The sequence below is a fragment of the Glycine soja genome, chromosome 12 (assembly GCF_004193775.1).
Source record: "Glycine soja cultivar W05 chromosome 12, ASM419377v2, whole genome shotgun sequence".
Classification (NCBI taxonomy): Eukaryota; Viridiplantae; Streptophyta; class Magnoliopsida; order Fabales; family Fabaceae; genus Glycine; species Glycine soja.
The window spans coordinates 2245836-2317190 of NC_041013.1; the positions used below are offsets into that span (position 1 = coordinate 2245836).

Genomic DNA, 71355 nt, shown 5'->3' on the forward strand with positions numbered 1-71355 from the left:
ATACAAGTATGAGGTGAAGTCTCACAATAAATAAAAATGGGGAGTTTAAGTATTATATAAGTGAAGATAAAATTCATAAATATGAGCCTTAAGATTTTTAAATTAAGGTGTGATATCAAGTTCACTTTATGTGATTACTCATGACCTATTGATGTAAATCTCATCAATGGTTGGTTACTGCGTCGAATTTCCCAACCCAATCTAGTTGTTGCTTCATTAAATCCACAAAAATTAATCGAATCTACGTAATGCACCGTCAAACCGTATTTATAGCTTTTTGGTTTCACGTCACGTGCCTTAAAAATCAACATCGAAGGATAAGCTATATTAAATAGCTTTGAGGTAATAGACTCACAATGTGTTTGGTTTAGTGGTGGCTTTTCACATATTTTTCGTGAAAAATTAAAAGTTTTGTAATTATTGCTTATTAAATCCACAAAAATTTAATTGATTGCACTTATGCACCGCCACACCTCATTTACAACGTTTTAGTGTGTTTGGAGTGTTGTACTTTGACATCAATTAAACATTCATTATTTAGTATGTATTTGGAGTATCATTTCACATGTACCAAACATCAATTCACACTTTCTAATACACAAACTAGAAGATATGTACAATGTGTGTGTGTTGGACTGAAATAAACTTAAGTTTGAGTTAAACTTAAGTTTGTAAAAATAATTTAAGTTTTATTTCTTTAGAATTAAACTTTTAAATAAAATTTTACTCTCAAACATACATACCTTTAAAGAATAATCAAACATGACTTTAAACTAATTTTACTCTTAAACATATATATGAAACACTCCGACCAAAATCTAAAAAATACCTAATTAATATTAATAGATTGAAAAAAAGTTAGTTAATTCACATCACATCATTAGTCATTTAGATATACATCTATAAATGCATAAGAATCATATTGAAATTATTACTCGTATGACCTGAATTTTAATAAAGATATTTTTATAAAAATACAAATATAAAAATAAATATTAATATCTTACCCAAACTATAACTTATATGATCCCTAGAGTTGAGAATTGTCAAAGCACTAATCATCATTATCAATATAAGGTCCTCCCATTCCCATGTCGGGCTAGACACATGTGCACTTCCTTCTATAGAAATAGTTTGAAAATTCTACAGGAATTCCAAAACAACCAAAAAGAACCAATACTTTATTGAAAAGAACCGAGTTTAAAATGTTTTATTTAAAATAAAAAAATATGTAGAAATGATTTTTAAAAATTAAGAAGAGTCCATAATATATTTTCTTCCGGACTAGTGATCACTAGCCAGCGACAATCTCACTTGATTAGCATGCTTTATTAGGAAAAATCACAACACACCCTGCTTTGGGGTTGAGAGCAACTTTAAACCATGTTTTGTTTTTTTTGTTTTTCTTAAATATTAATTATTAGATTTTATCGCAAATAATCAAAATTAAAACGCAATAGTCATATGAGGTTTTTTTAAAAGTTATGTGCCTATTTTAAGCAGTTATGTGACCTTAAATTAGGATCATCTATACACAATTATATTATTATTTTTAACTGCTTTTTTTTTCATATAAAAATAAACTCTTCAAAAAAAAGTATGCCCCGGCTATACCGCCTTCTATATTATTGTCATATTTTCTATCCATGAATTCAATATAACACGCGGAAGACTTATTTCTTTTAAAATGAATAATTTACTTTGGAGAAAAAATTAAAAAAATTCTAATTAATAACGAGAAAATTAAAACATAATTTTTAACACAAATTATCATACATGTATTTTTAATATTAATTATTTTTTTAAAATGATTTAAATTTCTACTTTTTAAAATAAAATACTTACTGTGATTCAAATATTGATAAATTTCGCATGCAGAGCACAAGGTTGACGAGAAAACCGATTTAAATAGTTTAGTTCGAGCAAAAGTTTTTGGCATGGAGGTGATTCTAATCTAGAAGGGTACTGTGGGATAATGGTTTGCTTTGTGGTGTTGAGGCTTTATTCAAACTTCAAAGTTTAATATTCTTACAACTCCATTAAATTTTGTGTTGGGAATAGGAATCATATCTAAGTCAACTCCTTGACTTCAACATTGATGTTATAGAAATCGGAAATGCTAAGCATTATAAATAAATGTTGCCAAGTGCCACAAAGTATTTCTTATTTTGCACTGAAGGATTATTTTTTATCATAAATTAGATGTTGTTTCGTGTTGATTTTGTTGTTTTTCGGTTAAAATTGGAGTTCATCTAAAAAAATTAAAAGATGTAATTAAAATTTTAATTTTAGAAAAAAAAATATATAATTGCATAATACAACATGTTTCTATCTTTAATTGTCTTTGTTTCACATTTAAGTTTTTGACACAGAAATTAAAAAATATAATTATCATCTCTCATCTTCTTTTAAAAAAATTACTCCTAATATTAATGTGATATACTTTTTTTTTCAAATAACTTTTATTAATTTTAATTCCTTTAATATCTCTCATCATGTTAAATTTATTGTTTTATTTTTTATTAGTTATAACTGTGACTCGTCAAAATAAGATTTCCTAAATATAGTATTCTATAAATAAAATAAAATTAGATTTTCAAAAAACTTATGACTTTAATGTATTTCACTCACTAGAATTTAGAAGAATGACTCATAAAAATACATTTTTATAATTTTTTTTATAAAAGTTTGATAAATTTATCTTCTGAAACAAAAAGTTCTTGTTTATAGAAGATTTTTTGAATTGGTTCTTAATTATAAAAAAACCAATTCAAAATTTTAATTTATTAGGTCTTATAAAAAATTTAGATGAAGTATTGGATTATGTTAAGCTAAAGTCTCATTAGAATAGATCAAGTTATTTTAAGAGTAATTCTCTTGTACTAGTTATTTTTCATTTTATCTATTAAATTTCAAGAAAATTAATGATTGAGATAGAAAACAACACTTTCAAAATCAATTAAAATAACTTAGATGCCTCCATATGATAGAATTATAAAAGTTAAGTCTAATTTGATTTAACTTGTTTCTATGGTAATGAGTTAATTAATCTTTCCTCCATGCTAGTGGTATTCCTCACAACTTTCTATACTACATTAGTACAAGGAAAAAATAACAATAAATAACAACTAATTTCAATGGTATCAAATTACTGAGTGGATTTAGACTAATCAACCATGAACAACGTAAAACAATGTCTATGCAAAAAATGTAAAACAAAGTACTTGGCATTGTTTAGGGCCATTGACCTTTACACCAAACCACAATTAATGGATTATGACGAAGTGCGGATTTGATCAATTCTGACTTAATTAATTCTCCTGGTTAGTGATTGGTGACCCACTTCAAAGACATGTCCTATATTGATCCAAAGGCACATGAACCGTAAATCATCTAAAACACATTATTAAATGACCTTTTTTCTGGTCACATCAAACTCTTGGCTGCTTCTTTGTTACTTTTCTTTTGGCATGATATTAAATAATTACATATGTAATAAGTTGTGAGGTAAATCAATTAAAAAAATATAGATTAAATTACTCATTTGGTCCTTATAATTTTACGATTCTTATTTTTTTTATCCCTATAGTTTGAAAGTGATTTTTTTAGTCTTATAGTTTACATTTCAATTTTCTCTTAATCCCTATAGTTTTGAAAATGATTTTTATAGTCTTTATAATTTGTATTTTAATTCTCTTTTAGTTCCTATAATTTGAAAGTGGTCTTTTAAATCTTTATACTTTATATTTTAATTTCATTTTAGTCCTTACCATCAAAATATGAGTAATATTATCAATTACAATTAACTACAAAAATATTAACAAGTAATCCATAACTAATTTATCGTAAGATAATTTGTAATAAAAAGAAATTGGTAATTTATAACTAATTATTTTTATATTTTTTTGTAGTAAGGACTAATAACAGAGACTAAAAATATCACTTTTAAACTATAGGGACTAAAAGAAAATTAAAATATAAACTATAAAGACTAAAAAAACACTTTTAAACTACAGAAACTAAAAGAGAATTAAAATATAAACTATAAAGATTAAAAAAATCACTTTGAAACTATAAAAATTAAAAATGTAAGAATCATGAAACTATAGAGATCAAATGAGTAATTTAACCAATTTTTTTTAAAGAAGTATATAAGTTAAAGAAAATATATTTATTTATAAATAATTATAAACTATTATAAAAGTAAGTACAGGAATATTATTAATTATGACATAATTTTTTTTATAGAGACATATAATTAGTTAAAGCGTTTATAATTAATTATTAACTACTTTTAAAATAATATTTTTAAAATATTTAAATATTGTATATTAAAAATTTTAAATGCCTTTTTTAATAAAACAGTTTTATTCTATTTTTACTCTTATTTTTATTTGATTTATTTTTTCATAGAACGTTATCACATCTTCAGCAATAATATATAGTTATAAGCTATGATTCTTTGTAATTGATCGGTATTTATTAAATTATTTATCCTGAAATCTTGAAGTATTTTGATGATGACGATAAATAAAGATGAACAAACTTTCAAATCTTTTACAGTGATCTTTTCATTAGATCCTTTATTACTTTTAATATATTTAAATTTATTTGACACATTTTTTTTACTACAAATTTGTAAAAGAAAAACTTCTTAAACTATCTCATGATTATAGAACATAAAAAGGAAAAATAAAAAAGAAAAACATGGTAAACAAAGAACTATATATAACTATATAGTGCTGAAGACGTGATGATGGTTCATGAAAAAAAAATCAAGAGTACAAAATTAAAAAAAAAAGTGTTTTTCAAAATAAGAAGTTTTAAAATTTCAACATACGAAATTTAAATATTTAAATAATGTAATAATACATTTATGTTAACATTATATAATATAATGTGTAATATAATATCACTATATTATAAGTGTTATTGAGGTGTATTATATTTCAAAATTTTAAATGTTTATTAAAATATTTTGAAACATTGAAATATAATGAACGTATATAATAATTCTGTTAATGGATTGTACTGTGTTAAAATGGATCATTTTTTCTTTTATAAAAAAGTCATGTATTGATTGTATAAGCATCTTTTATATTATTATTTAATAACAAACTATCATAAAAAATTTGATCATTTTTATAATAATTATCATCCGATATTTTGTTAACTTTTTTTTTAGTATAAATCATAAGTATCCTCTCTCAAGTGGAGGTAATTAGTCTGTATTTAACTTGGTTGATAATAATTAAATGTAAAGATATAATAATCATAAAATTTAGTTAAACGAACTTTATGTGAACTTTTTTTTTGTAAGTTTCAACAATTAATTGAACTGAAACTTAAATTATACTATGAAATAAATACTAAAAGCTTTTACTGTTTTTTATGACCAAATAGATAAAATTTTATGAGAATTAATACGATCAGTCAATATTAATTATAGTGTTTTTTTTATAAAATTTTAGATTAATTCTAGTACAATATATTAAAATATTACTATTTTATTTGGTACCGAATCCCGCACATGTTTTTCTGGAGCAGATAAAATACTCAGGACCAAAAAATCCCGCACATGTTTAATGACAATTATTAATGCAATTACTCTATTGCTCCCAAGCTTAGTCAGGGAGACGGGTGGACATGGATTGGAGTAAATAACAAATAAAAAGTGAAAATTTAACGCCTATACATTTTTAAGAGTTAATTTTAGGTAATCTTGGTCAAAACTATTTTTGATTAATCTTGGTTATGATATTTTTTACCTACCTCAATTAGGACAATTTGGGTTGACATCGGTCCAGATATTTTTAGATCGACGTGAATTAGGATTTTTTTTTTTTGCTAACGTTAGTCAGTGCATTTTCAGTTGATGTCAGTCAATGATGTATATAGTTATTAAATGGTTGAGGTCGACTAGGATTTTTAGTCAATGTTGGTCAGTAACATTTTTTGGTCAACATCGCCTAGGGATTTTCGATCAGCATTGACTGTGACTAGTTTTTCATCAACGTTGGTTACAATTTTTTTGGCCGACATTGGTAAGATTTTTTTGACCGATGATGGTCATTTATATTTTTTGGCCAACATCAGCTGAGACTATATTTTGGTTGACGTTGGCTAGGTTTTTTTGTTGACGCTGGTTGAAACTATTTTTTTGTAGGCGTTTGTTGGCCAACATCAATCATGACTATTTCTTTTGGTCGACCCTGGCTAGGGATATTTTTTGTTAACATCAATTAGGGTTTTTTCAATCGACGTCAATTAGGGGAATATTTTGACCGACGTTAGCTAGGTTTTTTTTTACCAATGTCAGTCGATGATGTTTTTCGGTCGATGTCAGCCAAAAAAATCATAGCCAATGTCGGCAAAAAATAAGTCTTGTCTAACTTCATCCAAAAAAACCCTAACCGATGTCGGTCAAAAAACCTACCCAACGTTGACAAAAAAATAATCTCGACAGGCATCGCAAAAAAGAAACCCTAACTGACGTTAACCAAAAAATAACCTCGACTGATGTCGGCTAGAAAAACTTTGGATGACATCGGTCAAAAAATAATCTCAACCAATGTTGGTCGAAAAAACCCTTACCGACGTTAACAAACAAATAATTTCAACCGACGACGGTTTAAAAACATCATCAGTTGATGTTGTCGAAAATAATTCTAGACGAGATCATCTAAAAAATAAATCCTACCGACGTTGGTCAAAAAGACCTAGCTGTCATCGTCCCAAAAATTATATTGGACTTAAAAATCCATACAAATATCCAATTCATACCCAATTAATTGGATTAGATTTAAAATCTAAAAAATTAGATTTGGATATAAAATCAGGCTATTTAAATGAATTTAAAGTAAATTAAATTGGATTGAATATGAATTGATTTTATATATTTGGTTTTTTTTCACAACCCTAGTCATGGAACACCAATGAATAAAAGTGAGGATCTCAAACTTTTTCAAAAGCCAAATTGAGTCCACTTTGAAACACATCAAGGTACAGAAGATTCAAAATGTCCTTCATCTAAGCTATACTACAACCTTTAGAAATTGAAAACTTCATCCCAACCAAATTGTTATCTTGCTTCTGGATCTATAATGTGGGAAATTGGACAGAGATTTGAGAAAGAAAGAGGAGGGAGAGAAAAAGAGAGGAGAGAGGAAAAAAAAAACCAAAATGGAATACAGAGAAAAAAAGTATTTTAAAAAATCATTCTGATCAACATGAATATATTTTAGAAGGACACTTAAAAAGAGAGAAAATTTGTGAGCATGCCACTTAATGTGTTTTTGTTTATCAACTGATGTTTTTATTAATGGATCCTGATGGAGGCATTAACTTGCTTGATGTCCGAGTCTCAAATTTTTTTTTTTTTTAATTTTTTCATCTTTTAAGGACTAACTTTTAACAATATTGCTACTAATTGATCTTGATGAAAGATTTAACTTACTTGATGTAATACAATTTCAAAACTTTTATTGTAATTTTTTCATCTTTTAAGGATTACTTTTTTTACGTCTCACATTTGTAAAGACAAATTTGATGGTTTAATCCGGTGTAGACTTATTTGAGCCTAGTTTAATTTTTTTTTCGTCCTTTCAAATTGGGTTGTATCTCATTACGAACTAGTGAATTTATCATAAATTGACAGGCCAGCCAATTAGCTAAATTTTGCATCTACATGTACTCATCGTGACATCATCAAAAGTAGTTTTGAAGGTGTACGTATTTGCCTAGTTTACCAATCACCCTTATGTGTTAATTTTTTTAGAGTGGTTGAATTTCTATTATTTTTTTTTACAATGCCTAATATCCTTAAGAGTTTGTTTGGCAGAGAAAAAAAAATATAATAAATGAAAATAAAAAATGTGACTAGAAATAGGTGATGAATAAAATAAAAATTAAAAATATTAGATTAAAGAGAAATAAAGAAATAAATGAAAATAAGTATAAAAAAACTAGTGAATCTCATCCTATTTTCAATCAATTATTTTCACCACCATAATTTCTACTTTCCACACCCTATTTCATCCAACCAATCAAGACGTAGCAAATAACACACTTACTTTTATTTTAAACTCAATTTTTTAAAAGGTAATTATACAATTTATTACATAAACATTTTTACCCTAATTTCTATTTTAAAGTTCTTAATTAATTATACGTATATAATTTATAATTTAAATATTTTTTAATTTGTGAATTTTCTATTTTGTACAAATTTAAAAATATTGGTGCCACACTCGCATAGTTAGTTTTAGATTATTCCAAACACATTTATTGACAACCTCACAAGTCACAACCATCAACTCATGACTATGACACATTTATGCTTACACAAAAACGCAGAGTTGCATTGTAGCATAATCAGTGTTAGTTTAGAGTTAGTTTAGTATAATTAATTTTGATAGAGTTGATTTTAAATTGTTGAATATAACTTTGACACGGATCTAAATTAATCTGAACCCCATGTTTTTATTTGGAATGTGTGTTTTATTTTAAAAAGAAAATACAAGACAAAGCAGGAACTGATGATCTCCCAGTCTTTGCAACCTGTGATGACTCTATAAAAGAATCCTTAATTACCCTTTAAAATGCATTTACTCACACAGCTAGAGATTAAAAATGTAGGTCCTCACGTATCACCTAGTTTATGCATGGAATCGTATCAATAACCAATTCAGGAAAAATCAGAATGCATAGTTTCAACTAATAAGCTGTCAAAAAGTTATCAATCATATGCTCTGGTGTTCTTCCCTTGGAAAGCTTTGAACAGTATCTGACCATCTACCAGGGGAGTGATCACTACTGTTAGATGAGACATGAGCCTCCCCTCTTGCATCTCTTATCATCTTTAAAACTTCTCTCATTGTAGGCCTGTTCTCCGGCACTAGTGAAACACATGCCATTGCAATGTTCAAAAGAGCCTGAAGCTTCTCTTCAGATGCTTCATTGCCTGAAGCAGGATCATCCCCAGACTCCGTCTCCTCTTCGCGCACTGACCGAACCCACCTAGGTATGTCTGAACCATATGTCTGAACAAGGTCTTGGAAGGGTGTTTTGCCAGTTAAAAGCTCAAGAAGAAGGACCCCGAAACTGTATACATCAGCTGGTTGAGTTTGTGACCTTTGAAAGTTGCGGCATTCAGGTGCTCTATAGAACAAAGAAGTTGCACTAGGCTCATCCATTGTGTCAGGATTAAGGAACACAGTGAGACCATAATCAGTAAGACATGACTCAAAGTCAGAACCCAACAATACATTAGAAGATTTCAGGTTTCCATGTGTCAAGCCAGGGTTCTGGTGGATATAGAGCATGCCTGTTGCTAGATCCTCAGCAATTTTAAGGCAGGATGTCCAGTGAAGAGGCTTTCCCCCACCAGATGTTTTCGATCCTGCATTAGTCATCACAACAGCTCTTTTGTCAATTATTAGTTTGAGAGCAATGTCAAGATGCAGCAGAATTTTCAGTTTAATTCTTAGCACTTAGAAATTATCAAAGTGGTGTTATTAGTTTCATGCATAGTGTATTAGCACGTGGTGCCTTTAGAATGCTATTTTGGTTTAAAATTCAAGCACTTCCCAAAGGCTCAATTAACAAATACAAACAATTTCAATCACATCATGAGAATATCACTTGCGCCCGAAATAATGAAGTAGAGCTAAATGCAACAGATATGTAAGCCTTACTTGCATAATTCAATTTCCAGAGGCAAGCTCAAACATTGCCTCAGTTTATTCAAGGTAACTCAAACATACATGATAGTATCACTTGAATTCTACCTTCATCTCCATGTAATTATTAATTATCACCGTATATGTTGTTTATTATCAAGATACAAGTCAGTCATACAACTACATGGTAATTGCACGAATACTAAAAGTTCACAAGGACTTAACTTTTAAGAGAAAAACAGGCACAATGCGTGTGAAGAGAAAAACAATGGTTTCAGGCCAGCAGAAATACACACGAGGATCCTGGAAAAGTGGCAATTGGAATGGTTGACATTGACTACTTTTTATTCTAGGATATTATGATTCCACCATTATTTCTAAGAGAAAAAGAAAGCCTTACTTGTTGATTTGTTAAATGCTCTGCAAGAAAGTATATTATCTTATCCCCTTTATAGAAATGAACTAGGGGGCTGTCCCCTAGGAATAATTATGCTTATACTTTTCTCACAAATACTCAACTTTTAACATCATCGGGCGAAGATAACACTTTTCTTCATATATTTACAAAACAATGTAAAACTTCGTACCCCATTGCCCAGAGGCTCTTCGCTATGCGAAGGTATGGGGGAGGGATGTTGTACGCAAAACAATGTAACAGGTTTTAAAATTTAAACAGTTGCCGGAACACTGTTGTTTATCTAGCATCTTTCCTTTATCTTCGAAAAGGATTCAGGATTCTAGAAAGGGGCGATCACTGAACTTTAGAAGGGACAATTCCAAAACCAAAGAAATCGAATTTGTCATGCTCAGGACCAACGGGTAAACTAAATCTTTAATATTGAAATGCAGATTTCAGATACCATATTGAAAATAGTTCAATTGTGTCATTTTTCTTTTAAATAACACAAATTTGAATAAAAACATGGTAACGTTAACCGCGATGATTCATCATAAAAACATGATGATGCTGATAAAAAAAATAAAAAAATAAAAACATGATGATGATGATGGATGGGATTATTATGAAATTCCAAATGAGTTATGAAATTTCGAACATATTGAATATAGTCAATATACAAGGCTTAACTTGACACCGATTAAGGTGGAATACATGATATTACACTGAAACACGACTTCACTCTTTGTAATGTTTCAATGGTTGAGTGAGACAACACTAACATGGGGGTCACGCTAATAAATGAGTTGTCAATTTAAGAGCACACACATTTATAAATTCTGAAATTACATTAAACAGCTTGACAGGGAAAGCAGCACCCTTTGTCCTTATTTTACTAGTAAATCTGAGGCAGAGGGAAAGATTTAGAGCATAGACATAATTGGAGGCCCCATTACCAAAAGATAATCTTCCTTTACGTCAGTCTCAGCCCCCCTTTTAAGGACCAAACTACATTCTTATAATAATAGTTACATGAATCATATTCAGACTTCCATTGTATACTACTAAAAACTAATTATGCAGACACAATTGTTTTCCATTAGATAATTATATAAACATACATCTGCGACAAAAAAATACGTTATAATATGAATTTTATAATTAACTTCATTACCCCACCTTGCATAAACTATGTCTTCCAGGCAAAAAATTATCCTCCCCAGAATCCTCACAGTGTGTATATTAGCACTAGCTAGATTAAAATACCTTATACCGTTCTAAACCCTATCCCCTTTTTCTTCACTGAGCTCCAAAAAAAAAAGGAAATTGAATAAATAATATATATATATATATAAACTAGTGAAGGAAACGGACCCTCTCAAATAGTATATCTACTATTGCTTCAGAAGTCGGTCTGCACTTGTCAATGTTACCAGGCCCAGTGGCATCTTCTCGTTAATATGGCGTTAGGATCAAAGAAGCAATAAGATACACATTTTAAATTTTATATAATCTTCGGTGCATACTGCACAAGAACATTTTTACATTAAAATTACAGCACGCTCAACCGAAATATGAAAACCAGTGAATCATATATGAATTATTTTTATGGATCGTAAAGGTGAAAGAGAAATAAACAAGACATGAGTCTGAAAATGATTTAATATTAAGAAAATTGAGTAGCATGGGGTTGCTTAGATATGAAAGAAAAGAATGCGTACCGTGAATAAGGGAGAAGAGGCTGCCATTAGGAAAGTAATCATAAACGAGGAGGCGTTCCTCCTTAGCCTGGAAATAAGCCCTGAGAGGGACGAGGTTAGGGTGGGTGAGCCTCCCAAGGACTTGAATGTGAGCACTGAACTCTTCCAAGCCAGGGTACCTTGCATCTTTCAACCTCTTCACAGTAACTATGAACCCCGATTCCATCACTGCCTTATACGTACTTCCCATTATACCCCTCCCCAGTGTCTCCGCCGAAGCCTTGAGCAAATCCTCCAAACTATAACTCATGTCCCCATCCCCTCCTCCGCAGAACACCAGCTTCCCTATACCCTCACTTTCCCACGCAAACCCCCCACCTTCTTCTTCTTTACTATTATCACCTCCTCCCCCACTTCCCGCCGCACCCACTTCCCCTTCTGCCACTTCAGCACCACCCTTCCTCCTCCTCCTCCTCCTCCTCCTTCTTTTCCACTTCCTGCAAATCACCCACACCAAAACCACGCATCCTAATGCAAAAACAACTCCCCCAACGCTCCCTCCAATTATCTTTATCAATTTCGTGCGCTTCGATTTCCCCATCGTCGTTGACGTTGTTCCTCCCGGTTTCAACGGATAGCTAGGGCTTATCGATGGCGGCATTGAACCGCTTCCGTTTTTGCATGCTTCTTCGATCTGTTCCCCGCAGAGCCCCGGGTTCCCCCAAAACGACGACTCATTGAACCGGATCAATGCCGACGTCACCGGAATCTCGCCGGATAGACGGTTTTTCGAAACGTTTAAATACCTGAGGCTGCTCTGGTTGAAACCGGGAATGCGTCCAGTCAACGCGTTGTCTTGCAAGTAGAGAACGTACAGTCGCCGGAGATTCAGCAGCGACGCCGGAATTTCGCCGGAGATATGGTTTTGCGACAGTACAATGACTTTCACGCGGTGGAGGAGGGCGACGGAGGCGGGAAAATCGCCGGAGAAGTTGTTTTCGTTGAGGAAAATCGATTTGAGGTTGACCAAGGCGGAGATGTTGGGTATTTGCCCGGAGAGCGAGTTTCCTTTGAAACTGAGGACTCGGAGCTGGTCCAAACGGTTCAAGATCTTGGAATCCAGAGAACCGGTTAAGTTGGAGTGTTCCAGAACTAGCTTCCTCACTTTTCCGTTGAAGCAGTCTCTGACCCCTAACCACGTGCACACGTCGGTTCCTTCTCGCCATGGAAGCTTGTTGAGAACGTCTATGGAGGATTTCAATGCCAGAAGCGGTTGTGAATCATCTTGTGATCTTGCTGGTTGGGACAGGAAGAGACAAAGAACCGAGACAAGGAGAAAAACAAAGACATCATAGGATCTCTCCATGTTAGGGACCAACCACACACTACACACTAACTACAGCAAGTGAGGGTCTTTAGTTTCAATTGTTTTGGTTTCCCATAATGAGAGCCATTGAACACTTTAATGCATGGATAGGAGAGTTAACACTAACAGTTAACTGGCCTACTTTAAATTAGCTGAAAAACGGTTGAGAATTGAGACAATAGAACAGGATCTTTGGTTTTTCTTAGCTGTTTTGTTTTCAGTCTTTGCTCTTCTCACTCACTTTTTAAGTCTTCAGATCTACCATTGACAAAACCAAACCCCTTTCTTGTGGGAAGAAAAGAGTCTTCAACTACTCATCTAACCCAAAAACTTGAAATGGGATTGAAACTTGAACAGAACACAAGTAAAGTAAAGTAACCACGGGAGTGGAAGAGCTAGCTAGCTCTGTTTGGGAGCTCTGGTAGGGATCCATGAAATTGGAGACACTTACTGTGGTTAAAGTGGTTGGCTTTGCTGGGCTTCTCGAAACTCCTCCACACTCACGGACACTGTGGCAGAACTCTCACGTGAAATCAATCATCCCAGTAACCGCAGACCACAAATAACCATTCTCTATGATTTCTATATTCCTAAACTGCTGCAACATTATTAAACAAAAAGTAAACAACTTTGCAAGCAAACAAAAACAAGTACTTTTTATTTATTTACACTATATATATTTTGGTTTGATCCTGTTGCGGGATAAACAAAAGGCCATGCATGTAGTAGTAATTTTATACTTACTTTCTCGGGTTGCTAATACTCGTGGATTTTAGCACTTTTTTAAAACTTGGCCGAGGTGGGATCCAATGATCTCTCCTTTAGAATCATTGCAATTGCAATACCCATTGAATGGAATGATGGAGGTTTGAGACAGGCTCAAAAAGTTTCAACATTTTCTCCAATTTCTTCTTTCAGTGGTGGAATTGAATGTTTATAGTGAAAATAATATATATTAACAGTAGTTGTGGCAGTAGAAACACACATGGTGCAAGTGCAGATTCCAGCTGCTAAAACCGCTATAGTCGAAGATCCATCTGTACTCTGAATGGGTTAGGAGCAATAATTCGAGAGAGAGAGAGAGAGAGTGAGAGTTTCTCTGCTGCATCTATATGTATTATGCGCGTGTCTGTCTGTCTGATCAGAGAGAGAGAGAGAGGACAGAAAAGAACATGCCCCGTTCTTCCTCTCACGAAGGCAAATGCCCCTCTTTTCCCACAGGAAATTGGTGAACGAATTGAAGGCCAGCGAGAAAGCAATAAATGAGATTTCATTTTACAAAAAAAGCAGAGATGATGATAAAAATATTAAAAACCAAACACCTGCCACGTGTTGCAATTAAATGGGCACTGGATGAGTCAAAACAAAAAAAGTGGACTGGTGTGTAGTTGTGAGCTCGTGGATCACTCACCATTGACTCTTGCCAGCTGTCATATTCTGCATCTTATCCTTTGTTCTCCCTCATCATCATATCATATCATATACAAGCAAAATAGATGAATTATATTTGGTTTGAAAATTAATGTATTAGAATTAGAATAGAAAATTCAAAAGAAGTGGAGAAACTTAACGTATTAGGCCATGATTCTGTGGCTGTGTTTGGTTGACCCGAGACCAAACCGAAACTATAGGTGCTATTAAGAGACCGTGGCTCTTTTATTATGTGTGTGTGGTCATCGAAAATCATGGTGATGTGTTTTAAGATTATCATGCGGGGACGGGCCTGGCCCAGCCTCTTATGGGTCCTATTAAGAGACCGTACGCTCTTTGATTATGTGTGGTCATCGTACACAAAAAGGGTGCTAATTTTCCCCCATCCTGATTTTATCTCCTCATTCCAACATTTTTTTTTGTTTTTGTTTTACAAAATTATCCTTCAAGAAAATATGATTCTATTGTGTGTATTCTATCATGATTTTGTTATGTATGCCAATTGACACTCCCTGTGTAAATGAGCTACACAATGTTCCATTCTATGGTTAATTCGAAATATAAATTGCCTTCTCTAAAAGTTTTTTTTTACTACTATACTCTTATGGGGTATTTATAATTTTTTTCCGAAAAAAGTAAGTTGACAAAAGAGAAAAAATGTGTAAAATAGTTTTACAATCACCTCATCACAAATTATCATTATGATATATTTATTAACTTTTACCATAATTATTTTAAAAGTCATATAAACAATCAATTGTGATTTAATAACACTCTTGAAAAAATGAGATATCATAAAAAAAGAAGTTAGGAGTGGAAAGATATCAGGGATATGAAAATCAATGCCCTAACCAAAGGACTGTGTTTTAACTTTTAAGATTATGCAAAAAATCCTATTATGATGCGGGCACGGGCCTGGCACAGTCCAAGGCCTGTGTTTTAAATTTTAATCGTGAGCCTATTCAAGCTTAAGCTTAGCTTGAGACGGTAAAGAATATCCATTTTAAGTTATGTGGTCTTGTAGATTTTTAAAATATTAATTTTTGTTATTGGTAAAAAAAATTAATTGTTACAAGTACATGGTACCCTCGATATCAATGTTATTTGCCTATGATTGTTAATTGTTAATAAGAATGTGCAAAAAGAGGGGCAATAATTGAACTAATTCCAGCAGGCGTGAAGCTAAAGCAAAAGAGTAAGACAACAAACAAGCAACGATAGAAAGAACAATACGCAATGGCCTTTCAACTTTTCATTATATATTTTAGCTTTCATTATAAACTAAAAGTTTAATATGCAGAAGTAACTACTTAATAGGAAGTTGTACAAATTGTTTTGTTTCCTTGAAGTCCTCTGTTGGAATCACTTGTAAGCGTTGTGTGAAGGTGTAACTCTTCATAGCAGGGTGACTGATTTCCATTTCATAGTCTCCATGAAAAAGATTGGCCTCAAAGAATCCATTTTGATCTGTGATTCCTGATAATTTGCATAACCTCCTTTCAGAAAGGAGCCTGTCCACAGCATATAAGAGAGAATCAAATTTTGTACATAAAGAATTATGAAGAACAATAGGTAGTACCTCAAAATAGAGCTCAGCGGGTCCTGATTCATCCGCTGTGAGACCATCCTTAAGCATAGACCAACAATTAGACTCAGCAAAAATGGCACCAACAAATTTTAATCTTGTAGTTGTTTTCACAAGTGCTGTTACAGGAACGTCGTTTCCCTCACTCACTTGTATCCAAGCTGCATAATTTCAACCCAAGCATAACCATGAATGAAGAATAATGCATTTCGGTTATTGATATTTCATTTACAATAATAATGACCCTATAAATGGGAAAAACTATATGCAGGATTTATAATATTTTAGTACAAATTTTACCGGATAAAATATAATGCTTATCCTTTTCAAGGTAAATCTTCTGGGAGACACAATCATGTGCTTGATTTCTGCTATGGGCTACCACATATTTGTTGCCTAATGATTCTCTATATTCTATTCTTGCCTCCCCAAATGCAGTCCACCCTTGAAGTCCATTATTCAGTTCTGGTTTTTGGATAATTCCTCCATTGTATTGAGGCTTCTGTGGATGTGCCAAACACTGAGATTGAAAACATCTAACACCCACGATTAGAATGAAATTTTCAGTAACATATGTAACGCCTTGAAAATATATGTTGTAAAGAGAGCTCACTTCAATGCTGGCAGAGTAATCATAGGATAATGCATCAACTTCAAAACCTGTGGTGGTGGCAAATGTGATATATTAGTTCCAACAAATATATTTTTATAACATTAACAGGAATGGTATTTTAGAAATTAAAAGAAAAGGAATAGGGGATAAAATTTTACTTCCAACAAATATATTTTTATAAAATAAAATAAAAAGGATAAACTAACATATAAATTTAATTACTTTATCTTTAATTTAATTTATAATATTATATAAAAATAATAAGTTAAAAAAGATAAAATAAAATATTTTTCCTTATATTTTCCTTTAGAACACTACTTTTAAGATGATGTTGATAAAATTAACTCAAACTAAAAAATCTAAAGTTAACATATTAAATAATAAGTGTTCACTAAAGAAACTAAAAAAAATATAAGATGACATAAAATATATATATATCTATATATATATATATATGTTTATATGGTATTTTTTATATAAATTTTAATTTTATTTTATGGATAAAAATATATTTTGAGATGTTATAATTTTATTTTAATAATTAATGTTATGGTTTTATAATTTTTATTTATAGAAAAATTATTTCATTGCATTTTTAGTTTTAATTATTACATTTTTTCATAATGAGTATCCACTATTAATCTTATACTAAAAATACATTTACCAAGTTTAAAATAAAGTAAAAAAAAAAGATCACTTAAAGTATACATTATACTAGCTTATTAGTTAAAATAAATCGTTTGATATAAAATTATTCAAAAATTATATTTTATTTTAAAAAATAATAAGGAAATTTAATAAATATTTCAAGGATAAAAAAATAATAAAATATAAAAAGTTAAAAACTAAAACATAACATTTTTAAAAATATTACTTCAAGCAATGTTTCAGAAAATGTTAGAAATTACTAAAAAACTTATTTACCAAATCATAAAATAAATTTTTCATCAAAAAAAGAGTTAAAAACCAGTTATAACCTAAATATAAAAATATTCAATATGATTTTTTATAATAAAAAACATTTAAAAGAATAAATTAAATATTTCTTATACAAATAGAAATTTGGTGCTTTTCCATGTTTTTTTTAAAGACGTCTTAATAATTGATACGGGCTAGGTAACTATTTTTTCTCTTCCTAATTAATACGCACACATGTATATTTTTAAAGGATACTTCCTCTTTCGATTATAAAAAAAAATATTTTATATTTATTAAGAAAATTAGTGAATTTTATTAAATTGTGTCATTTTTAATTAAAAGTAAGTATTTTTTTCTAAATTATTCTTTATTAAAATTTTATATCAAATATAAAAAAAAGTTATTAACCTTATTAAATAAATATTATTTTAGAGATAATATTATTAAATAAGACATAAGAAATTGAGATTTATTTATATTTGAAATATATATATATATATATATATATATATATATATATATATATATATATATATATATATATATAAAGAAGAAAGAATGTCATTATATTTGTTGGTGTTAGGTGTTAACAATATTTAAAAAAACGTAACATTATTCAAAAAAAAAGAGATAGACAACAATTGAATATATTATTTCTTCAATTAAAAAAAATCCCCTAAAAAAATAATTAACCTAGTATTAAAATTGTATACATATTAAAAAATTAAAACAAAAAAAAAGGTTAGTAGGGCTGAACCCCTCTTTCCCTCCCTAATCATCAAAACGCATCATCTCTTGTTGCATGACAAACTCATTTTAATTTGTTAGCAAACTAAAGTACTATTGAGAAACTATAACCCCAGTGAGTGGTGATTGTGTTGTAGTCACATTCTAGGGAAAGAGTCTGGACTTTGAGGGCCAGTACCTAGCACAAACTTGGATAAGATATTTTTTATATCTGCCTTATTACATGAGTAGATTTTATATAATAGTGATTCCTATAACAGAATTTGTATTTTTGTGACAACAAGGATCTTAACAGAAAATGAAATCAATGATAAATGGTAAATAAGACTAACACTATAGCACTACAACACTCCTTCTGAGCACTTTTTCCTTCTTTTTATCACTTCCAGCCCCATCAAAAACATCTTGTCCACAAGGTGTTGGGTCTTCAAACCATGTAACTCAATTAATTCCCATAAAACCTGTTTTAAGTCGATAATCCAAAAACTTTATCCACAAAAACAAAAAAAAATATTTATAATGACAAAAAAAATATTTATAATGACAGAAGATCTTGAGATCTTACCAAGACAGATTTACATTTAAAATAAAGAAAACGCCTAGAGAGGCATAACTTAATAATTGAGGAGGAAACCATCATCCGTTTTATAAGCACAATAAATTATTCCCCCTTGGTCTTGTTACAATTGTTATGTAGTAGAAAAAAATTATTTGAAAATAATTATTATTTTAATTTTTTTAATGTAATATTAATTATTTTTTTACTTATATTTCTTATAATTAATATTAATAATAGATAACGAAATTTATGAATAAATTAATAATAATATAAAATTAATTTTATAAAATTACTATTCTCTTTTATTCATTTATTATTTTTTCTTTATCTGTATAAAATAACTTAGGAGGATAATTATTTTAAAACAAAGGGAAAAAATAAGACATAAATGATTATTTTTAATTCATAATATCACACATTCAATACCTTACTGTGTATATTTTACTTCCAACCTGCAAAGTAACTCAATTAATTCCCATGAAACTTGTTTTAAGTAGATACATTAAAAAACTTCATCCACGAGAACAAAAAAAAGCATTTATAACGACAGAAGATCTTGAGATATTACCAAAGACAGGTTTATGCTTGGAATGAAAAAAACACTTAGAGAAACATAACTTATTAATTGAGGAGGAAACCATCATCGTTTTTATAAGCACAATAAATTATTCCCCCTTCGTCTTGTTAAATTGTTATGTAATAGAAAATAATTATTTGAAAATAATTATCATTTTAATTTTTTAATGTAATATTAATTATTTTTTTACTTATATTTTTAAATCTAGCTTAAATAGTTGTTTAGTCCTTACAATAGTTGTTTGCATTTTGGTCCTCATAATTATTTGGTTTTGATAGTTTCTATTTTTTATTTTGGTCTGTGTAATTTTTTCTTTAGATTTTTCAAAAAAATATAACAAGAGGGTCCAAAATAACAAAAAAATTAATAGGGATGAAAACCCAAAAAAAGGACATAAACCAAAACTCTCCTATATTATAGAAATTTAAAAACATATTTAAACTTAAATTTATTATATTTCTCATTATTATATATATTAATTATTTTTTTAATGTATTAAATATATATATATATATATATATATATATATATATATATATATATATATATATATATATATATATATATATATATATATATATATAAACAAGTTTCTACTGTGTATTTGAACCATATACATAATAATGAAAACTTATCAAGATACATAATGAAAATTTGTTTTTTATTTGTTGTAGATTGTGTCAAATGTGAGAAGTATTTTTGTCAATATTATTAGAATTGGATTAGTCATAAATTTAATCAAGGTACTCTGGTTGGGTCCTGCCCACTTTGTTCTGTGTTTTTTTTTTTCTACGTTGATCATTGGAACAAAAAAAATAAAATTGTTGTACGTTTAAGGCAGCGCAACGTTTGTACGTGCATACCATGCTGCTGTTGCACTTCTCATATACACGAAGTGACACAGAGAATAGGAGACACAGCGAAGCTTCCTTCAGAGTATTGAGACAGCAAATACTGTAATGTATGCATTTTCTTCCTTAAATTATTCGATAAGTTTATACAGTCTGATTAGACTTTTAAACGAGTTCTTACGGTTTGAAGATTTTTACTGATACTCTGAAAGTTTTTAAAATAATACTCACTTATTAACAACAGTTAATGCATTGTTAACTTTTGTTGAATTACATGAGACATTAAAAAATTAATTAAATTATTAAAAAAATATTTGATAATATATAATATCTTGAAGTGGGATTCTACATTTTATCTAAAATTTTAAATGAACATCTATAATTTGACAAAAATGTCTCCACTATTAATAAATAAATGTTTATTAATTTTCTCAAATATAAACATATAAACCCTCAGCTAAAATATTTTAAAGTCAAAATTATTTATAAATTCAATAAAAACATATAAAATATTTAATTTATGTATGTGCTAATGCTATATCAACGATTCATAACTCTTGATCTATCTTTCCTTTTTTTTTTTGGTTACATCAATCCATTTTTATATCATAATTTTAAGTATTTTATTATCGTGATAATAATGTTACTATAAGTTATCGTCTTTCTTCTAAGTCACGAGATTTCTCTTATATTAAGTATTTTACTAATGTTGTTTTAATATTTCTCAAATACTATTATTTATATTAATTTTAATCCACCATTATGTGGTGACTAAATACAAATTCTTAAACAAGTGTACTTTTAGGAGCTGTTATTTTCATCGTTAAGTGATGAGACTATTTTTTTAATTAAGTATCTCATTTATTTTTAATTATTTTTTATTTATTTCAAATATTGGTACTTAAATTTAATAAAACTCAATTTAAATTTTAATTAAATTTTAAATCATAACAAACTGTATTAAAATAAACAGAATCATTTTTAAGATTATTGTAATATTAGTCAATCTTAATTTAAATTTTATATTTTTAATTTTGAATATTCACACTCCATGTCAAATAAGTAAAGATGATACTTATAGGTTTAGTTTAGTTAATTGAGCAAACTCTTTATATCTGTTTATTGTTTTTCTCAACATATGTTTTTCCATTCAAAGATCAAATCCATCGTGATCATCATGTTGGTAATTTCATTATTGTTTAATAATAATAATAATATTTTTTACTTTAGTGCTTTTTAATTTATTTTTAAAATTAAAAAATGTTTATGCCGTGCAACCAAGAAAATGTAGCTATTATAAATAGGAAGCGTCACTGTTGAATAAAAAGATTATTATATATTTTTTCTCTTTTTTAATAAGCTTCTCGTCACTTTTTCTTTATCATTTTTTTAATTTGATTTTAGTTCTTTAAAAAATTATTTGTTAAGTTCATGAGTATTTATTTAAATTTAATTTTAAATTTTCACACATTATATTAAAAAGTAAACACAACCAAGAAATTTAACTTAATTGTTTGATGGATAAGTTATTCGAAATTTTCGACGGATATAAAATATATAAATAAACCTAAAGATTATACATCAACCTGAAATATAAGTTATGATTCTTTCCAGGAGAACAACTCCTTTTATAAATAATTTTTGGCTTCAACGTTTAAGAATGATGTGAGACTTTATTATTTGAGATATTGTATATATTGTTTAAGTATTCAATGAACCCCACAATTTTGTTGTTATAAAAAATGTCTGGATGGATTTAGAAAAATATATTATTTATAAATAATATTAATCTTAATTTTTGAAAGATACAAGATTTTATGATTATTAAAATAATTTGACAGATTTATGTTAAAGTCAAGGAGTGCACTCTCATTTTCTAAAAATTATAAATAAAAGTATAAAAGTTCTTTTAACCAGAAAAATATAAATAAAATCTTATAATTATTATTTTATTTAATTTATATTTATATATTAAAATTTATTGATTTTAATTTTTATAATTTGCTCTCACATATTATTATTAGGAAATATAGATGATTATTTTTATTACTATTACTATTATTTTTGAACTTACGAAGGAATAATAGATTAGTTTTACGTCCATCAGATAATTATCCAAAAAAATCATGAATGGGATATAGGATAAGAATAAGAAAGAACATCACAATTTCCATTAGGGTTATCCTTGCAAATTGCAGAGTGTGAACAAAAAAAAAGAAGAAAGAACTGACAGCTAATGAGAGGAGAGAGAAAGAAGGTGAAAAATGAAAATATCCGTGTAGCGTGTGAAGGGATGAGCCACGTCATCAAGGAAATTGATTTTAAAGGGTCTTGTTCTTCCATCTTCAGCGACCAACACCTGTGCAGCAATTCTCTGTCACCAAATTTGATCTTTCTTTCTTTCTTTCTTTGGCGGGAATGACAGAAACGGGGGTTTCTGATAATTTCAAGGGCTTAATACTGGCGATGGGTTCTAGTGCATTCATCGGTTCCAGTTTCATCTTGAAGAAGAAGGGTCTTAAGCGTGCTGCTGCACGCGGTACTCGTGCAGGTCGTTTCTATTCATTGTCAATCACACAAATTCCCAATTAATACTTTTATTTTGTGACCAAGCAATTGCATTGTTTAGTCTTTGGTATTTTAGATCAGATCCATGAGATGCTATGGTAGCTTCTGATCCCGTTTTTGATAATTTTGATTTTTGAATTTTTCAGGAGTTGGTGGCTATACTTATCTACTAGAGCCGCTTTGGTGGGCTGGCATGGTGACAAGTAAGTGTGGCACCTTGATTTCTTCTCTCTCTCTCTCTTTATCCAAGGTTGTTGATTTGAATTTTGAAATGAAACTATTTTGGATCTTGAACTATTTGCTTACAGTGATTATTGGGGAGATTGCAAACTTTGTTGCTTATATCTATGCTCCGGCAGTTCTGGTTACTCCCCTTGGTGCACTTAGTATTATTGTCAGGTACTCTAGCTTTAATTAAAATTTTGATTGTTTTGATGAATTTTGTGTTTGTGTGGATTGTAGAACTAACATATCCGGTATGTGTTGCTAGTGCTGTTTTGTCTCACTTCTTGTTGAAGGAACGGCTTCCGAAGATGGGGGTATTGGGGTGTGTATCCTGCATTGTGGGATCAATTGTTATTGTCATCCATGCACCACAAGAGCAAACTCCGAGTTCTGTCCAAGAAATATGGGATCTGGCCACTCAACCAGGTTGGATTTTAACCTGTTTTAATTTACCCTTGAAGTTAATTCCTATATTCCGGTCTATTACCTGATGTTTTCATCCCCCCCTTTTGTTTTTCAACAGCATTTCTGTTTTATGTGATGGCAACAGTTTCGGTAGTTTTGGCCTTGATCGTACACTTTGAACCTCGCTATGGACAGACTAATATGCTGGTCTACTTGGGAATTTGTTCATTAGTTGGCTCACTTACGGTAATTATGTTATGTCTATCTGTGATGAAGTTTCATATTGATATTGCAACACTTGAACTAACTGTGTATACTTGCTACTTTGTACATGAAATTTTCAAAATTTCAGGTTGTGAGCATAAAGGCCATTGGAATTGCAATAAAGCTTACACTTGATGGAATAAGTCAAATAGCTTATCCTCAGACTTGGTTTTTTCTTACCGTGGCCACAATCTGTGTCATTACGCAGTTGAATTACCTTAATAGGGTGAGTGAGTGGTGAAACTTTGCTAGTTTGGCCTGCATTTGATGCATGATTAATGGTTTCTTATTCTAGTGCAGTTCCATGGGGCTGGGGCAAAGCCTCTTGGCTTTTGTTATTATAGTTGTTTTTTAAGAGGAAAATCAATCAAAAGGTTGGTCTTCTAGTTTTGGTAACTAGAGCAGTAGAGCCGAGCCTTTTTGAATTAGATTAAACTAGAATCAATATAGAACTCATACTCTCTATAAGGTGATGGTTTGCAAGTGACAAGTCCTTCATGCACAACTATAAACACCTAGTCATGTAGATAACAAAACAAGGCCCTGCATGAATTCTCACATTGAAATATGTATGAACTGGAAAAAAAATTGAATTTTGAACTTGATACAGATCTTGAATCATGACCCATTGAAAGTTATACATAGAAGTATAAAACACAATATTGTGAATAGCCCTGTCCTCTGGATGTAATTGTACTTAGTCTTGGGAGGTTTTCTTTCCACATCCTTGATCCAAACATTTTTTTTATACTGACTTGCAAATAGAATTTCAGTAATGTTTTCTCAACTGATACGTTTCTTGGGGTTCCCACTGATATCAACTTCTCTTATCATCCATCTATTATATAACTCCCTTTTGCTTTTGACAAATCTTGAGCTTATTTTACTATTCAAATATTTCAGGCTCTGGATACATTCAATGCCACAATTGTTTCTCCTGTATATTATGTAATGTTCACAACTCTTACTATTATTGCCAGTGCAATAATGTTTAAGGTATGATAATAGATTCATATTTCTTTGATTCCTTTGGTGATATCTCAAACTTTCCTTTTTGCTGAAAATAGGATATGACAAGCTTGACTATTTACTTTCAGGATTGGTCCGGTCAGGATGTCAGCAGCATAGCCTCTGAGATATGTGGATTCATCACTGTTCTTACAGGAACAATCATATTGCACATGACTAGAGAACAGGAAGAATCTAATATGCAAAGTACAGAATAACATGTTACTTTCAATCTGATTCATGCCAGTTTCCATTTGTTTGCTCATGCATTTATAGACTCTTACAACTCGTAGGGTATAGCTATTAAACCTGATGAAGTGATGGTATCTTCTCTATTTGATGCAGAGACCTCAACATGGTTTATAGGTGAGGATTTGATGAAGGGTGTTGAGAATGAACACCTGATCCATATACATGATTCAGATTACCTCGAACGTTGAATTTTCCTTGGAGGTTAGGTTGATGTTCGAGAACATTTTCAATCTGTGCTGATACAATGGCGTGAGCCTGCCCATGGTCACATGATGTTTTGCAGTGTGGATTGCTTGTCCTTGAGCTTAATGAATTCAAGCATCGATGGTGCTATAGCTTTCTAACCATTTCTCCGCATGCTATTTGCATGCAGCTGTTGACTGGAGCCATCTCAGATTTCAAACGGAAATGAGATTGCTGTCTCATTACAACAAATGGAATTTTTGGAGCGATCTTATGCCCTGTTCTATTGTCCATCTTAGCCAGTGTAACTTTTCTTAACACACACACACACATATCTTTTGGTAGGAAGTGAGCAATTGTTTATACAGTTCCGTCTGTATTTCTCATTTAATTAACTATTAGATTTATAGTTTCTTTTCTTGAAATAGGTAAATGATAGATCCGTTGGCTTCCGCTGAAAATGTTGAGGATATTTATTCTCCGATCTTCTGCAGTAAAAAATGAATTATTATCTATTTTTTTATCCTCCAGACCTGAGGATATTAGCAAGCAAAGATGACTTGATACGGTTATTCGCATCAAAGAACCTGCTAGTGGAGTAGTGGTAGCGAGTTTAGCGTATTTTTGCATGGCATCTATCTTTGTTCTATCCTCATTCATTCCTCACTTATTTATAATACAATTCGTTAAATGGTTGCTTCGATTCGAAGCGAACTACGTGTTAATCTTTTATGATCAACTTATAGCTTTTCTTTACTTTTTTTAAACCGGAATTAGAACATCCATTAGATATACCGTTTCGGTGAATGTGGGAGAGAGACGTCATCTATCATCTGTTTCATCTGCATAGATTCCTTTTCTTCAAGAAAATTTAGTGAGATTAATGGTGTGGTATATGAGATTAAGAGACAAGGTAGGAACATATTATGGGCTACATGATCATTTTTATCTTTTATTTTATTCTTTGTGCTAAGTTAGATCTTTTATCTTTTATTGTCATTTATCTTATTTAAAATACTTAAAATAATCTTTCATCATTTAAAAAAGTTCAATTTTGTATCTTATCTAATTTAATAGGTTTGAAATGTTTTTTAACTATTTAAATATATTCAAAATAATTATTTATTCAAGTGTTATTCAAAAAATAAAGTTTAATATATTTAAATATTCGAAGAATCATTTTAAATTTATTAAATTAAATAAGGTATCAAATTAAACTCTTTAAAAGATAAATGATTATTTTAAATATTTTAAATAAGATAAAGGATTAAAGGAAATTTTTAAAAAAAATAAAAAATCATTCTGAATAAAATAAAGGATAAATAAATGATCATTTAGTCTATTCTTTAATGCATTCTCATTAACACACTATTATTTAATTGTTAATGAGTTCTACGGTTCTACTCGTAATTTTAATAATTTTCAACTAATAATAATGAAAAACAAATTAAAAAATATTACTAGCATTCTCTTTAAAATTAATAACCTATTGTTATTTTTTTCTGAATATTTCTTTAAACCAACCAAAAGTTGACCATATATGTGGAAAAATAAAATTATTCATAAATCAAATTTAGATTTATTTATTAAGAAAAATAAGTCAAGTTACCTTCTTTTATTTTAATTATTCTTATTGTATTTCTTGATTTTTGTTATGACTTTTATGTTTTAAAAGTTAGGTTTTGGATTCTTACAACTTTAAAATTGCCAAGAAATTATTCCTATTGCCACACTTCAATTTTGATTTAAACTCCTACATCAAGACATCAACATCTTTTGTCTCAGAATTTAAAATTGGTTATTTTTCATTAAAAGGAAATAATCTTTATTAATTAACAAAACAAGAGGTAATTGGCACCGTTAAGAAACATTATGGTCTGATGTCATATATATAAGTGTCCACCGCGTGGCTGTGGTTTGCTGAAGAAAAACGCAAGCTGCTTGTTTGATAGGGAAGAGAAGAAAGAGAGAAAACAAAGGGCGGTGGTGAGTGCTTCTGCTTCATCATCATCAGAGAATGGCGGCTACTGTGTCTTCTGCTTGGTCAAAGCCCGGCGCGTGGGCCCTAGATTCCGAGGAACACGAAGCCGAGCTCCTTCAACAGAACAACAACAACCCCAACGACAAGCCACTCGCCGACTTCCCCTCCCTTGCCGCCGCCGCCGCCACCAAGCCCAAGAAGAAGAAGGCCCAGACCTACTCCCTCGCCGAATTCACCGCCAAGCCCGACTCCGCCTTCGCCGACCAAGATCCCGTCGTCCTCCCCACCGGCCCCCGCCAGCGCACCGCCGAGGAGCTCGACCGCACCCGTCTCGGTGGCGGCTTCCGCAACTATGGCGACCGCCCCAACAGGAATAACTCCTCCGGCGGCGACGAGTCTTCCAATTCCCGCTGGGGTTCATCTAGGGTTTCTGACGAGCCCAGGAGAAACGGTTTTGGGGCTAGGGATTCCAATCGCGAGCTTCCCCCTTCGCGCGCTGACGAAACTGATAATTGGGCCGCCGCGAAGAAACCCTCCGGGGGGTTTGAAAGGAGGGAGAGGGACAAAGGAGGGTTTTTCGATTCGCAGTCGCGCGCTGATGAATCTGACAGCTGGGTTTCGAATAAGAGTTTCGTGCCTTCTGAAGGGCGGAGATTCGGTTCCAACGGCGGCGGGTTCGAGCGAGAGAGGAGGGTTGTTGGGTTCGGCTCCAGCGGCGGCGCGGATTCCGACAATTGGAACACAAAGAAGGGCGAGTCCAACGTTGGTAGCGAGAGTGTTGGTGGGAGGCCGAAGCTTGTGTTGCAACCTCGGACAGTGTCCGTGAGCGATGAAGGGGCTGATGGCAATAATGCGGGGAAGCCTAAAGGTGTTAATCCGTTCGGAGAGGCGAGGCCGAGGGAGCAGGTTTTGGCGGAGAAAGGGCAGGATTGGAAGAAGATTGATGAGCAGCTTGAGAGCGTCAAGATTAAGGAGGCAAGTGGTGGTGATGGGTTTGGAAAGAGGGGTTTTGGCTCTTCCAACGGTGGTGGAGGACGTGCTACTTTGCCTGAAAGTCGCACTGAGAGGAGTTGGAGGAAGCCCCAATTTGATGATGATCGTCCTAAAAGGTTTGTCATTGATACCAATACCAACCCAACACGGTAGTAGTAGTGGTAGTTCCCTCTATTTCTTCTTGATTACTTGTTTTTGTGTTTGAGATTGTGTTGTGCATCTTTTATAATAATTAGGAACTTAAAAAGATTGATTCAGTGTCTCCTCTTAGCTGATACCAGAATGGGAAAGTAAATGAACTAAGGGCTCAGAACTGTTATCAGGGATGTTAATTTGCTCTTTCTAACCAGTTCCCATATGTTGTTTCTGTGTGTGCAATGTGGTACTTTATCTAATGCGGATGAGATGCTAGTTATAACCTTCACCTGTCCGATGTTATGTACCTTTTGTCAGTAGTATTTTCAACTAATTTAGAGTACTGATTTTTGGATATTATTTTAAACAGTTTCTTAATGACACTTTTGGTTACTGACCTTTCTTTATTCTTTATGCCAAAATGGTTTTTAAGCATATAGTGGTGCTGTCTGTCTCTCCTGGATGAGTGGATGAGAAGAATGTTATTATTATTAGGCTGAGTCATTTAGCTAGCCTAAGACTTGATTGATTGTTGGAAGATCTTCTGATGGACTCAGTACACATTTCCATATTTATCACTTAAGCCTTGGTATATAGTAAAAAAATAACAACAACAATAAAAATGATAAATGTGTTGGTGGTGGACCCCATCATTAATTAAGCAAGCTTGAAATGTCATCATTTGAATGGAACGGAGCATAATCCTACCTGGTGCTTAGAACTTGCCATAATTTCTGTTTTCTCATATGGAGTATGTTTGCGACTTGTATTTTTTTTCCCATTTGTAATGCTGTTGAGCCTGTTTGCTGTTAAATGCAGTGCTGAGAAAGTGGAAGATGAACCTGATCAAAAAAAGGAAGTGGAAGATGAACACGTTGAAAAAAATTGAAGAGCTATTAATTTCTTTTGGTCCCTGCAGATTGATCGATAAGAGAGTTGGAAACGAACACTGAACCTCTAAAACTTATTTTTTGTTTCCCATTGAAGTTTTGTCCGTCTTTATCTTTTCATGTTTTATTGTGAGAGATTAATACTGAAACAGTTAAGAGACATTTTTTGTAGCAGTGTTGGTAGCTTAGTCAGTCGTTATTATGAATATGTTTGTTGCTAAATGTTACCGTAATTTCCTCCCCACATCATTCATAATCTATATAAGTAAGCTTGGTGATGAATTTTGGAATTTGTTTATTTTGTCTTTCCTTTTATCAAAGGATGTTCATGTTCATGAGTTTTCACAAAAAAAAAGAAGAAAAGAGGATGTTCATGTTCAATTCAATGATATATGTAATCGCCATGGATAACTCGGATATTCAGAATCCCTCTCGATGTAGAGAGTTGCAGAGAATAACAAAGGCTTCCTCTACCCGGTAAATCTGACATCGTAAACGACTTGGTTTTCTTTCTCCTCCGAGTTAAATTTTTGCAAAATGGTTATTGATTAGAGATCAATATGCAGCTAGTAGAGTGGCCTATATTACGTTAAGCATCCTTGTGTTAATTGTTGCAGACGGCACAGCCTCCTGTCTGCACGTTGAAAGAATTTGAGAAGATAAGCAAGCCTTTCAAAATATGCTTTAGATTGTTATTGAACACCACAAATTCCAATTTATTTTAAGCACCAGCTGCAACTTTCTTTTAACCTTTTTAGCTGCGGGTATGCAGCTTGACCTGGCTTCATCCTTAAGCTTTGGTCTATTCCTACACTGTTAATAAAAAACTCAGTTATGTTATATACATATAAAACATTAATGTGTTTTTATTAGCAGGGTGTAGTAAAATAGCGGATTAAACAAGTTATTACTTGTTTGTGGCTTAAAGTAGTGGACGCAGCAATCATCGACTAAACTTTCTGAATTTATTCTTCATTTGTATCCAATTGAAAAGAAAATGATTCAATTGGAGGTCATCTTAAAGGAGCTCTTAAAACACTAGCTTTAAAGTAAGAGAACTCTGATCAAATGTTAGTAATACCCATACAATTCGGTCAACGGGAAGAACTGGGGTCAAAGGTTACACGTGATGCGCACGTGGTGGCCAGGCTCAGAGATGCCGGTGCCATCCCTATACCCAATGGCTGGACTTGCAAGGGTTAGTAACTCACCCATCACTACTATTCAATAACTTTTTATTTTATAAGATATTTCTTCTCTACCAAAGACTAAGAGAGTGTAATTATATGAAAATTAAGTAAAAATTTGAAAAATATGCGCAAGGCTTAAATTTGATTTGGGCAGGATAACTAGTTCTTCCACATTCAACACATAAAGATGGCTTTCAACTTATTCGGAAAAATTGGTCAAGATTAGTGATTAAGCTAATTGAATTATACAGATACCATGATTCGCGTATAGTATGGAAGAGGTAGTAGAGTTTCCAACTTATTTATGTTTTAGTGAGTCACTTTTTGTTAATTTATCTGTATATCTTATCTTACAATTAAGAATCCTTATGTGGAGTCGGGAAGTCCATGTGGATCTAGCTCTGGATCCTCCATTGCAGTGGCAACTAACATGGTTACCATTTCTTTGGGAACTGAAACGGATGGCTCCATTATTTGCCCAGCTCACCACAACTCAGTAGTGGGACTCAAACCCACTGTTGGGCTCACTAGCAGGGCAGGTGTGATACCTGTTTCACCTCGTCAAGATACAATTGGGTAACAAGATTCACCTTTTAGCTTGCTTGAATTAGTAATATACAAAGGGAATTGGTATTGCTCACTCCAAAATTACTTTTGGCCTCTATTATTAACTGGCTTTTATCAAAATACCTTTTTGCTCCTTTCCTTTCATATTGGCACCCACCCCATCTCTTTCTTGCTTTTTTCTTTCACTCCCTTCCTTCCCTCCCTCCTTCCATCATGTATCCTTCCCTTCTCAGGTATTTTTTTCCCTCTACTGGCTACACAACGAACCTATGATTCTATTAGGTTGCATAATTTACCACACATCGAAATCATGATTTCATTGTGTTACAATTTATGTAACACTAAGGAATTATAATTCTGTTGCACAACTAGAGGTGCAAAAATAAAGTACAATGATTCCATTGTGCAATGTTTTTTGCAATTCTACTTATGCAACAAAAGTGTATTTTCATTGTGCATTGGGGGAAAGATATTTTTGAAATTTTGAAATGATGGTAAGGACCAATAGCAACCCCCACATATAAATGTTCTACTTGAATTTTAAATCTTTAACATTATGTATTTTTTTGGAAAGTCCAATATGTAGGACAGTTTCAGACACAGTTCATGTGCTTGATGTCATTGTTGGGTTCGACCCAAGAGACCATGAAGCGACAAAGTCAGCGGCTAAGCTTATACCTCCTAATGGATATAAGCAGTTCCTAAAAATAGATGGGCTCAAAGGAAAGAAGTTAGGAAATTTCTAGGGACACCTAGCATTTTGCTGGTACATCCAGCAGAAGATGAAAAATTCTAATTTTACCCTTTCATAAGCTTTATACGGATCGTCGATCCATAGAAAAGGTGAAGGGCATTTTAGCCCTTTCATTGTGTTGTTGGGTGTCCCAGCAAAAATACATCCAGCAAAAGATGAAAAATTCTAATTTTACCCTTTCATAAGCTTTATACGGATTGTCGATCCATAGAAAAGGTGAAGGGCATTTTAGCCCTTTCATTGTGTTGTTGGGTGTCCCAGCAAAAATGCTAGATGTCCCTATAAATTCCCAAGAAGTTAGGTGTTGTTAGGAATCCATTTTTGAATTCTTATGATGGATCCAATGTCATTCCCATCTTTGAGGCCCATCTTAATGTGTTAAGGTAAAAATTGCTTTAGAATATTTTTTTGACTCTCCTGGCCCTTGCTAAGCTTCACTAAGATTATATTGTTTTTTTCCACTTCAAGGCAAAGAGGTGCAATAGTGGTAGATAATTTGGAAATAGAAAATTTAAGCATCATTCTCAACCCTCTCCAAAGTGGTGAAATGAGGACCTTATTGGCAGACTTCAAGTTGTCTATCAACGATTATCTGCAGGAGCTCGTTTTTTCTCCTGTGAGATTACTAGCTGAGATTATTGAATTCAACATCAATCACCCTGATTTAGTAAGTGTTTATACTATGATTTTTAGATGAATAGTAGCATGGAATAAGGTCATTACTTTTTCTGGCAGTGTAGCTCCTCACCCCACATTTTTAAGCTGATATTGCTTCAAATTCATCCCAACCCCAATACTATAAATTAAAGTATTTATTTTTCTATTGGAATGAAAGTCTCTTAATTAAGGACAAAACAAGTTAGGCCAAGATTCATCAGATCATTAAATATAAAGTTTGATTAATAGTATTTATTTTCTTGGCATAGGCCATTTTTTATGGCCTAACTTGATTTATTAAAAGTTTATTTAATACATTTTCGTTGTAGCATGAGAACTATATACAAAATCTACAGCAAAAAGTTATTTGTACAGGAAGTGTATCTTTGAAAATAAAAGAAAACTATCCACGTGGATAGTTTATATAACACTTTGATAGTGCCAATTGTAACTTTCCACCAATAAATGGGGTAACAAATTTATGTAGCACTACTAGGCCGATGGATCTCTATGCAGCTAATGAGACTATTGCCATTCAACGGTAGAAGTTGTAGTTACTAGACTCTTCTTTCTCTCATTATGTATTATGCTGTCAAGAAGCAAGTTACGCGGTCCTCTACTTATACGTGCCTCCAACAAATGAATAAACAAAAGAATATAATTACATCATGACACTAAAAGAAAATTTTAAATTATGTGTTTGTTTCTTTGTTAAAAATTATCTATCAATTTTTCTGCCTTAACTTCCCTTTTATATTCAATACTTCGAACTTTCATCTACCGATTTGTTAAAAATTATGTGTTTGTTGATGTTATTTTTGGAAATAATTATTTTTTCAAAAGCTATCTTTTGAAGCTATAAAAGGACAATTATTTCTTTGAGATAAATTGAAGCAGATAAGTTTTTTATGGTACAAGCGACACATGTTTGAAAATGAATACTTTATATTAAAGGATGTCTGATTTAAGAGATATATCACATCTTTATCATTGAAACCATTGTCTAATTCATAAGGCCAATCTATCATATGTGTTAGAAAATTATACTGTGATGTGTAATTTCTTATGTTTGAACATATAAGAAGCTATACTTTAGGAATTTTAGATAATGTATTTCCCACATTTATCATTTTTTGTAAATTCCGTAAGCAAGTTTAGAAAACTTAATTGAATCTATAATGCAGTGCAGAAATTGCCATTTGATATTTTCTCAAATCTTCTTTACGTATCTCTTCTGTTACTCCCTTTAATGGCTTGTCTTATGAAAAGTATCTCTGCCCTAAAAGTTTTTCTCGGAGAGAGATGTGTATAGGTGAGGTTCTTTTAGAATGAAAACCAACCAACCAACCTCCCATAACACCCTTTTTCAAATTCATCTTTTCATTTGATTGCCAAAATTGCCCTTTAACTAAGTAAGCAAAGAGGAAATTGATTTTAATAATTGTTAATCCCAAAATGACTTTACAACATTTTAAGCCTAACAACTATCATATTAGGCATTTTTTTAATTTAAAATCATTTTATAATTACACGAGGCACTAGTTAAAATAATCTAATGATCTTTCACTTGGTTCATATAATGACTTCAATATTCAACATTAAACAATAAGTGCATGCTAAAATTATCAAGTCACCATTCTTAATTAAATTAACTAATTATAGATGTACCATTAACAAAAATACAAACTATAAATATAAAAAAATTACTAAAAAAATAAGTTGTTATGTTTGTTCAAAGCTAATTTTTTTATAAGTTAATAATTTTATGAAAGCTACTAAATTATTTTAAGTATTTTATAACTCTCTCCTTTCCTATCTATAGGACTCAAACCAAGAGTGATGCTTGTTCTTTTTTTACAGGACTCAAATGTTAAAAGTATTGTTAAAGAAACTCAACACAAAAGTAGAAAGAACAACAACAATAAAAAAATTACAATCTTATGGAAAATTAAAAGAGTGTATGAGAAATTAAATATAATTATCAAATAGACGATAGTAAAAAATGAGAAAAAGAAATCACTTTTTAGTAAATATGTTAATGAAAAATTATTAAAGAGACCTTAGAGAATTAAGATTTAAGAGGAGGGGATCTAGAAAATAATTTTATATATAATACTACAGAAGTTTAAAAACATTGAAAAAACCATTGGCCTTGTAGGCTCCCTCCCTTCCTCCACCTCTGAATTGCACCAATCATCTTTGATAGGATAGTCTAATCCGATTTTTACTGAGGTAACTTATACAATCCCTTAAATCATTGTCCATTTCACAATCATATAACTAGTATGATACATCATTATTGTTAATTTTCTTTAATTTGTTCTGTTTTGGGTTGGAAAATATTCGTAGTGCCTTCATTAAAAAAAAAAAAAAACTGTTGCTATGAAGTAGGTGAAGAAAAAAGAACAAGACAGTAACCGTGAATTTGGAAAGAGTATTTAGAAAGGGTAATGTAATTTTTTAGGGTATATTTGAATTGATACTCAAGAAAATGTTCCGTTTGGATATTTACTTTAAGAATTTTATAAATTCTTCAAATTTCTAGTCCTTTTTTAAAATAAGGAATTTACAATTACACTAAAATAGGTGGAATTTCAAATTTCACTCGTCACACCACATACTTCTTTTCTCTCGGTTCCGTTGCTTATTGACGATAGGAGATTATTCCACGAGATTGATGTTTAATGACCTCCTGCAATCGAAAACTCATCGGAACACAATATTCCTCAACCGAGATGAGGGCACAAATTGAAAAACTCAATGCTCAACCATCGTTTGTTATAGGACTTTGACAGACATGACACACACACAACGTTGATCGTTGCCAACAGGTATGTTTCACTAATGTACAAGTTCTAAAATCCTCACCACCATCGTCGACGACGTCGACATGGATCCCTCAACGTGGTGGTGTTGTGCCTCCTTGCCGTCAATGCTATCGGTGTTACAAAGCTTCAAACATGGCCAATGCTTGATCTTTGGTCCATCAATGAGTTTTGAAAGGATGAGAAGTAGATATTAATCAAATGATCCAAATTAAATTAATGGTCCAAACAGATTATTTTTGCAATTGAATGAAATTTGATTTCCTTCATTTAAATTAATTTGCATTTTAAATTCTTTATTATTTTAAAACTCTCAATCCAAATACACTGGAAATGAATTCTTTGTTCAGCACCATGGCACCGACATTACTGCTAGAGATAGGTAGGTAGGTAGATGTTTCCATTTTGATCGAATGACTTTTGTAAGCACCTTTTTTACCATCACGACTAAAAGGTGTTGTTGTTAAAACCTTATTACCAAATTTCCAATCACGATAGATTATTAAATATTTCTACCAACTTTTGTATAAGAATTTCACAACAAATAGTAGCAATTTTACCTTACACAGCTTTCAGCCACATGGGGAAAAAAAGTCTTGACTTCTTGTAGCTGCTGCACCAGAAACAACATGCAACATATTCAAAACCACCATTTTATAAGTTGTCTCATCTTTTCAGCGGTTGCTAAAGCAGCTAAACGACCACGTTACACCCATTAACGAAAGAATTAAAGCAAACGTGGACCCCATGAGTTGAAAACGCTACATCGTTCGTATAATGTTGTTAAACTGCCCTTTGAATTGTTATCGAGGGAAAACAAAATTCTCCATGCGCGAACCTACATCTAGAAAAAAATAACAAAACACGTGCCTGAACCTCAATTGAAAGAAACAAAACAAGAAATGCCCGTGTAATTTGATCGATCTTACTATATATACAAGTAGTATTACACGGCAAAAGCAAAGGGAAGTGATTGATCATATAAAAAAAGATCAAAGATGGTAAGGCAAAGCGTGGTGATGATGCTTATTACAATAAGCATAATGTGTGCAATGGCAGTGACTGAAAGCTTAAAAGTGAAAGCAGGGAATTGGGGTGCGAGTTTTGAAGGGGAGAATAAGGAAACGGTGACGAACCTGGAATTCTATTTCCACGACACGCTGAGTGGGCAAAACCCGAGTGCGGTTCGAGTGGCTGAACCGCTTGACAAGAAAAAGACATCCATGACCCTGTTCGGGGCGATCATGATGGCGGATGACCCGTTAACGGAGACATCGGACCCCAAGTCGAAGATAGTGGGCCGGGCCCAGGGGCTTTATGGGTCGTCGTGTCAGCAGGAGATTGGGCTTTTGATGGCCATGAGTTACTCCTTCACCGACGGCCCATATAATGGAAGCTCCTTCGCTCTTCTCGGGAAAAACTCGGCCATGAACCCCGTTCGTGAGATGCCTGTCGTGGGTGGCACGGGTCTGTTCCGTATGGCACGTGGCTATGCCCTTGCCAAGACTCATTGGTTTGATCCCACCACCGGTGATGCCATTGTTGCCTACAATGTCACCCTCCTTCATTAAACTAAACAACTTACATTTGTCCACTCTTTCTATATTCCTTAATGCTTAATTAGTTATTTGTCTCCATGGAACACTCTCTTGTCATGTCTTCCTTCTTTTTCTACTACTGCCACCACATCCCAACATATACTTCGCTTTGATAACTTCCAGCCGTTAATAAAACCTTTATTTCTTTTCTCTCTGTTATTTTTTGTCTTTTCTTTTTCTTATTATAGTCTGTTTAAGGCATGTAATTAAGTTCTGCATAAGTTAAAATTAGTATTAGTATATACATAAAAAATTATCTTTTGGAGAAATTAATGTAAGAGTTTTTACATATTAACTTATTTATAAACTAGCCGACCCCACCTAGTGGGATAAGGCGTTGTTGTTGTTGTAACTTATTTATAAACTGATTTTAGCTTAAAAACAAACTTTTTTTTTTTTTACTTTATTTTCTTGACCTAAAAGTGTTTATTGAGAAATTTATCCAAACATACTTTTAATACAAAACTTTTACACAATAAAATGATATGAATTCATGCGTGTACCTTTTTATCGGTTCAGTAATAATTTAAAGAATAAAAATATACTTATGAAATGAGATTAAAAAAATTTCATTCCAACACCACTTATCCAAAAAAAAAAATGTACCATTTCACAATTTTTTTCCCCTGACGAATACAATATTTTAGCTTTTGCATTGTCCTGGGTTGTCTGTCTTTGAAGTATTGGACTATTGTTATCCCGTGATGTTTTATTTAATTTTTGAAATCTAATCAGACATGTATTTTGTAAATGTGTAGCGAATTACTAAACCCACGCATGTTGTCTATACTTTCTGTCCTTTAAACCGAAAAATTAGAAGGCTAACAGAGTAGTAGGATGGGAGTTTTGATAAAGCTTTTAGTAGGGCAGGGGCGATAACGTGTCTTTTTAGAGTATTGAAATTTCACGTCAACATGTCTCAGATCCCATGGCATGCTGGTGGCATAAGTTGAGATTTGTCGATGTGTAAAATTAAAAGGGTACACGTTACTTCTCCCGAAAGTGCTTTACTCTAGAAGATTTGCATGTTACATGGACATTAAAAAAAAATCACTTGTCTTGGCCACTGATGACTAACATGAACTTGCATCTCATTTTGAATAAAGATAATGCATTCACAAATGACAAGCACCAGCCGATAATTTGCATGGATATGCTCAAACGGTGGGAAAGTGAACAGTGCATAAACCAATGGCGTTGCCCTTGTCGTGTAGGATTTTTTTTTTATCTCCAACTTGTCGTGTAGTTCTTGTATGACAATGGCCGACTATTTTGCATCAAGAACCGCCATAAAAGGCCGAGAAACAAATGGCCCAACACAATCAATAATTCACGCAAAAAAAAAAAATCTCTTGAAAGATAAACACTTATCGAGCATTCTTTCATGGAAGTTAAAAAAAGGCATGACATCTTTTCGAACTTGGTTGGCAGTGTCCCAATGACATTTTCTAATAATTTCAAGTAGCAGTTGTGTTGATTTGGACGGGATGATCGACACATACCAAAGGTACTGCGACGGGCCAAAAACCAACAAGCAAAATTTAAGGGAATAGCGCTGAGAGCACAAACTGCTATTAGAGTATGGAGAAGCCGAAAAGTACAAGTGACAACATTCTAAGAAAGAAGAGAAGAATTTACAATGCCTTAAATATATACGCAGAAGACAAGAATAAATTGATGTAATTCTTAGAGTTCAGCAGCATAATATAACAAAACCACCAAAAGAGAATTGCTTACAGAGAAAATGATCAAATAAGACAAACTTTCGAGTATAAAAAACATAACGAAAATCAGTATCACTCATTTCATGAAAGATGCCATCTTGAAATCATTCCCTAATACCATCAAAGTGCTCCAGCTCAAATAAACTAACGCTATCATCATCAGTATTGTCCAAACTGCAATTGTTGATGATAACCAACTAGCTTCTTTAGGAGAGGGATGAGACCAATCAAAGCAATTTGAAGCTGTTCTGAACTATTTAATCGAATACTTATTTGTCCGGCCCCTCGATTGTTCAAATTGGCCCGGGCAACAAGGTTTGTATAACGTCCTACTGGGATCTGAGATTGCACATTGTACCCAACAGCAAGATCTCCATGCCAATCCATAACAGAAAGGCCAAGTGTGGTTAAGAAACGACCAAGAGGGTAATCCTTATCTCTCAGTTGGGCCTCCAAACTGCCACCATAAGCAATGTCGCCACGCCCTGTCATTGCGCCACCACTGACAACCAGCTTGAATCGCTTACTAGCAACCAATTTGTCTTCAATCTTCAATCCAGATGATAAGGCATCACCAAGTAAAGTAAATGAGAGACCAGCGGTTGCATTATTTCTTCTAAAATTAGTAAATCTTGTCTCACTGCGTAATGTATAAGCCAAGTCCTTCCCCACAGTTTGCAAATCAAAACCTAATGAAGTTGCTTTCCCTTTCCCATGCTTAACTGAACTGGATATTTCCATCTGAACATTAGCATCCTTTTTATCTTTAGTAACCTGACCAGAGAAAGATAAAGGTATCTTTTCCTTGAGAACGAACAATCTCTCTACATTCAACCCTTCATAACCCACATCATGATCCCATCCGTGAGTTTCTAAAACAGGTCTTACAAGCCACTGATTTGATGACGAATCAAGATAACGATACCGGTGAGTGGGGTTATCAGAATCAAAAGAAGCAGGCAGGGCCAAATCTGGCATGGGAACAGGAACAGAAGCTGCACCACCACTTTCTTCTTCCACATTTTCACTATGGTCACTTGGTAGATCTTTTGCTGATTCTGCCATTTTCTTCAACATTTTCCGTCGCTTTTTTTCTTCCTTCAATTGCTTCTTCATCAAAAGCTTCTCTCTATACTCCAACTCATCAAAATATGCTTTCTTATGAGCTTTAGACAGCTTTTCCACCTGGGCCTTAGTTAAAGGTTTAAATGGCGGCAAGTCGTCATGTTCATTTTCATCATCAGACTCTGATGATTCATCAAGGTCATCATCAAGACTGTCCTCATCACCAAACTGCTCCTCTGGCAACTTTAATTGCGGTCTTGATTGGAGAAGGGTTGACAAAAGAAAAGGTAATGGAGGCGCTCTTGCTCGAGCTACATATGGCTTCCCAGGTGGACTATCTTGTAACTTGAGAAGAGCATTGGCTTCAGCCAGAATTTTAGAGGCAAAAGATAGAAGTAACAAATGAGGTTTCCAAACCTGGCCATTTGGCAATACTCTCTGACCAGCCCTATTTGTTCTGCAAGCAGAATGGTTCTCCACCAAGGATACAGGATTCATGAGACGCATGTCACCAGCTGCTTGTCGAATGGCTTGCTGCACAACATGAGAACGTTGAGTAACAAACGTGTCATAACTGGAAGCAGTACCATTAGGGCCTTCAGGAGGAGCAGATGCAGCATGAGTCAGAACCACAATGGCATTGAACCAAATGGATGGCCCAAAAATTTCAGTAATTGTGCGCAAGAGTGGCATATCACTAAAATCCCTGCTCTGCATGTCTAACCTATCAAGATACAACACAATATCAGGTGGAGTTTTCTTAATAAAGTGCTTAACAGACTGGAGGATCTTCTCATTGCTTCGCTGGTCAGCCCAGGAAGGTAGAAGTCCCGGTGTATCAATGACCCGTACCTTAATGCCCTGCACTGTTCCCACAACATCCTGAACCTTCTTGGTTCCCATATGAAAAGCACTGGTATTAAACTTAACCTCATCAAAAATAGAATTGATGGTAGCACTTTTACCAACTCCCGTCTTTCCAAGGACCATTATTGTACAAGAGAAATCAAGTGGCTCCTGACCTGCTGCTTCGAGCTGCTCAGCCATTGCACTTGCACGATCAAAGCTAAAAGCACCAACACGCCCCCCATTCCTTCCTCTGAGTTGCTCAGCCAATCCTAATCTATATAAAACTTGAGCTACAACAACATTATGGGGAGTTTGCCCAAGCCTATGAGCCAACCGTAAAAACTTCACCCTGATCATCTGAAGTTTCTCACGTGTCTCATCATACTCCTCAGCCTCCCCACTCGAGGAGTCCTCCATTTGCTGGGACTGACTATTAGATACAGTACCATTAGCACGAGGTTGCTGCACTACCCGAGATGCAGGTTCCAGTAATGGAGCTGCACGACCAAGGCCAGTTGGATGAACAGGAGTGGGCCCAGCGGCAGCAGAATTTTCAGATGAAGGACGGACAGGAGTAGGCACAGTACCGGCAGACCTTTCAGATGAAGAAGAAATATCTGCTGCAGGTTGAACATGTTGCTCTCCAGTCACTTGAATAATCTTCTCCTGTATGCTTTCAGGCTCCTCAACCACAGAAGTGTTGTCATGATCTCTATGCTCTTCATCAGAAATCTGAGATTGATCATCCTTATTACTAGCTTCCTTTGGTTCAGCTGCACTAGCCTCCTGAACAGACAGTGGCTGATTAGAGGAATTTTCCAAAAAGGGTGGTGAGCTTCCAGCTTCAGCATAGCCATTCCCACAATCTCTTATTTCAGTATTTTGAATGCCATCAGTACTCATTTCTTCACCATTTCTATCTTTGTGACTCATATTAGTGCCCAGAGAATCATCCTTCATATCCCTAGTTACTTCATCTTGATGTTCTAAAGTCATGTGAGCTGAATTGCCGTGTACTTCTTCAGATGTATCATCTTGAATCTCACCAGAAGGATCAACTGAAGCATTTAACTTTACCTCTATCTTGTCATCTCCAAGTTCAGGATCTGGGGCACACTCCTTCAAATCCCCAGCATCAGTACCTTGGGCTGGAATGACCTCACTGGATTCAGATTTCATAATAGCCTCAGTAGCAACACCATCCACCTCATCTGTGCTTCCATTGTCCAACACTATACCACCATTCTCTCTAGGAGTCATGAATTCAGAATCATCAATTTCAGCCTTCTCACTCACCAAACCAGAATTTCCATCCACCATAGAACCATTCTCCAGAACTAACATCTCTCTGTCAGAATTTAACCCAGATTCTTCCTTTCCATCACCCCCATCACTACTCTCCAGATTATCATCCCCCACACCACAGGACTCATCACAAATTTCTCCATCTCCAGGCACTCCAGAGTCAACACCATCCAAAGGAACATAATCATTTCCCTGCCCATCCCTTTCCTCCAAGTCCTGCTTAGCAATTACTTCATCTTCCCCGAGCTTCCCAGAGTCAGTATCAGCTCCAACAGCCTGCTCAAAGGAATCGGGCTCCTGCACGGCATCTGGAGTATTTCCATCCGCCAAAGCAGAAGTCAATGCACTACCGGTTTCAGTATCGTCTTGTTCATCAACTACCGCATCCTCCGAATTGAGTTTGGATCCCTGATCATGGACCTGCTCCCGTGGCTCCATTGCCTCCTGAAAAACATACTCTGCTTCTAAACCCTTCGTTTGATCAGACCCCGCTACACTCTCCTCAGAAACCACTTCACCCACTCTCTTACTCTCTCCCTCTCCATTGGCACCAAATTTATCAGCCTCATAATCCATAACAAAATCCTCGATGTCACTCAAAAACCCTAGATTCATCAAAGGGGAGGGGGGTGGGGGGAATCAGAAAGCCATACAAGCGACGAATAATGATAAGAAAATATGGAGGCGGGGGAACGAAAAACACAAATTAAGAATACTAATATAAACAATTGCAAGTTTGAACAGCAATAACAATAAATTAAAATAGAAGCCCAATACAAATTAAGAGTTACAAGATAAAAACAATAATAATGTTCAGAGTGGAGAGTAATGGAATAACGGAATGAAGTAATGAGGGGCAGGTGATTAGGGTTTAGGATAAATAAAAGAAAACATTGAATGAAAAAGAAGATAATAGGAGAAATGCTAACCAGTGTAATATAGGTGGGATTAGAGAGAGGGAGAGAGAAAGAGAGTGAGAAACGTGGTAGGGGTGGAAATGAAGTGGAAGTTGAGTTGAGCATAACACCAGATGAGGGTTTCTTTACTCCTTTGGCAGTAAATAGATAAGGACAGATGAACAACGGCTGGAGATCGGATTGAGGAATATGGATCGGACGGTGGGGAGAGGCGCATAGGTATCGTCGTCAAATACGCAAGTCAGGGTGACGTGGAATAAGGGTTTCTCCTGTTATAGATTTTATCACATGGGGATGCCTAGGCTAAGTTTCACTAATCACGGGGCTAATCAATAAATCACTTTTCTTCACTTTTATTTTACTACCAATATTTTTTGTTATTCAATACTATATATTTTATGTAAAACTTACTAGTATTAAGGTCATTTATTTCAAAGATTATGTGCTTAGTCTTAGAATTTTTTTTTCTATGTGAAAATCTTATTTTTTGGATTTTTTCAGTAATAATATCTCATGATAAACGTGTCTCAATCTCATATTCTAAAAAATAAACAAATAATTCACGAAATAACTGTGCCCTAAGTTATATTGATTTTTTTTTTTACTTTACTACATTTCTTATAATGCAATGAATCTAGGATTGCCGTTTAAATTCCAACAAGGCAATTTTCTTTGACTTTATATTTTGTGATGATGGTTAATAAAAATCAAATTCAATCTCTTTTTCATTTGAGACTTTATCTTCCACAACATGCAAAATTAAGTCAAGAAAATATCTTCGATTGTTATCATTTTATGTCTAACAAATAATATGTACATAAACAAAATAAAAAATGTATACCGATAAATATTTGATCATGTTTAAAGATGGTCAAAGGCATCAACATGAATTTTATTCCAAATTACTTTGGTTTTTCAATTAAAATGTTGTGTTTATTTTTTAAAACAATATCTTTTTGTTATCACTTATATTTCAGGCGCGGGCTATGATGGACCACTTGTAGTAACTGTTAGATTTATGTTAAGCGCACAATAATACCGTGCATCCTACACATAGAATCTTTTCCACTCCTCTACACCGTGTGTCTTTTTTGATTTTTTTCTTCTCCTATTCTTCTGCATCTCCGCTGCTGTCGATAGTAGCGATGCTTCTAGCGGCGCACCAAAACACACTTCTAGTGCTTCCTCATCTTCACGGTAGAAGCGATGGTTTTGCCAAAGTTGATTTATTGAAGAAATGAGTAACGTCCCCAGTAACCAACAGATCCAGATCCAGTCAAATCCAATGCTTCCTTCTTCCTTTCTCTGTCTCCGACAAGATCCATGTAACTCCTCCGGTGTCACTTTTCGTCAAGTCTCCGATGAAACCCAATGTGCGCTAGAAGAGAGAGTTCCCACCGCAGCAATCTTCGAATCTCGACAGCAGCGGAGACGAGGATCCCAACAAAGATGGTGGCGGAGATGCAAAAGAAGAGAAAGGAGAAGCAGGAGAAAAAAAAAAAAGTGGCGTCGCGCTAGAAATCGCCTCTGGCAACGACTCACGGTGGAGAAGAGTTGCAGATAGGGAGGTGCGGAAGAGATCCTATGTATATGATGTACGATATTATTCTGAGCTTGAAATGAATCTAACGGTTACTAAAACTGGTCCAAAGTAAACCACTTTGTTTACCATAACAACGGCCTATGTTTCATACTCAAACTTTTTTTTACCAAATGCTCATACTGAAAGATAAAAAAATAATAATAATAATAAGTGAAGAATGAAGTTACAATTTTGTAGTTAAAGTAAAAATAAAAACAGAAAATGTTTTTTTCTCAGAGTAAACTAGGATTTGGGGTTAATACGGTTCGGTTAAAGCATGGCTGTACTATAAAGTACGGACACGCGCGTCCGTGTTAGTTACCGGCACGATATCCATACTGCATCTTATATTTTGGACATTACAGATGTTCATGTGTCCGTGTCGTATCCGGTGTTCGTATTGTTGGTGCTTCATAGATGGCGTAGGCCGATGGGTTGTTGAGCCATATTGGTTTTGCTGAGATCCACCGTCGATGGTGGCCGGAGCTGATTTAACGAACCCACCATTCGAGTTTCCTTCCAATTTCATTTTCTATTCCCATTCATCGTCGCTGACGCTGACATAGATGATGAAGTTATTCAAGTTAAACTTACACACTTCACATTCACATGGTCTTTCTCTGCAATGCCAATGCCAATGCCATCTCCCTCATTCCAACCCCTCAAATCCCCCCACAACCTCTGCATCGTCAAGTCCCTCCTCTCCAACCCTTCCCTCTCCGACGCCGTTTCCTCTCTCGACCTCTTGCGCCTCAAGGGCATTCGCTTACCCTCTCACGTTCTCGCCACCCTCTTGCGCCACTGCTCCAAAACCAGGTCTTACCGAGAGGGCAAATTCATTCACCTCCACTTGAAGCTCACTGGTTTCAAGCGCCCCCCAACGCTTCTGGCCAACCACTTGATCTCAATGTATTTCAGCTGCGGCGATTTCGCTCAGGCACGCAAGGTGTTCGACAAAATGGACGACAGAAATTTGTACACCTGGAACAATATGATTTCTGGGTATGCCAAACTGGGCTTGATGAAGCAAGCTAGGAGCTTCTTCTACCAAATGCCTCACAAGGATCATGTATCTTGGAATTCAATGGTGGCTGGATATGCACACAAGGGCAGATTTGCTGAGGCTTTGAGATTTTATGGACAGTTGAGGAGATTGTCTGTGGGGTATAATGAGTTTAGCTTTGCTAGTGTCTTGATTGTTTCTGTAAAGTTGAAGGATTTTGAACTTTGTAGGCAGATCCATGGGCAGGTTTTGGTTGTTGGGTTTTTGTCCAATGTAGTTATATCCAGCTTAATTGTTGATGCTTATGCCAAGTGTGGGAAGATGGAAAATGCGAGGAGATTATTTGATGACATGCCTGTGAGGGATGTTCGTGCGTGGACGACATTAGTTTCGGGTTATGCTGTGTGGGGGGACATGGAATCGGGTGCTGAGTTGTTTAGTCAGATGCCTAAAAGCGATTCCTGTTCATGGACATCTTTGATTAGAGGTTATGCAAGAAATGGTATGGGTTATGAAGCACTTGGAGTGTTTAAACAAATGATCAAGCATCAAGTTAGACCTGATCAATTTACACTCAGTACTTGCCTCTTTGCTTGTGCCACTATTGCTTCACTGAAACATGGTAGACAAATACATGCTTTTTTGGTGCTGAATAACATCAAACCAAATACTATTGTCGTTTGTGCTATTGTTAACATGTATTCGAAATGTGGAAGCTTGGAAACTGCCAGGCGAGTCTTTAATTTCATTGGAAATAAGCAGGATGTAGTGTTGTGGAACACGATGATATTGGCACTGGCTCACTATGGGTATGGTATAGAAGCAATTATGATGCTATATAATATGCTAAAAATAGGAGTGAAGCCAAATAAGGGCACTTTTGTTGGCATTCTAAATGCTTGTTGTCATTCTGGTCTTGTTCAGGAAGGGCTTCAGTTATTCAAGTCCATGACTAGTGAGCATGGTGTCGTCCCTGACCAAGAACACTATACACGCTTAGCTAATCTTTTGGGTCAAGCTAGATGTTTTAATGAATCAGTGAAGGATCTGCAGATGATGGATTGTAAGCCAGGTGACCATGTTTGTAATTCTTCGATTGGTGTATGTAGAATGCATGGAAATATAGATCATGGGGCAGAGGTAGCTGCTTTCCTTATTAAATTGCAGCCACAATCTTCTGCTGCCTACGAATTACTTTCAAGGACATATGCTGCACTTGGGAAATGGGAATCGGTTGAGAAAAATAAGACATATTTTGGATGAGAGATAGGGGAGGAAAAGGTCAGGCTATTAGTTGGATTGAAATTGATAATAAGGTTCATACTTTCACTGTATTAGATGCGTCACATCCTCTGAAGGAAACGACATACTCAGCTTTGTGGGCACTTAGTTACCGCATGGAAGGCCATGCCCCATTAACATGTGAAAGTTAGATAATAAAATTTCCCAGTAGATCATTTTTTTGTAGAGAGCAGGAAAATATTTTCCATTTACTAAGTTATTATTCTTTTTCTTTTTCACTTTCTTTTTGCTGATACCAGATTCTGCAAAGTTAAACTTCCACATTGTTATACTTATTACTTATTAGATGTTTCCTCCTTAAAAACCAAGGAGGAATGAGGACAGTGGTGGGTGGGAAGAACCGAAGAAGACAGATGATTTTAGTGAAAGATTTATTGCTTCCTTCTTTTCTCCCATTATTTTGTTTGTATTTTTCACCAACTTAATGAAATAACAAAAAAATTCCCCTATCAAAGATCTTACTTATTTTTTTCGAAGCACATCTCTTTCCTTATATGACGTTGAATGTTTGCCGAAGAGCCTGACCATGGAATATGGGAATGCTAATTGTGAAATTACAAATCGAATTCCTAATGGTCATTGATAGGTGAGAGATTACTGTGTGAGCATTTGATGGAGGAAATTTTCACGTTCTTCTGGTTCACAAATATTCAGCTCATTCTCTGAAATGCTTCATGTTGAATCGCGTAGGGAACGATGAAGCAATATATGATAGTGAACTGTTAGTGGTGTTTTCATCAGTTTGATGTTTTATGTAAGGCTCAGGGAATTGAAAGGTTGGATAATGCATCTGCGTATCATGTCAATAATATGCAGTATGCACTATTATTAATGAAAGACATCAAGTTCTTTACAGGTTCTTGCTTTATGTTTAATTATATTTTCTTCTTAAATGTATAAAACGTGACAGAGGACAAACATCAACAGAAAAAAAAACTAAGCGAGAATAGCCACGCTAGACTGATCGATTCATGACATGATTCATCATCACACCAAAAGCAGAGGGTAAAACTTGGAACAAGTGACCTGTGGTTTTGATATCAAGTTTGAGGCTCTAGTTTGCAAGTTACGAGCAAATCTGGAAGAGATTCTCATTTTCTATAAGCCTATACTACTCATATCCATGTGTCTAATTAAAATAAGGTCTGATAATTTGTTTCTTAATATCTTCTCGCTATCACAGATAAATCTGGCTGTCAAGGAAAAATATTAAAAGAAATAAAATTGGTCTTACTTTTGTTTTTTCGACACGTGATCATATGGTCTCGATTAAAATTGGTCATATTAAGTGAATAAACAAAGACAAATACTAAGTCAGAGAAGCTTCAACAATCAACAGCCATACAAGTGGACCAACCAATAATATATATTCTCGATTATAACTCCTTGCCAATAATTAGAGCGAAGGTTCCCACGACGTTAAAGACAACAACAGGCTAATAGAGGAGTCCTTCCTATCCAAAAGCCAAAATTCTTCGAGATAACCAAAACAATTGAATGAAGAAAGCACAAGAAACATTTCATATTTCTCAACCTTTGTCCAATTCAGCAACTCTATTCACATTGATAAAAAAAACAATCAATCCTGACGAGACAATGCCTTATTATATTAAGTCCCACCACCACCAACAAGGTCATAACCTGAACCAGCTAACTCCAGCAACAACAACAATAGAAGAGGAAGAACTAGGAATTCCTTTTGTTGTTGTTGTTGTTGTTGTTGTTGTCCTTGCCCCTCTCCTCTTCTTTGATGGGTTCCGAGGTCTCCAAACAGGTTGAGAGACGAAAGGCGATCCACACAGAGGGAAAAACTCTGTCTGATCTTAGAAACTCTGGGGAAGATTACCCTGGCTCAGATTATCATCCCTCAGACAGAAAAAAATGGATGTCTGAGCTCAACCCTGAGAAAGTTGTGATAAAACAAATTGTTTGGCCTGGAACCCATGATTCTGCAACCAACAAGATTGGCATCCCATGCATCACTCGGCCTTTTGCTCAATGCCAATCCTTGTCCATCTACCAGCAGCTTGTGTTGGGGACAAGGGTGATTGACATTCGGGTGCAGGAGGATCGTAAAGTGTGCCACGGAGTCCTCGTTACATACAGCATCGACGTTGTCATCAAAGATCTCAAGAAGTTCTTATCAGAAACTCAGTCCGAGATCATCATCCTCGAGGTTAGAACCTATCAAGCACTACACTCATATCTTAAATTTGCTTCACGTATCTTATATGTATCAAATAATGATATTATTGGACACTTTAATAATACGACGAAGTATCCAAGTCTTTAAAAACTTAACAAAAGTCCAATACATTATAAGAGACATAGAAGCATTCTCCTTTGATGAACAAAAAATGGAAATTGTCCTCATTATAGATGATTTCAGTGAGAACGATAATATTATTCCAATAATGTTCAAGAAATATGTTCATAATTTGGATCACAGAAATGTAATTATGCATACGTAGATATGTGTCTTATATTTATCATATCCTATATAACTTTAGAATAATTGTATCGCTGTATTGGAGACATTATATATTTGCATCATATAGGTTAGAACCGAGTTTGGGCACGAGGACCCTCAGGAATTCGACAAGTACCTTGAGGAACAACTGGGGGATTACCTAGTTCCCCAGGATGATAAGGTTTTTGAAAAGACAATCGCAGAGGTGCTACCAAAGAGAGTTATATGTGTTTGGAAGCCAAGAAAATCGCCACAGCCTAAGGCAGGGAGTCCTCTGTGGAGTGCAGGGTACTTGAGGGATAACTGGATCAACACTGATTTGCCATCAACCAAGTTTGAGAGCAACATGAAGCATTTGAGTGAGCAGCAACCTGTTACGTCCAGAAAATACTTCTACAGGGTGGAGAATACCGTTACGCCTGTGGCGGATAACCCCGTTCTGTGTGTGAAGCCTGTCACTGAGCGCATTCATGGCTTTGCAAGGCTCTTCATTAGTCAGTGCTTCTCCAAAGGGTATGCAGATAGACTGCAGATTTTTTCTACGGATTTCATTGACCAGGATTTCGTTGATGCATGCGTTGGACTCACACGTGCCAGGGTTGAGGGTAGAGCCTGAAAATTGAAATTATCTCTCTTATGCTCGTAACTCTTCTTGTTCATGGTTCTGTCTCTTTTATGTAGCAGTGTAGCTGGATCATATGGTTGTTGGGGTCACATAATATTTGGTGGAAATTTCTGATGTGGTAATAAACAGTGGTTTGTGCTGTGGTGTCATATGAATGCAAATCTTTAATTTGGATTAATTGCAAAATTTGTTCTTGTTCTAAATTTATTTCTTTATTTTTTAATTCACTATTTGAGTCCTTTTTTATCTCAAAATATACTATCATGTCTTAGATTAATCAATTTACATAAAAATAGAATTTAATCTTATACTATAATATATAAGATTATCAAAATATAATAAATTAAAAAAGAATAAAATTTGAATTTTGAATTATTTTGCATAAAACTAATATTAATATTATATTTTGCACTAAATATTCAAATGAGCTTTTGGATGTAACCTCTCTTAAAGCAATTTTTAAGTTCTTATTTATTTAAGAAAATATTAATCAACTTTGTAATCTAATCAATGTTTATAATTTAATGGTCAATAGTTAAAATCTAAAAATTAGGATAGTATATTTTAAAATATACCAAGACTTAAATACTAAATTAAAAAAATAAGAAGAACGATTTAGTATAACACACAAAATAAAGGGACGAATTTTAGAATTAAACTTTTTAATTTTAACTTACACTCGTTTCATTTTTGTAGTTGATATATGTTCAAAACCGTATCTAGGATGAGAAGAGAGGAAATTACACTTACATTACAGGACAGAGAACGGAAAGTACCAAATATACAAACATTAAAGTTTGTTTCCGGTTGTTTCGTCCTTCACGAAATTGTAGACGTGCACTCAAATCCTTTGGTGACCTCAGTGTCTTCTTTGGTTAGTTTTGGTCCAAGAATAATGGAATGCCTTGCTCCACAAGGCAAATTAAGCTGCGATAGTACTATATTATAAAATCTTGAATAAGCTTTTAAGTCAAGGTATACACGAAATTAAATCATGAAATTTGCAAGTATCTATTCGTTTACTTGTTAACATTATTAAAAAGCAAATTTAATTACTTACCTCTTACAACTGTCGATCAATCTTTATCTAAATTTTTAAATCAAATAAACTCCTAACTTTGACAATAATTATCGGCTCTTAAATTTCACAAACATAAATCTATTTTTTTCCACAACATTTTTCTACGTAATGTCTACCTAATCTCTTACAAGACACTAGTTCTTAATAACGAAGCTTAAGTTTAATCTCCAATTCTGTTCTGTCCAAAAAAGGGTTCAATCTCCTTCTCGACTATTTATTTTTAAAGTGGCAAATAAATCAATCATAGCACATCAGACTGAGTCTTTTGAACACTGTTGCAATTAAATTTATTATATTACCAGAGAAAGTTAGACCCAAGAAAACATTGATTTTTTTTCTTTTGTTTTTGTTTCTTCGGTTGGTAAGTAAGGGCGGGGCTGTCGTGTAATCAATGCCATTAGAGAAGAGGAATGATACTCTTACGAGTTACGACTGCTAGCATACAAAAATTTTAGGATTCAAGGACTTACAAGTTACAACTTACAACAGTTCTTTGATAAATTTTAGGAATGATTGTTAATAAATGGTTATTTGTTTTGTAAGTGAAACTATATTAGGTTTGTTTGATTCACTTTTATGCTTTGTATGAATTGAGAATCAAACATAGAGGAAAGAAATAGGAGCGATAGAAATAGAAAATAAATAAAATGAAAAATATATGTTTTTGGATGGATAGAAATGAGAATATATTAGAAAAATATAAAACTAAACCTAAAAAATGAAAACAGAGGGAGAGAGATCATTTCCTCCTATTTCATTCCAATTTGGAAAGAGGAGAGAAATGTTTTCCAGTAGGTTCTACACGAATAACTTTTCTCTTTCGTATTGTTTTTCAAACAATTGATAGAAAATTAATATTTTTATCATATTTTTCACTTTTCTATTTTTTTCACTTTATTTCTATCCAACAAATAAGAATAATGGATGTAATGATAACAGTGACAACAATACAATTTTATTCCACTTTATCACATTAACTTGACAAATATCTCTTGTACTTTGTGATAAAATAATTTTTCCCATTTCTTCTGAATCCTTAAAAAAAAAAACATTTCTTCCCAATCCAAGAAGGTTCATAGTTCCGACAAGATTTGTCGCCAGAATGCTTTAAAAACAGAAAATTGGAAGAGGTAGAGTCAAAACGTACTCGATGAATTCCATTGAGTGAAATATATCATCACCAAGGAGCTGGGAAATGGCCAAATGGGTATGATGTTGCACAAAAGACAATGAATGTGATAATACCTCTGAACAAGTTGCTACAAAGCAAACAGAATCATTGAAAAAAAAAAGTGTAATTGTGGAACCAAAAACAATAAACAAAGATTTGAACAGAGTAGATGCTCAAGAGCAATTGTATTAAACAATATTTGCTGAATTGGTGCTGAGAAAAACAACACCACACCAAGTTTATAAAACGCAGTTGGGGCGTACCTTACCTAAGGTAACCATGAGTTCAAATGATGATGAATCACAGCATAACCCTACTGTTAATTCCAACAAAATCAAGCCTATAGATTAATGTTCTGCTTATTTAATGGGCCAATAGTTAGATGAATAGTTGAAAACTGATTATTTAACCATAACTTGTTGCGACCAAATTTTTTTTAGGTAAATTAATTAAAGCAAAATAAACTGAATTGAGGGCCTTGAACGCCAAGAAAGGGCCAGGGTCTTAGTATTCTGGTTCGATGGGATGAATTTTGAGTTAGTCCTACAACATTTAGTTTGTGAAAAAAGAAAATATGGAGATGACAAAATTAAGCGATAAGGATAAATGTTGATTTGAAGAGTTATTATTCAAATAAAAAAAATAACCACTTGGAACTAAGAGCAATTCGTGAGTCAAGGGATGTTTATGAAGATTCGCTTCCTCAAAAGTCAAAGTAAAGTTACCATTATTGTGATCAGTTGATGATGTAGTCAATCAATTAACAAAACAAAGTAATGGATTTTGAGTGAATAATTTTTTTCATACTTTATGTGTTGGATTAAAAAATTTATATTTTTTTACTAATTTTCTTTTATTATAAAAATATTTAAATATAAATTACTTTATTTCAAAATTAATTTTGTAAAAGAAAATTTATGTAAAATATTTTTTTCAATTTCTCACCCCAAACTCACACACATATTAAGAAATTAATTATAATAAAAAAAATTGAGTTGAAAACAAATTTAGATAATTTTTGTGTTGAATTAAAAAATTTATATTAAATTTTCATTACTTACTTTCAAAATAAAAATATTTAAACATAAATCATTTCTCTTTAAAATCAATCTTAAACCAAAACTAATTCTATAAATGCTCAATCAAACAGTTCAATTAAAAAAATAAAACAGGCTATTCTAGTTTAGCACAATTTAGAAAATGTTTGTCAATAATAATTTTATGAGAAATTTTGTACAACAGGCTATACCAATATAATGATTCCAATTCAGATTTGTAGGCACATTTTATTTTAAGTAAACAGAAGAAGCAGCATAACACAGCAGCTACAAAAAGTGGATATCCAAAAAATATAAATTGAAGTTTTAAAAAAATATCAGTTCAAAAATTATGAACACGCGTGTATAAATCAATATATATTTTATTATTAACCATGCATTTTTTACGTGATTTAGTTATTTAAATTTAATTATTTTAAAGTGGGGAGATGGGTAAAGTATTTACCACTATTTTTTTTTTCACCAAGAGGAAAGTTAAAAGAACACAGCACAAACCGAAACTAATGCCCAATAGCAATGGAGATAAAGCCCGATTGCCTATGCCATGACATCTGCTAACGAAGGACACCTATCCCAAACAGTAAATTATTTACCCCCTAATTTAAAGAAAGCATTTTTTAAGTGTAATCCACGTTTTATTTTTTTAAAAAAAAATTGTAACCCAGGCCACATTTTTTTTGGTAATTAATGTAACCCACATTAAATTAACCATGAATAAACCCTCATTTGTTTACTTCTAAATTAACGGTTAATAAACCCTCCTTTTTTTTTTTTTACTTTATATGCATTTCCCATTTAAAGGAGTTAAATCCCATTTAAAGGAGGTGCCAAAAATGCTTGCTTACTGCCATGTTCTGAAAATCACATACTAGTTAAACAATAACGTACCATTCATTTGTCAGAATGATTTTTTTATCCATAAAAATCAAAAAACAAAAAATTTATAACCATTCACTTGCATTATGCAATCGACTGAAGTATTAGACCCCTTAAAAATTGTCTCAACGATTAAAAGCAAGAAATAATAACTTTTTAAAAAAAAATTGTCTAAAAAAAGCACCTTTGTAATTAACCAATCTAATGCTTATATTTTTTTTGAAAAATAAACAGTGCATTTTTTTTATTTCGTTACTTCAAATTTTTATTGCTTTTAAAATAAATTACAGTGATCAGCCTCATTCGATCCTACGGATTGGAATTTTGCCTAGATGTGCAATATTTTAGAAACTAATTACGTAAGTAGGATGGTTTAATAATTAATTGCTGATTTATGGATGATTTTATCATGTTGTAATCTTTTTATTTTCTTTCAAGTCATTATATCTAGTTGTCCACTACTGTGACTCACTCAATTTAATGTTGCACTGTAACATAAGTGTCATATGACAGTATGACTGTTTCTGAAAGGAATATCCTTGATCCTACGAATAAAAGACTCATGAATTTCAGCCTTTATAAAACTTGAATCTCAACCTTTAATTTTATTTTTAAACCTTTGTAAAATTAATAAAATATGAAAAAATAAAATTTCAGCTAGTAGAATGATTGTGTTTTGTTTAGCATCAGAAACTGAATATTGGCAGCATTCCTTTTATAGATTACTAACAATCAAATTCAAGAACAGCACAAGTGCGTGGAGGAACGCAGCAGAATAAATAGCGTTTTGATCTGTTCTTTTTGTTGAGTCTCTTCTCTTCATGTCATTTCATATTTTTGTGGTAATAAAACGTGTTTTGTAAATTGTAATTGCATGTGCTGCCGTGGTGGCACTATTATCTTCTACTTTAATCAGATTTAGGACTTGTTTGTTTCTTATTTTAAAAATATAAAACAAATTACAATAAGGCTCAAGCATTCACCTCTAATATTTTTTTCGTTCATTTTTTGTAGATGATAATTTTTGCACATACTATTTCATCTATGTATTTTTTTTATATTATAGAACACGTATTTTTTGAGTTTTTATTTCAAGTTAAATTAATATTTTATTAATTATATCAAATATAGTAAAATATTTGTAAATTATTATTAAATGATTTTTTATCCAACATGTATTGGGGATAAATTTGTATGTCCACGAACCAAGTCATCATGAAATCAATTCTAATTTTAATAATAAAGTATTATTTTATTTTTATTGTTATATTTCACTATTTGATCAAATAGTCCATTTGATAATGTTTTTTATTAAAATTAAAGATTTATTATTATAATAGAGATTATGATAATGAGAAATAAGTTTGTTGTTATTTTAATCTAAATCGTTCTTGATCATAGAATTATTGTAAATAGGATATCAATAATCCGGATAAATTAATATATATGTAATAGTATTCATTGGATAAATATTAACCGATCTCATTTATTAATTTGCATATATAGATGAGTCACATATTGATGTGATCATTGAACCGACTCAATTAAAAAAATTTAATGGTTAAGAAGAGTTATAATAGTTTTCTTTGAATGGAGATTGTTATAGTAATTAACAGGTTATTTGTTGTATTTTGATTCTGGACACCTAATGTTTTATAGCACTTGTTGAATGGACATTGGATATGATTAAATACATGTAGAATTAATGATTAATCAAGAAGGAATTCATCAACTCTTTGGTAATGAATTTGAGCTCTACGAATAAAATTATATCCAGGTTAGAAAAATTAAATGAAAGAAGAAATGAGACTCTTAAGTCATTATGAGTTAATTCAAAAGGGTTTAACAGTAATATCATAATTTAGAGTTAACCTAGAGTTGTAAAGATAAAAGAAATTATCACACTACTCTTCTAATGGTTCTTGAAAGTAAAATGTTACTTCATGCTATCCGGACGTTAAGGAGTGTTGTTAGACGCATACCTTGATTAGTATATTAATTTAATTAATATATTATCGGCTTAGTAGTGAACCTACGGGGTCACATACAAACGAGTGTTCTAATCTACGTTAAAGAAATTATTTTAATATTTGATGATTAATTAAATTAAAGAATTTAATATGATCAAATGATTAATTGATTTGAAAAAGGTGGAATATTATTATATTTTTGCTAATACTGGAAATATAAATAATATGAAAGACTTGGTGAAAGAAGAGAAACAAACATGTATGATTTTATATTTAGAATTTGGGTTGAAAAGACGACTAGATACAAGTTTGACTTGGTCAATTATTATTTCAATTTTAATTGCTAAATGGTTAGCAAGAAAAGGTAACAAGAAATAATATTGCTTAAAAAAAATACTATCAATAATGATTTTGATTTGATCAGAAATTTAGTATCCTTAGTGTGCTAGAAACAGAGTCTTAGGCTGCACGTTCAAAATAACCCAAATATCACTTCTCTATTCTTATTTTTCCACTTGTCAAAGTTGATGACGAATAGAAGTCAGTCTCGATGTGGATACACGTAGAGTCTTCACATTATTGAAGAATTTTTATGCTTCAAGAATTCATCAACAGTTACACTTTTTAATATATCATCTGTCTATAATATAATTTAAATACAAAATAGATCATTTTATTCTAAAATATGTGTTTTTGAACATCTTTTTTCCTACAATATGATGCATATATACATACAAAGATGAATAATCCCTTATTATGTGATAAGATGGGAGGAAAAAGACAATAGGTGTATATATTTTTAAAATCTTTCTAGACAAAAAATTGATGATGTCAAAGAGATAGTCAGGCACTCATCATAAATATAAAAATAACTAATCTATATAGCAAACTAAAACAATATTAACTTTTGAAGTATAATATATATTCTGCAGTGAAAAAAAGTATAATATCATGTGTATGTATATATGTATCTTTTGTTTTTTTTATTGATAAATATTAAATGTTAATATTTTTGAATTTTTATTGATAGAAATTATGGGATCTGTGATTTTTTCTCTCTTTATTCTCTTTTAACCAATACGTACATGTTTGTATACACGTGAGACTTTAATTAACTAAAATTAGAATGGTATTTAAAATTAAAATTCAAAATCAAAAGCGTATTGATTCAATAAAGGATTATTTAGTTTAATTTTTTCACTTCTTTTATACTTTTTTTTTAATTCAAATTATATGATATGCTTTAAATTGAATTAATTCATATATTTCTCATCACCCTAGAATTAGAGCTGTGATTGAAGCCTGATGATGATATAAGACGTATTATCTCCATTATCTACTTAAATATTTAACAAATTTTAATTAGACCGTTGATCTGTTATCTCTTTCTTTCCCTCTATAGATCCAAATGTGTTGCCTCCCTTTTGTACCAAGACTCATAGTTTTTTTATTTTTGCTATACCAAGACTTGTAGGTTTTAACCTTAGAGTGACCCCATCATCAATTGCATATTCAATATGAAGCTTACAAAAAGTTGTAAACCATAAATGCATTTTAGTAAATGGTAAGGAGTTAGGACCACATAATGAAAAATGGTAAGCCTATCCATTTGAATAGTGTGATGAATCAGCAAAGAACATGACCCAGCAACAACGGATAAACAACTTTTCACAACCTTGACTTGTACAACCCCAGCCACGTTTCGCCATTCAGATGTATCCGTATATTACGTTTTCGCTTTTTTTATTGGATAAAGTTTAGGTGTATCCTAGAGAATTATTAAACAAATCTCTAAGACTCAGAGAATATTTTGCAGATATATTTACATATTACTTGCCAAATATGTCTTCACATCACGATAGAAATTCAATCCACATGATTTTGAATATGAGCATGTTACCAATCTTTGTTGGCCTTACATTTTCATTTTTTATAAGCACTCTAGTCTAGTGCCATTCAAGTGTTCTATAAAATGACACTCCCCATATCATTCTCCTTAACCCTAATCCAGTATATGCCAAATTTTCTAGAAAAATTGTTTCCACTCTACAACTGAAAACAGAGAACTCTGTTCTTGTTCTCAAAAAACAAAAAAAATGGCTTCCCTCTATGACGTGCTTGGAATTTCAGTGGGTGCAAGCTGCATCGAAATAAAGGCTGCTTACAGAAAGCTGGCAAGAACACACCATCCTGATGTTGTGGCCATGGATCAGAAGGAAAGCTCAGCGAACCAATTCATGATGATCCATTCAGCTTACTCAACTTTGTCTGACCCAGAGAAGCGAGCACAATATGATAGAGAAATCTATAGATACAGAAGATCAGCAAATATAGCAGGAAGAAATCAGACATTTTCCTATGCTGGAAGTGGAAGGAAATGGGAAACAGACCAATGTTGGTAACAGATTGTATAGTCATGTACATTATTATTAACCACTTTGTTCTCTTTTTTCTTCTTCTCTTTTTCTAAGTTTTTGTTATGACTATGTCATTCATTTATGTTTTCCTTCTTCACAATACCATCCTAAGACTGTATAGTTCCAGATTACTTACTAGATCTCCTGATTCAAGCTTCGTGTAATTTTAATGCCATGTTGATTTGGTCAGACACTCCTGTTATTACTTATTCAAAACTCTATAGTCTATAGCATCTATTTTAGTTTATGTTTTCCACCAAAATACAAACAGATATTTTATCAACACTCAAAATTGGTTTCCCACGTGACAAAGAAGGGAAGAATAATAATACTTGCAAATTTAGAAAGCAAAAATATCAATCACAAGAGCAGTCAGGAAATGAGAAGATTGAAGAATATGAAACCTTTATTTAGGAAAGAAAAGAGCTTTTTGAAATGGGATAAAGAATAAGTAAAAACACGATGCTCATTCATCCGGACTGTATACTGTAAATAATTTGTGAAGTTTTCCTTTCTGATTTTACAGCTATCCACGATGGTTTGTACAATAGAACACAAGAAAAAACATTTACAAAAAGGTGATTTGCTTGTGTTTATAAAAGGAAATGAGTTTTGCTTAGGTTTTTCCTAAAATTACATTTGAGGATTAATTTCACAATTATGGTAAAAAAATACTCCATCATAGACCACAGAAAGACGTTAATATAATAACATTATGGTATATTAGTAAAAGAAAGATACCCTCTGTCTGTCTATATGTTTTATAGATAAATATATAAAAAAAAATGAGAAGTTTAAAAAACAGAGAGAGAATAAAATAGAAACTAGAATGAGATATTACTCTTATGACTATAGATAAATACCGGTGCTTTGGGTTCGGCCTAGTTAAGTAACGCCCAGCCCGTACGACGTACAAGTTCTATTTCGGTCCAATCCACCAATTCCTAGGAAGGGCTAAGCTGGCCCAACTTCCTTTCTCTCACGCATCTTTTTCAGGTATCAGATCAGAAAGCAATTCTTTCCTATTACAAAAGATATATACAATAAAGGACAAAAGATAATTGGTGAGTTTGTTTAAATTCATTTCTTGAAAAAATTATATTTTAATAAAATAAGCAGTTTTTTTTTTTAGCGTATTTGCCTAAATTGTTTCTATTTAAAAAAAAATTATTTTTTACTTATTTTGAGAAGCAAATTCTATCTACTTATTAAAAAATACTTTTTTTAGAAAATGCTTCTTTTACAATTATTTTTATTATTAAGTTTAAACAAACCTATCCAACAAGATATGCAACATTCTGCGTAAATGACATAACCCGCCAAGGAGGAAGAGCTCCTTTCTCAGCAAAAATTTTGGTAGTATATTTCAATTCATTTGGTTTTTCAAGTTATAGTTTATTTCAAGCATTGATATGATATCTTTTTTATTCCAATTTAATTGAGATATAAATTCTATTTTGTATTATTAAAGTTTTAGTCCTTTATATTTTCTCTTGAGATATTATTTTTTTATTTTTCCAGTAATTTAGTATAGATTATTCGTTAATTAAGGTTTTAAGAAAATCAATTGAGTGTATAATGACAAAAAATCTGAAAAAAATTGTATAATGACAAAATCACTAATTCATAAAAGTCTACACCAAGATTATTAAATATAATATAGTTATACCTAACTAGAGCTGAAATGAACTAGAAATTTATGCCACACTATACCTGTGTTCAAATCAAAATGCTTAAGCCAAAACATAAACCAGCACTTGCTATGATCTGCCTAGGAAGACATAGGTAAGAATTCAATCCCAAAGTTTTTTTATATTAATTATTTGGACAAAATGATAACGACACACACAACAGTACACTTTTATTTTCAAGTAAGTGGGCCATGCTCTCCACGGCCAGGCCCAGCCACATGAAGGTAGGCCTGCCCCTTCTTCATCCTACACAACTTGAAAAATAAAAATTAGCTTTTTTTTATATTTTCTGCACCGTAGTAAATCCTGATAAATTTCCTGTGTGATTATAGCCAACATCGAGGAAATGAGGATACACTTTTTCAAAAGCCACTGATAATTTTCAATGCTGTAATTTAAAAATGTGCTAATGTTAAATGATTTACACAAATATATATATTTTCTTATTATTTATACAAATATAGAATTTTACGATTCAGAATGTAAATTTAAGTTGGAAGAACTTAAATTTACACTGTAATTTAAAAAAATGGAAAAAAGTTGAGAATTGGGGTCATTATTTTTTTTTTAATTTGAAAAAAATAAAAATAAAAAGAGCGAAAAGAAGTAGAAGCAAGCACCAGAAGTGCAATTAGAAGCTTGAAGAGTTGATTTACAGTGATAAACTTTGTTAGCTTCGATCTTTCTAGAAGAGACGCGTCTTCTGAGGATTCTCCTTCTTCTTCTTCGGCGGTGGTTGTTCTTCTTCTTCGCTGAGAGGTCCTCGTTAACTTTGGGCCTCAACCCACAAACACTCGTTTTCTGAGTGGCTCTCTTCGTTATTCGCATTGGCGTTCGAATGTTGACAGTACGAATTCAGGTTTGGAAGACCCAAATACTCAATTTTTTTTTGCAAAACCTTTTCAAAATCACATAATTACAGTGTAAATTTGGATTTTTCCAATCCGAATTTACATTATAATAGTAAAATTGTATGAATATGTATTTTTGTGTAAATAATTTTTTTTGGTATGTTTATGAACAAATTTGCCCAACTCTGTGCATAAGTGTTACATATAAACCTTTTCGAAATACACGTACACTCTCTGCTACTCACTGGAAAGGAAAAGGTGCTTTCCGGATTCTAGAACTATACTTCCCCTGTCCAAGCTGAATCTTATATACCTTATTTCATCTCTAATAACTTTCAAGCCTGCTCACTCATTGCTTTACAGATGCTTCATTTTGCATTTTTGCTACTTCATTTTGTTTATGTGGTAGCTTCCTTTACTTTTGTTACTTCAATTTTAGAAACTTTTCTGTCTAGTAAAATTGAGATTTTAAACAGCACAGAAATATTGGGCTTGAATTTGGCTTAGCTTATAAAAAGCTCTAACCGCGCTTCTGTTGGGATTTAAATTTCTTGTCTCTATTGTTATGATTACTTTGTTGGAAATGAAATGAATTACATAATATTAAGAATCTTTATGTAAATTATTTCAGATAAAATATAAGGAAAACCATCTGATTGAATATAAATAGATAATGGGTTAAAGTTAAAATAAAATTATTTGAATAATATTTGAGTTTAATTCTTAACAAAAAAAATCTTTGATCAATTTTTATTTACTTTTTGATCTAAACTTTGGATTACTTAAGTTTATTTTTTCTAATGAAACTGAGGATTAAGATAAAAAATAAGATAAAATATAATGGAATAAAATCGGATTAAATATATTCTATTCCAACGAATATTTCCATTTCTCGCTCTTTCTAATTTTGGGAGTTGGGACATTTTTCTAGTTCTTATTCTCACAGTTTATCAAATAAAGAAATAAACATTTTATTTTATTTTTCTTCAAATATTTAAATAATGATAATTTATTTAATTCTATTTAATATTACCGTATTTCACTTTGTTTACCAAAACTTTAATTTCATTTTGTTAATCATGGTTATCGAAACGAGAGTAATGGATAATGAGATAAAATACTCAGAAAAAAAAAAGGCTAATGAGATAAAATATATCGATTTTATTTGAAGAATAATATATATTAATTAGCAACATTTTATAATATTAAATCTAAGTTTTATCTTAATGAATTTACACTTGTAATATTGAATGAAAAGCTGTTTGTAAAATGCTCAATTTATAGCACAGCATTGGTACAAGTTGCACAAGTAAAGTAATGCATAATGTTTGATTGCTAAATGTAATTAATGAGAAGCTGCTGCTTGCAAAATGCTTCAGTTGATCGAGTATTGAAAGTAAAATGATCGATTTTCTTTTCCTTTCATCTGGCCTTTAGACACTCGTTGTATTGGAAAAAAGCAGATAAGTATCATTTTGCATTTTTGAGGATATGGAGCATTGGAATTTCGTATACACTAAAATGTCAGTTTATCAGTTAATTTTGAAAATATTTTATTCTAGCGAAACTAACATTGGTATGTAAAGATGATAAAAAAAAAACATGTTTAATTAGTCAAAAAATCAAATAAACAACTAACTTGTGCAATTTCATAAACTTCTTTGTTTTATTTTCTTTTTTCTTGTTATGAAAAGTGACCATGACAAAATGCTCTCCACTACCTGAACACTATTATGTCAATTTTGCCTGAAAAATGTGATTGTGAAAATGAGTTGTATGTGATATAAAGAACTAGTCCAAAGCCTGTTGGGTGATGGAGATATGAAAGTTGCACTTAATGAAGCCTGGTGATGGTAAGATTCTGAGAACATGCAGCTGCTCTGAATGCTTCTGAGGCTGCCCTGCTTTTCTCTTTGCAAGGGTCTGCTCAAAATTCATGTGGTAATTCTTCAACACCATATTGCCCAAGCTAGTTCGCAAATAATATGGCCTGCCATACTGCCTAGCTATTGAACATCACGGCCCTAATAGCGCATGTTTATGTTTATCTTATATATAATTTAATCACTAAAATCAATTCTCCTTAACTTTTATTAAAATGGTTTCTATTACATCCCTTAGTTAACTTGTTTGTCATTCAAACTTTGATTGAAGAAGTCTTAGGCTATGGTTGACAGACAAGGATGAATTGAGATAAATTAAAAATAAAAGTATATGAAATGATAAGAGACCAAAGAGAATAGAAAATTAGATTATTTGATTGAGATGAAAGAAAGGGTAAAAATGATAAAAGATTTGAATTAAAATAATAGATAAATAATAAAAAAAGAGAATAAAAAAATAAAAATGAAACCAGTGTCCATTTTAACTTTAATTGATTGAGCACTAGTAAATAATTATATAATTTATTATGCAATTTCATCTAATGTTAAGTAAAAGTAAAATTCGAATAAATGACTGATTAGTTCAATTATATTATAAACATAATTGATTCTGATATTAACTTATCGTCACAGCAGAAAAAACAAAAAAAAAATTAAAATAACATTGACACTTTTCATCGGAATAAATCTTGATAAATACATTAATTATTTCACATCAATCCTTACTTTTATTCCATTCTGAGATGAAAATGAAAAGATATTATCTATATTTTTTTCAAAACGATCTCCTTCCCTATCACTTTCATTCCTATTCATCATCCCCTTGAAGCAAACACCTTAGCTTGTTGGTAGGAAATGACGCAATGAAGTAGAGAATATTAGGTAAAGGTCCCATCAATCATCAATGTTTAAGCAAGTGAAGAAGCAAGGTAACCTTGTCACATGACTCATGCAACCAGCAGGGAAATCGACGACGCGTCCCGCCACAACCACCCCTTCTTCTATCATTGCCGCCGTTGCCCCCATCCAGCTTCTAATTTTGGTGGTGGCGGGACTTGTTATAAATGTCAGACTTCAACTTCAACTTTCCTATTAAAGGCCTGTTTATGTTTTTTTGGTTCATTTCTTTGAGCTTTTGCTTTAATAATGCTGGTGTGTGTGTGTGTGTATATATATATATATATATATATATATATATATATATATATATATATATATATATATATATATATACAAAGCAGTATTTGTTGCAGATAGGGCTGTCACTGCTGCTAGAGTTGCTACTACTGTCACGATTGTTATTATACTATGTTACCATCTGATTTTATAGGGACTTGAGTTAATTGTTACTGCTATGAGTTTAATTAATTGTCATTATTAATAATTAGGAAAATACAAGTATTTCGTGTTTCTCTATATATTTTAAATAAATAAAAAAGAAACAAGGTTTAGACTAAGGAAAAAAATAATTAACTAAAAAATAGTGGGACAACTTTTTTAAAAAAATAAATAAATTGATAGAAGATAAAATTATCTAAAAATATATACATCAAATGAAATAATTCTCATTATTAATAATTATAGATATTAGCAGTGTTATTAATAATTTCAAAACTCACCGATTTTTAATTAGTAATTTATACCTCTGTTTATACATAGAAAATAAATTAAAGGATATTTTTTTTATTAATGATCCTTTGCAGAGCACGACCAACCTTGATGCTAGGCTATAATTTCATACTAATTACCGTGATGAAAATCGTACTGCGTGAATATTTTTAATTCCTCTAAAGCTTAAAAGAGATTATATAAGAAAAAAGACAAATCATGTTTTTGTCTATCACTAATTGAAGAGGAGAGTGTAATGATTCTGTATTCTTGATCAAATGAAACTTTTCGTAATGAAGTGATTGAAGAGGAGAGAGAGTAACGATTTTGGATTCTTGAGTCAAATGAGTCTCAAATTTCAAGTAGTTAAAGAGTATAGACAGATCACATCTCTAAAAAAAAAAAAAAAACAGTATAGACAGATTACCGTTAAGTGCTGGACCATTACAAAAGGATCCATACTGTCATTTGAGAATTTGACAATTTTTTGTAAGCATACGAGAGAGTAAATGCAAGTATGAAAGAGAAACATATTGAGTCTCCAATGCGTCAAAGTAACTTAATTATATATAGTTAAACCCTATGATATTTCTATTAAAAATATCCAATAGAAAATATTTAGGAAAAATGCAAATTAACAAATAACTGTAAAGCTAGCTTTTTTTATTATTACTAATTTTATAAATAAATGAATGAACTTATAGAATTTGGATCTCCTCTAGTCATTTGAACATTTCGGTTGAAGAGAGAAAAACCCATAAGCCTTGAGTGTCTCTCTCTAACTAGAAAATTCTAGTGCATGAGAGGAGTTGTTTCTAAGCCTAGACTGAAAATGGCATGATTGGTTGGGACGAATCCAAGAGACAAGCAAAGGCTTGAGACACTTAATGTATATAAAGAAAAATTTAAATTAAAAAAAAATGCTAATAAAAGAAAACGTATAAGAGAAATAGATTTTTGAGCTGATATTAGATCATATCTTTTATTTTACACATAAAAATAATAATAAATATTTTTAAAACTTAATATCTATAAAATAATTATTTAATAGAAGTAAAATGTTTAGATAATTATGAAAAAAAAATTGTCCCCCACCTTTATATATTTTTGAATTCGTCCCAGGATTGCACATACTGGCTATCACATACTGGCTATCAGTGAAAAAAATGACATGTGACAAAGCTTACATGTAATGGTTACATGTCAAGGAAAAGTCAACATGAAGTCTAAATGACTTTGAGAAGCAATTGTTATATAGGAAAAGTAAATAAAATACATAATATTTAAAGAAACGTATAATTAAGGTAATGACTATAAAATAGTAGACTCATTATTTTGATTTATTAGGTCTATAAATGAAGTTCTTTAATTGTCTGTTTTTATAAGACATTCAATTTTATCTTTTAGAGTTGTGCATTCTTCAATTGAGTGTTCTCAATTTTCGGCGATACTGATTCTGTTTTGTATAATTAACCTTTTGGTGGAGTTTTTGCATGCTTTGGTACTGCCAGGGTCTCAGTTGCAAGAGCTTGTTCTATTATGTGGAATTGGCCGACATTAGGCGGAGTATAGTGGGCATAACAAAGATTGTGTCGTGTTTGCTCTTTGGATGGTTCATTCATTCCTTTTCCGAAACCTTCTTATCAAAGTCAATATTTATTGTTGATGTTTCGATTCTTACCTGGTTTTGGTAGTTGGTCAACTCCTTCATTTGCATATATTTGGCGACCCTTGGTTTAAGGTCATCCATGTCTACGATGAGCTTTTTACAAAGTCTAATAACAAAACCATTAGGTTGTAAGGCTATAATCAAATTATGCATTGCCACTGCCATGTCAAGATTATGAATGTTCAATATTACTTTCCCAAATCTCTACATAAAGGCATCCAATGGTTCCCTATTCTCTTGCCTGATGTTGAGAAGTGCAACCGAAGTCAAATGATAGGGTCGACTAGTTGCAAACTGAATACTAGAGCGAATTGCTAAGGCTTCAAAAGACTTAAAGGAATTTGAAAGGAGATCGTCAAACCAATGAAGAGCTTGACCTTTCAATAAGGTGGAAACACATGACATGAAACTACATCTTTAGTTGTGTACAAGCTCATTTGTGTCACATACTCATCGATGTGTTTGGTCGAATAGATAAAGTCATCATATACGTCCAAGGTAAAAAGGACTTCCAAAATATCGGGAACAAAAGGGTGTCGATGAGGTGGTGGTTGTGCACTAGTAGTGGCAACAAACAATCTTTGGGTTTGTTGTTGGACACTAGTGTCGGTGTTTATCAGCCATTTGTACATAGTTGTCTGCCCATCATGTTGTCGAGTATGTGTTTGATCTTTGGGTCTTCATGATTAGTTCAGGTTTTTCAACTCTGCATTCTCCTGATGGAGTGCTGAAATATCTTGTGCATGTTGTCAACACATTATTGAAAGCTCCACATTCAATTGCCACATAACCAAAGACAAGTCCATTTTGTCCTCAGTATGGACATAATTATCGTCCTCAATTTGTTGTGTTGCTTGGGTAGAAACTCATGTGTTCTCAATGTTCATTCCTATCTGAAACTTCAAGTAGTAACCATAATCTATGAGGATGTAGGATAAGTTTTACCTAGGCTCCACGATGAGCACTTGCTTTGTTCTTCGTGTTCATTTTTATCTGAGTACATGATCTACGAGGTCATAGGATAAATTTTACCTAAGTCACACAGTAGATGCCAAAATGGTCCTGCTCAAAGGAAGTAGGGTAACCTTCTTCCCTCAATGCTCTTGGCTTCAAAGTTTTTTTTCCTTAGTGCTCAACTTCTCTACTATTTGGAGGAAAGGTACCTACAAAAAAGTACTTCAACGCTAAAGTAAGTTTTCGACACAGAGCCATGAATAAGAATAATAAATGACAACCAATAGAGGTTTTACCTTGAGAACCTCACACATAATTATACATACCTTAATGAGTCTTTGATTTATGGGCTTTGTACATTATTACAATTTTAGGTAATCCAGTGTCGATCATGGTTATGATGTTAATCGTTTCCTTAATATTGGCTAGTGTGCCTTTATTTTTTCGCTATATTGAGCTGGAAAGGTGTCTCAACCATTTGGGGGTGGAATGCCATGTCCCTAGAACTAATATGTTGAGTTCTAATATTTTTTAGTTAAGTACATGATCTTCTTGCTATAGCCAAATACCCATGTGGTATAAATATAATTTAATTTATGTGTCAAAATTATCAAATATGTATATATAAAAAAATGAAAGAAAATTTATCTTATCATGATGATTTTAACCCGACTTCCCTCTTAAGTGTTATATATATATATATATATATATATATATATATATATATATATATAAACTAATAGAATTGGATAAGGAACATAATAACATTATCATATCACCAAACAAATAATAGATTACACTTAGATATAATGGTTGTCTTATTCTTTCATATCATATCCTAATCACCAAATGGCTGTAATAAGATTACATAAGATATATGTTATGCTATTCAATATATAAAAAATAATAGAAAAAAAATACAAAAATAACATATTTTACTTATTTAACTCATGTTCTTTTCAGAAGTATAATTTTTTGTTTCTCCTATTTTCCAAACTTCCAATCAAATAAATAAATATATATTTTTACTTCTTTTCATTTTATTTTTTTGATTTCTCGTATCAAATAATGTAAAAATGTATTTACTTTCCATCAGTTCTTTTTTACAGTACTTTATTTTTCGTTTTCTTTGTAGATTGCAAATTGGATTTGGTATGTGTTTATTTTCTTCAGTATTCAAGTAATTAGCAAATCAAATCAAAATCCTCAAACAGAGACAGATGGTCCATAACTATCTTCATAAATATAGATACTTAAGATTTGAATTTAGATTCAAAATATTCAACAGTATTTATTGGATTTTTATTAAATAAATATAAATATATTAAAATTATTTTTCTATGCATCAGAAAATATTAAAAGTATTTATTTCTTCAAAAAAAGATTTGAATTTTTAGTTAACAGTTGAATTGACTAGTCAAACAAAAATTGTGACTCTATTTTTCATTTTCAATAATAATCTTGTGCTGGCATCTCTTAACAGTATAGTGAAAAAAAATGGAGACATAGAATTAATAAAAAATAGACCTACGAATTAGAAGAAAGAAAAGATGTTGACTGCTGCACTAAGAGTGAAAGGAAGATCGAACGGTCCATACGCGTTATGGATAAAGGTATGATGCCCCAACCACGTGATCAGCTCCTGAATAGTGGAATCCTCATAGTCAGTTTTTTGTTTTTTGGTCAACAGAATTCTAATAGTCAGTTTGAATTTGATTAAGAGAATAGAGAACCCGTGGCCCACAACGAAAAAAGCCCAATAAAAAAATAGTTATATAAGGAACCCTTCCCAGAGTGAAAGTGAAAAGAAGGGTTTGTGAGAAGAAGAAAAAGAGGCGCAAGATGAGTGGTAGGGTTTCTGGGAAGGTGAAGTGGTTCAATGATCAGAAGGGGTTTGGATTCATAAGCCCTGACGATGGCAGCGACGATCTCTTCGTTCACCAATCTCAGATCAAATCTGACGGTTTCCGAAGCCTCGCCGAAGGAGAGTCCGTTGAGTTCGCCATTGAATCTGAATCTGACGGACGCGCTAAGGCTGTTGATGTCACTGGCCCCGACGGCGCCAGCGTCCAGGGAACCAGACGAGGCGGTGATGGTGGCCGAAGCTATGGCGGGGGACGAGGAGGTGGTGGAGGTGGCTACGGTGGAGGCGGTGGCTACGGTGGTGGTGGTGGCTACGGTGGAGGTGGTGGTTACGGTGGTGGTGGAAGAGGCGGTGGAGGCGGTGCTTGCTACAACTGTGGTGAATCGGGACATCTGGCTAGGGATTGCAGTGGAGGCGGTGGTGGGGACAGGTACGGAGGAGGTGGTGGTGGTGGCAGATATGGAGGCGGCGGTGGCGGGAGGTACGGTGGTGGTGGAGGCGGCGGCGGCGGCGGAGGAAGCTGCTACAGCTGTGGAGAGTCTGGGCATTTTGCCAGAGATTGCCCATCAAGTGCTCGTTGAATTTACTGTTAGGGTTGTTTATGTTTTGCGGATTGTTTTAAGTTTTCACTTTAATATGTCTTAGGGATTTTAATGGTTTCTGTCCAAACTATGGGTTCTTATGAGTAGATGTGTGGGATTTTTCTTTTTTGGTTATTTAAATGAAGGGTTTCTGTGTTATCGTTACAATCTGCAAACTAAAATCTGTTTGAACTTACATTTTGCTATAATGAATCGTATGATTGCTATCAATTATTGTTGTGATTTGCTATGAAGATTGAATTGTATAATTAGGGTGTTCAGTGCGATTGTTGATGCAGTAACTTGCTATTCTGAAGTTGTGGTGATTTTAGTTTTTGTAATACGAATTTATTAATTGATTTGAACCGGCCATCCTTGTGACTATAGGTTATTTCACTGCCTAGGGTCTTTTCTTGGAAAGCGAATCAATTCATTATACATCTCGGTTTACAAGAAAGGCACAAACCCCTAAGTAAATTATGACTCAATTTTCTGCGTGCAGGGGCTGCAGAAGCAGCACTCGTCCAATCTGATCAATTTTTTACAGCATTTTCCAAGCGTGTAAATCTATAAATAGTTGAAAGGCTTTTGTAGGCGATAGCCCAAAATTACTTTGGGGCATCTCACGGCTTGTTGTTCTTCGAGTATTAATGGCTCATCATTATAATGTTGATGGAAGGGGTCGGTCATTAGTTTAAGCCCAAACTAAAGTATGACACTCGCAATCCGAGTGCTCGTTAGTTGTATGATGTGTTTAGTATATTTTTTAAGCTTTGATGGATGATAAAGAATTAAACTGATATGGTATAGTATGGGTTAAAAAGTGATATTTTATTATCTTCCTGGAATATAACAATTTGGTTTGCAGTATAGGGCTTCCACCCATAGATGTCCTCTTAGTTTAGGTTTCAATATCAATTCAGAGCAGTTTTCAAAGGATCATCGGTACCTCCTAGGAGTCTCATGGTAGAGCTGAGTCTTTGGAACAAAAATGTGTTTGGGAATTCTATAACAACCATTGGCACATTTAAGGGCCATTGTAAGTTGCAACCTTATCAGATATTCGGTCCACAATTCACCGGATGTAGAGAATCTGAATTTGTTCCACAATCCACCGGATGTGGAGAATCTGAATGGTATTCTTGTTAGTTCCTAAGGTGGAGCAAGCAACCTAGTTGAATTGACAAAAAGCTCTTGCCTAAAGAGGAGTAATGGAGGTGCTAAAATTCCACTTACATTTATTTCCCACTAGGAATAAATCCCCCACTAACCAATATAATGGCTTAGGAAGCCTAAAAACATAAAACTGACCTAAAACATATAGGAAAATTAGAAAATGGTCTTTAAGCTTGTTGAATTTATAAGTTATAGAAGTGACACAATTCTTAGTTTGTGAACTTGCATCACTAAGCTGTTGAATGTCTCTTGATTTTTCTCGGTCTTATTTTAAACATTGGGTCTTTCATCACTGTAAAAGATATTTGAAATAATTAAACCTTTGCAGAATCATATCAATGGAGTAATGGAGGTGCTTGTGAATCCCGTCTAAGCCAGTCTTGTTCCAAACCGTGAAAATAAAGATATATATCATTATGCAAGAAGTGCTTTCACTCACTTGAGTAGTTTTTTTTTTTGAAATGAGGATATTAGCCTCCCTCTTTCTTTTAGGGTCCTTTTGAAAGTAGTGTAAGTGGAAGGAAAAAAGAATTGAGAGGAAAAAACACAGCAATATGTTGTTCTTTGTTAGATTGAAGAGAAAATTGAAGGAAGATCTAAAGAAAAGTTGACTTCAAGAAATATTTTTTTTTCTTTCATTTTTTCTCCAATTTAAATTTCAAAAATTTCTTTCTTCTCTACCAAACATATGATTATTGATCTAGTCTGGTTGCTTATTTCTACTCCGATTATGAATATTACGTG

General features: G+C 32.8%; 9 protein-coding genes and 2 pseudogenes across 11 annotated transcripts; 8 read left to right on the top strand and 3 right to left on the bottom strand.

The window, feature by feature from the left end:
- Positions 1-8461: 8461 nt before the first annotated feature.
- On the bottom strand, positions 8462-14405 carry LOC114379769 (inactive leucine-rich repeat receptor-like serine/threonine-protein kinase At1g60630). 2 transcript variants are annotated; one of them, XM_028338471.1, is made up of 3 exons: positions 13888-14405; positions 11799-13738; positions 8462-9400 (listed from the first exon to the last, which is right to left on the bottom strand). In XM_028338471.1, exons 2-3 carry the CDS (start codon positions 13141-13143, stop codon positions 8742-8744), a joined length of 2004 nt encoding a protein of 667 aa, XP_028194272.1. In that variant the 5' UTR covers positions 13144-13738; positions 13888-14405; the 3' UTR covers positions 8462-8741. The 2 variants fall into 2 exon arrangements, with proteins under 2 accessions (XP_028194272.1, XP_028194271.1); XM_028338470.1 differs by having other exon boundaries at positions 11799-13741.
- A 1391-nt stretch (positions 14406-15796) lies between these two features.
- LOC114378350 lies at positions 15797-16399 on the bottom strand. The gene is made up of 2 exons (XM_028336928.1): positions 16154-16399; positions 15797-16085 (listed from the first exon to the last, which is right to left on the bottom strand). The coding sequence occupies exons 1-2, from the start codon at positions 16198-16200 to the stop codon at positions 15881-15883; spliced, it is 252 nt and encodes an 83-aa protein (XP_028192729.1). The 5' UTR covers positions 16201-16399; the 3' UTR covers positions 15797-15880.
- A 6245-nt stretch (positions 16400-22644) lies between these two features.
- On the top strand, positions 22645-26046 carry LOC114380201 (probable magnesium transporter NIPA6). Of its 2 annotated transcripts, none has more exons than XM_028339174.1 (9): positions 22645-22975; positions 23139-23195; positions 23301-23391; positions 23483-23643; positions 23768-23868; positions 23975-24112; positions 24790-24882; positions 24984-25101; positions 25240-26046. In XM_028339174.1, the coding sequence occupies exons 1-9, from the start codon at positions 22843-22845 to the stop codon at positions 25332-25334; spliced, it is 987 nt and encodes a 328-aa protein (XP_028194975.1). In that variant the 5' UTR covers positions 22645-22842; the 3' UTR covers positions 25335-26046. The 2 variants fall into 2 exon arrangements, with proteins under 2 accessions (XP_028194975.1, XP_028194974.1); XM_028339173.1 differs by having other exon boundaries at positions 22651-22975; positions 23741-23868.
- A 1170-nt stretch (positions 26047-27216) lies between these two features.
- LOC114379788 (eukaryotic translation initiation factor 4B3-like) lies at positions 27217-29610 on the top strand. The gene is made up of 2 exons (XM_028338506.1): positions 27217-28419; positions 29258-29610. Exons 1-2 carry the CDS (start codon positions 27347-27349, stop codon positions 29325-29327), a joined length of 1143 nt encoding a protein of 380 aa, XP_028194307.1. The 5' UTR covers positions 27217-27346; the 3' UTR covers positions 29328-29610.
- A 119-nt stretch (positions 29611-29729) lies between these two features.
- LOC114380258 lies at positions 29730-32616 on the top strand (annotated as a pseudogene).
- A 3642-nt stretch (positions 32617-36258) lies between these two features.
- Positions 36259-37078, top strand: LOC114379299 (dirigent protein 23-like). The gene has a single exon (XM_028337937.1). It carries the CDS (start codon positions 36320-36322, stop codon positions 36890-36892), a length of 573 nt encoding a protein of 190 aa, XP_028193738.1. The 5' UTR covers positions 36259-36319; the 3' UTR covers positions 36893-37078.
- Positions 37079-38480: 1402 nt separating this feature from the next.
- Positions 38481-42919, bottom strand: LOC114380000 (translocase of chloroplast 120, chloroplastic-like). The gene is made up of 2 exons (XM_028338872.1): positions 42792-42919; positions 38481-42467 (listed from the first exon to the last, which is right to left on the bottom strand). Exon 2 carries the CDS (start codon positions 42436-42438, stop codon positions 38803-38805), a length of 3636 nt encoding a protein of 1211 aa, XP_028194673.1. The 5' UTR covers positions 42439-42467; positions 42792-42919; the 3' UTR covers positions 38481-38802.
- Positions 42920-43730: 811 nt separating this feature from the next.
- LOC114378584 lies at positions 43731-47120 on the top strand (annotated as a pseudogene).
- Positions 47121-48125: 1005 nt separating this feature from the next.
- On the top strand, positions 48126-49947 carry LOC114380467 (PI-PLC X-box domain-containing protein DDB_G0293730-like). Its single transcript, XM_028339542.1, has 2 exons — positions 48126-48842; positions 49225-49947. The coding sequence occupies exons 1-2, from the start codon at positions 48417-48419 to the stop codon at positions 49750-49752; spliced, it is 954 nt and encodes a 317-aa protein (XP_028195343.1). The 5' UTR covers positions 48126-48416; the 3' UTR covers positions 49753-49947.
- A 7706-nt stretch (positions 49948-57653) lies between these two features.
- Positions 57654-58553, top strand: LOC114380468 (chaperone protein dnaJ 11, chloroplastic-like). The gene has a single exon (XM_028339543.1). It carries the CDS (start codon positions 58014-58016, stop codon positions 58317-58319), a length of 306 nt encoding a protein of 101 aa, XP_028195344.1. The 5' UTR covers positions 57654-58013; the 3' UTR covers positions 58320-58553.
- Positions 58554-68777: 10224 nt separating this feature from the next.
- Positions 68778-69666, top strand: LOC114379867 (cold shock protein 2-like). Its single transcript, XM_028338658.1, has one exon. The coding sequence runs from the start codon at positions 68833-68835 to the stop codon at positions 69433-69435; it is 603 nt and encodes a 200-aa protein (XP_028194459.1). The 5' UTR covers positions 68778-68832; the 3' UTR covers positions 69436-69666.
- The last annotated feature ends 1689 nt before the right edge of the window (positions 69667-71355 follow it).

Coding starts and splice junctions, on each gene's coding strand:
- LOC114379769 (XM_028338471.1), bottom strand. CDS start 13,143: ATGGAGAGATCCTATGATGTCTTTGTTTTTCTCCTTGTCTCGGTTCTT. Junction 9,401..11,798: donor CCTCTTCTCCCTTATTCACG/GTACGCATTCTT, acceptor TGACTAATGCAG/GATCGAAAACATCTGGTGGG.
- LOC114378350 (XM_028336928.1), bottom strand. CDS start 16,200: ATGGTCTCACAGCGGATGAATCAGGACCCGCTGAGCTCTATTTTGAG. Junction 16,086..16,153: donor CCGCTGAGCTCTATTTTGAG/GTACTACCTATT, acceptor TGCTGTGGACAG/GCTCCTTTCTGAAAGGAGGT.
- LOC114380201 (XM_028339173.1), top strand. CDS start 22,843: ATGACAGAAACGGGGGTTTCTGATAATTTCAAGGGCTTAATACTGGCG. Junction 23,392..23,482: donor GCACTTAGTATTATTGTCAG/GTACTCTAGCTT, acceptor ATGTGTTGCTAG/TGCTGTTTTGTCTCACTTCT. Junction 23,644..23,740: donor GGATCTGGCCACTCAACCAG/GTTGGATTTTAA, acceptor GTTTTTCAACAG/CATTTCTGTTTTATGTGATG.
- LOC114379788 (XM_028338506.1), top strand. CDS start 27,347: ATGGCGGCTACTGTGTCTTCTGCTTGGTCAAAGCCCGGCGCGTGGGCC. Junction 28,420..29,257: donor GATGATGATCGTCCTAAAAG/GTTTGTCATTGA, acceptor TGTTAAATGCAG/TGCTGAGAAAGTGGAAGATG.
- LOC114379299 (XM_028337937.1), top strand. CDS start 36,320: ATGGTAAGGCAAAGCGTGGTGATGATGCTTATTACAATAAGCATAATG.
- LOC114380000 (XM_028338872.1), bottom strand. CDS start 42,438: ATGGATTATGAGGCTGATAAATTTGGTGCCAATGGAGAGGGAGAGAGT.
- LOC114380467 (XM_028339542.1), top strand. CDS start 48,417: ATGGGTTCCGAGGTCTCCAAACAGGTTGAGAGACGAAAGGCGATCCAC. Junction 48,843..49,224: donor CCGAGATCATCATCCTCGAG/GTTAGAACCTAT, acceptor TGCATCATATAG/GTTAGAACCGAGTTTGGGCA.
- LOC114380468 (XM_028339543.1), top strand. CDS start 58,014: ATGGCTTCCCTCTATGACGTGCTTGGAATTTCAGTGGGTGCAAGCTGC.
- LOC114379867 (XM_028338658.1), top strand. CDS start 68,833: ATGAGTGGTAGGGTTTCTGGGAAGGTGAAGTGGTTCAATGATCAGAAG.